General features: G+C 37.0%; 2 protein-coding genes across 16 annotated transcripts; one reads left to right on the forward strand and one right to left on the reverse strand.

Moving 5' to 3' along the window:
* Positions 1-5,287: 5,287 nt before the first annotated feature.
* Positions 5,288-28,113, reverse strand: LOC111463932 (phosphatidylinositol 4-phosphate 5-kinase 8-like). 10 transcript variants are annotated; one of them, XM_023107909.1, is made up of 12 exons: positions 27,766-28,057; positions 27,603-27,697; positions 25,577-25,690; positions 25,174-25,308; positions 23,977-25,056; positions 19,346-19,513; positions 19,019-19,184; positions 15,137-15,247; positions 14,861-15,048; positions 10,823-10,977; positions 8,891-9,062; positions 5,288-5,787 (listed from the first exon to the last, which is right to left on the reverse strand). In XM_023107909.1, the coding sequence occupies exons 4-12, from the start codon at positions 25,188-25,190 to the stop codon at positions 5,508-5,510; spliced, it is 2,337 nt and encodes a 778-aa protein (XP_022963677.1). In that variant the 5' UTR covers positions 25,191-25,308; positions 25,577-25,690; positions 27,603-27,697; positions 27,766-28,057; the 3' UTR covers positions 5,288-5,507. The 10 variants fall into 10 exon arrangements, with proteins under 10 accessions (XP_022963677.1, XP_022963674.1, XP_022963675.1 ...); XM_023107906.1 differs by lacking the exon at positions 25,577-25,690 and having other exon boundaries at positions 27,603-27,759; positions 28,019-28,113; XM_023107907.1 differs by lacking the exon at positions 25,577-25,690.
* Positions 28,114-53,274: 25,161 nt separating this feature from the next.
* Positions 53,275-56,853, forward strand: LOC111463834 (proline-rich extensin-like protein EPR1). 6 transcript variants are annotated; one of them, XM_023107770.1, is made up of 3 exons: positions 53,275-54,767; positions 54,900-55,478; positions 55,545-56,853. In XM_023107770.1, exons 1-3 carry the CDS (start codon positions 53,286-53,288, stop codon positions 56,541-56,543), a joined length of 3,060 nt encoding a protein of 1,019 aa, XP_022963538.1. In that variant the 5' UTR covers positions 53,275-53,285; the 3' UTR covers positions 56,544-56,853. The 6 variants fall into 6 exon arrangements, with proteins under 6 accessions (XP_022963538.1, XP_022963539.1, XP_022963540.1 ...); XM_023107771.1 differs by having other exon boundaries at positions 53,275-54,620; positions 54,780-55,478; XM_023107772.1 differs by having other exon boundaries at positions 53,275-53,895; positions 54,541-55,478.
* Positions 56,854-72,089: the final 15,236 nt, after the last annotated feature.

A 72,089-nucleotide genomic window follows, 5' to 3' on the forward strand; every position in this document is an offset into this window, starting at 1 on the left:
AGGATATGAAACACATTCCCTATGCATCAGCGGTCGGTAGTCTGATGTATGCCATGCTTTGTACCCGACCCGACATATGCTATGCTGTGGGAATTGTCAGCAGATATCAGTCCAATCCGGGACGTGCTCATTGGACTGCCGTTAAGAATATCCTCAAGTATCTTAGGAGAACGAGGGACTATATGCTAATGTACGGTGCTATGGATCTGATCCTTATAGGGTACACTGACTCAGATTTTCAGACCGATGTAGATTCGAGGAAATCGACATCAGGATCTGTCTTCACTCTGAACGGAGGAGCAATAATATGGAGAAGCATAAAGCAAGGTTGCATTGCTGATTCCACCATGGAGGCTGAGTATGTTGCTGCTTGTGAAGCAGCGAAAGAATCTGTATGGCTTAGGAAGTTCTTAACTGATTTGGAAGTCGTTCCAAATATGCATCTTCCCGTCACTATTTATTGTGATAACAGTGGAGCAGTTGCAAATTCAAAAGAACCAAGAAGCCATAAGCGAGGAAAACATATTGAACGCAAATATCATCTCATAAGGGAGATTGTGCAACGAGGAGATGTGATCGTCACACAGATAGCTTCAGAGCACAACATTGCTGATCCATTTACAAAGCCCCTCACGGCTAAAGTGTTTGAAGGGCACCTAGTGAGTCTAGGACTACGAGTTATGTAATTTAGGGCAAGTGGGAGAAAAGGCATCAGTATGTGATGCCCTAGTTTATTGTATTTCTCTCTACTCAACGTTATAAAACCCAACTAGAGTTTTAGTCCAAGTGGGAGTTTGTTGGGTTTTATGTCCTAAAACTCATAGTTTGTAAACAAAGATATATTCTATTTTCAATAAAGTTATTATTGATGTTTATTCAGTAAAAATTGTTATTGAATAAAGTGAACTTTACGATCATTAATCTAAATCCAATAAACTAAGAACACTCTGGCTATAGTATGATTACTTGAACTATATGTAGAGACATAAGAGTGGATCAAGTTCAAGTATATAGTCAAAATGATCTATAGTATAAGGATAAGGCTGAGTACCTTATTCTGGGGACACTATGGATGCGGCCCACTTTTGTATATGATATAAACAATGTGATCACTAAATTGTGCATGTGGAGACATGTGAGTGGGGGCGTCCTATGCAATGAGTATTGCATAAGATCGGACCATGAAGAAAACCACTCTCACTTTATAAAGTCGTTTACTGTTGAGACTGATTTTCTTTTCATTCGATAACCTAGGTAACTCGGTTTTAATCCTGAGCTAACCATGAACTCCTGTTTATTCGGAATTATCCTTAGATTTGCATGGGTGAGAGTGGCTCTAGTTCGCCGACTCAACAGGCCTCCCATTTCAGGGGTAAGACTGGGTGAATGGCTGGGGATGTGGGGTGCAAGACGGAATTCACTCCTACCCACTTAGGGATAGAAGAAAGGTAGTTCCCTTAAGCACTGACTCCAGGTCTTGAACAAGGGGCCCCACCCTCTCATTGGCCTGAGAGGGATTTGGTTTACTGGTTGGACCACAAACCAATTGTTCATTAGAGGATCAGTGAGACATAAGGAACAAGAAGTAACTTCAGGGGTAAAACGGTAAATTGACCCAGCTCTAGTTACGAACAACCTGTGAAGGATCGACTTACTAATCATGGTTATATCAGATGGACAGAAATATATCTATAGTGAGGGGAGTGCAACTACTAGGCTATAGTGGAGTGTCCTAGTAGTTAACGAATGTTGGTTAACCAGGTTAATGAGTTTAATCGGTTAATCTTGGATCGTTGGAGCCCATGATCTATAGGTCCATTAGGTCCCTCTGCTAGCTCATATCGGACTAAACCATAGAACAATGTGACGAGTGAGTTCGAAGTGTTCGAATTCAAATTAGGGAATATGCGTTACATATATACGATATATTTAACCGCAATTTTGTTTTATTTACGAATTAAACGAAAAGAGAGAATGTGAGATATTTAAATAAGATTTAAATATCTTAATCAATTATGTGTCGGAATTGATTGGGATTGGCATTTGAATTAATATTAAATATTAATTAAATAGTTTAATTAATCATTTAATGTTACTTTAATTTGAAATTCATTATTCAAATTAATTGTTGAATTAAAATGAAGAAAGTCAAAATGTTGACTTTCATCTAATGGAAAAATCCATGTTAGTGGAATTTTGAGGTGTCAAAATTTGGTTTAACCAAACTTGCATGTTTGCCAAATAAACCCCACAAGTTTGAGTGGAATTTTGGGTGTCAAAATTTGGTTAACTCAAACATGCATGCTTGCCACATAATCCCAAACATTTGAGTGGAATTTTAAGTGTCAAAATTTGGTGATCTCAAGTTTGCATGAACATGCAAACTTGACTCTTTAAATAGAGTGATCATGATACTTGGAGGATTTTTCTTCATCTTGATGAAAAACATTGAGAAAAACTTCTCACAAACACTCTCTTTCACATATACAAAATCCCTCCCAAGTTTAGTCACTCACCGGATTCCACAATCCCGTTCTAAGGCCGGAGGATAGTGGAGAAGACACTAGTGGTGGTTCGAAACCGGTTCGTGAGGCAAAAGGAGTTTGAACTACAAAAGGTTAGTATTTAAACTCATTAAGTTTTAATACTTATGAACATGCTAGTGATTTACAATAATTGATGTTCTAAAAGTGCCTAAGATCCAAATTGCTTCCGCATGTGTTATATTAACACCATCAGTTGTGACCCTCACATTGCAACAAACAAAGTGACAACCCTCCAGTGGTACCCATCCAGCCACATGAAGGCCTAGATGAGTGCCTTGGTACAACTGAGAAGGAAGGTGCATCATCTAACAGACTACACATAGTGGGCGTTGAAGACAAGATGAGATAGAAGTAAGATAAGGGCCACAAGTAGACATAAGTATCAAAGATAGGCTTATTGAAGGGTCCGGTAGGGCTCTGAGCCTTAACTTCGAAAGGGGTTCCGAAGAGAATTTAGGCATGCGATTCTAGAGTCAAGTCCATCCATATGAAATATGAATGCTCGCTAAATTTGGTGTCAATCCGACACCAGACAGACGCTCCACGACATCGTATGACCGTTTGCCAAAATGACGTCTACCTTAGGGGGAAACATGGTGTTAGCTCTCCATCACTCCTGGGCCTGTGACCTAAGCGAGCTACCCTGTGGCACGTACGTGTGTCACAGTGAGGGTGAGCATTTGCCAGATGAGTGTCTCAAGCGACTTCCTTTGAAATGAGTTTTTCAAGGACATTGTTGGGTTGCATAGTGTGTCGGTATTGTACCCTAGTCCAGGTGTCAGAGGTTGGATTATGCACTTGTTATCCGATACGAAGTCCATAAATGATATGACATGGACACGGGAGTGTCCAATGCCTCGATAGAACCCAAATGGATGGATGTTTGAGATGTCCCTATGTTATGAACGACACGTGGGCCCATTCTTGATGGCATGACCGAGTCAGCTGTGATAGTCAATGACACCCGTGACTTGAGTTGGCGTTAAGAAATATGAGTCATGTTAATTGGGAACCAAGATGACTTGATGAGATGCGACGTTTTACATGAAAGACCTTGGCCTCGAGTAAAGGCCAGATCTAGCAGAATGACTTGGTGTAATGTAGAGACAAGTTTGTTGTGTAGTAGATGAATGAACATGCACGCATAGGTAGAGTCTGTGACCAAACAAGCTTGAATTTTGCATTAGGGATGTTCGGTTGACGAAGATGACCTCGCCTAAAATCTGACGAAGCCACAAAATCGGGTGAAAAATGAATATGGGGCTTGGATTCTCCTCAAGGTTAGACGTGAGCGTGTTCTTGATACATAGTAGTTCTTGATACATATTTCATGTGCGCACACACATAAACCTATTATGCCTAGCTATGGGTTAGTGCATGCCCACGCTACTGAAAATCAATGAAAAAAGAGTATGCATAATAACATGGTGTCCGCATCCATATGTAACATTCTCGAGAAGTAATTTATGCTCACGTGATAATATACATGAGGTCTCACAATACAACCACGACTGGCTTTCGATCGTTTTTTTAGAACTTGAATAGTAGTTGCTGCTTGTTTCCCTTGTGTGATTTTTTGTTGTCATGCATAGTGACAACCACGCAACCAGTTGGACACTTCAGCTCGATGAGACATTGCTGGTAAGTAAAATCCCTCGATCAACTTGTCTTCACGGTGCTTTTTTTGGTCAAATATTGCTCCCTCTAACTTGGGATTTTTTCCTTCAACTGTAGCAATAGGGAGACACAATTATCGATGCCAGCACCACCGTCTCTATTGTTGACAACCATCACATATCACCATGGCAGTTGCAAAACATCGTGAGACGGGTTATCGACGTGTAATCTATTGGTCACATGAAGGAAGGAGACGCGCGGTCCCAACTCCAAAAAAAATGAACCGACTTCAAAGATTTTGGTTCAGTAACCGATTAGTCGATTTAATTATGCTAGTTCGATTTGGTTGAATTGAACTGATTTTGATCCAACCATATTGGATGGATACGCTGGTAAGTAAAATGCTTAATGTATGGTATGATTTAAAGTACAATGTATTGTATGATTTAAAGTACAATTAAAATCTATGATGGGACTGATTATATGCATGATATCATGATATGATTGTTGTTACATGTTCGGACAGTTAGCCACCAAAGTCACCAAATGAAGTGATCAAGGTCACTGTATAAAGTGTGTACAATTTTGTTACTTGATTCCATAAAAGTTAGAGTATTATGTTAGTCATGGGATGGTCTCTAATTTTTGGAAACTAATCAGCTGAGTGGTCGTATGGAACAGTATACCATGTTAGATGAACACGACTCTCTACAATGGTATGATATTGTCTACTTTGAGCATAAGCTCTCATGGTCTTACTTTGGGCTTCCCCAAAAGACCTCACACAAATGGAGAAAATATTTTTAATTATAAATCCATGACCATTCTCTAAATTAACCGATGTCGGACTTTCATCATCCAACACCTCCCCTCGAACAAAATACGTCTCCCCTTAATCGAGGCCCGACTCCTATGGAGTCGTAGTCATTTTTTACTATGCCATGGAGGAGGCTTGACTCATTTTCTTTTGGAGTCCTTTGTTCAACGTTGGAGGAGTTACCAATCAAAAATTGAGTCATTAGGAGAGCTTCTAAATTGTAACCAAACAAACACTTTTCTATCAAAAACTGATAAATTGAATAAGGATGAGTTGATCTTAAATACGAACAAACAAACGCACTGAATTGTCTCAGTAGAATAAAACTATGGTCCATTTATTGAATAAACATTTATTAACTTTACAATGAATTGACTGTAAAATGATCCTGTACTCTTTATTTCAAAGGCAACTTAAGCAAATCATCTAACACAGAAAACAATAAGGACAACAAAAACAAAGGAAAGAGAGCACAGCTCAAAAAACCAAAATACAAATACACATACAAGCTGGTTTACTTACATTTTTCATGGCAAGTCATGGAAGACCTTTTCCAAGAACCTTTTGAATCGTGTGGCGTACAAATGAGGCTCCACGACCGATATCGAAAGAGGGTCGAATCTTAAAGACTTGTACGCATGCTCTAGCTTCTTCTTCAAATTGTATTCTTGCAGTATATCTATAATGCCCATGTAAAGAACTACGTCGTATAACTCAAAAAGTTCTACTTCTGAAGACTCCGACTTATCATCGAGAAGCTTGTGGCTAGCCTGGGCTGGCATATTTACTCCCAGCTGCACTCGAAATCTGCACATACAAAAGAAAATGGCTGTTAATCATGTGCTACATTGTTGCTAGTACAGAAATTTCTGTGTAACTAATTACCACACCTTAATCTATATTAGGCCCTTTTTTATTTATTAAAACGAAAGTTGATTCGAGTACTTTTGTTAATTTTGGTTTACAATAATTTCATCTGTATCTACTTTTCGTTAGGAATCACGAACCTCCACAATGGTATGATATTGTCCACTTCGAGCATAAACTCTCATGGCTTTACTTTTGGTTTTCCCAAAAAGCCTCGTACCAATGGAGATGTATTCCTAACTTATAAATCCACGATCATCCCCTTAATTAGTCAATGTGGGACTCCGCCCAACCATCCTCGAACACTTTTAAGTTCTATTATATCTTTTTTACAACTGTTTCTTGCAACAAGTATATCAAAGGCATTTTCTTGATATTGAATTAGTTTCAGTTTGTTTGCATTTTCAAATTCAGAGTTTCAAACTCCTAACTCGATGGAAACATTTAAATTTAAAGAAAAAAGATAATTACAAACGGTATTGTATTTATCTTCGATTCATGTAAATGCCTCGAAACGGAAGATGACTCGAGATGTTTTGAGAGAATTTTCTAATTCAATAAAATGGAAATTCAAGAGAGAATTTCAAGAGTTTCTTGAAATCCACTCACCAAACGAAGATTAAAGAGAAAGTCACAAGGAATTAAGTTTCCAAAAAATGTCTACTAAGACAATATTAAAAGGAAAATTTCAAGATCGTCAGCTGTTCAGAGCCAAAAGAAGAAAAAGAAGTATAATTTATGAGCATGATCTGACTAAAAAGCATCATTTCACTCTCTGTCCACAGTTATCATTCAAATAACAACAATTCGTTCCATTTTCAATATCAAGAGTAAGAACCCAAAAGGTTTTTTATATTATTCCCTGGCGAAACGTTTTAAACATTAGTAAAAATTAAAGGTTTAAGTATTTAGTTGGCTATTATGTTATAAACTTTATATTTACAATTACAATATGAAGAGTAAAATACATTTTTGGTTCCTAAATTTGAATATAGATTTTCATTCGGTTCCTATGTGTAACAACTATTAACTAATTTAGTGCAACTATTTACATCTATATTTTTTTCATTTTCTTTCTCCATTTTTCTCCTCTCGTGAAAAACTTGTGTGAAGGTGGGAGAAGGTATATGACATTCAGATCTAGGCCGGTTCTTATCTCTACGATTTCTATTTGAGAGGTCCTCTATTTCTCCTTAAATCTTGGGAGAAGAAATTTTTTTCCACCTCTTTAAGAAAAACTAACGTTGGAATAGGCTCTGAATATAACTCAAAGAAAAGAAACAACTGAAAATTTCATCTGGTCGGTATCGATAGGCAACGTTGGGGTCTAGTTGAGGGCTTTAAAGTGGGATCTGAGAGTATTCATGTGTCCCTTCTTTAGTTCCTAATGATAAAATTTTTTCCACGCAGGGAAGGAGGCCTCTGTTGTTAATCTTAATGGCCTTTTGTCATTCTTTGAAGCTAATTCAGACCTTGATAAATGGAGAGAAAAGTATGATCATTGGTTTAAATTGTGAACCCTCTAAAGTAGACTCTTAGGGGTCGTTAGTGGGTTATGAGGTTAGTAAGCTCCCATTTATATTTGGGACAAGGACGGTGGATCTTATCGTGCCAGGTGAGAGGTTGTTTCAAAGTGGAGGCCAGAGGTTTAGGCATTGGTAAACTGAGATTATGAAATAAGGCTTTCCTAGAAAAATGGTTGTGGTAGTTGTCCAAGGAATCTCATACTCTATGGTATAGAATCATTATATGTATGATCTGCACCATTTTGAGTGGCCCAAGTATTGGGTTGAAAATCTCTAGGAAAAAGGATTATTATTACCTTGACTTTTCCATTATTTCTAGGTCTGTAAAATACTCTGTCAGGGATAGGTGGTGGATGTTAAGCCCCTTTAGGGGTATAAGTTGCGCCCTTTATCACTTGTCTGATTAGGGGTTGCACTTGGTTGCCTCGATTTTGTCTGCCTCCAAGTCATCCTCGCTTTCTTTTGGTTTTTGTTGTCTTCTCATACACATTGAGTCAGTGGATGTGGTGTGAGATCCCATATCGGTTGGGGAGGAGAATGAAACATTCTTTATAAGGGTATGAAAACTTCTCCCTAATAGACGCGCTTTAAAAACCTTGAGGAGAAACCCAAAAGGGAAAACACAAAGAGGACAATATTTGTTAACGGTGTGCTTGAGCTGTTACAAATGGTATCAGAGCCAGACATCGGACGATGTGCCAGCGAGGAGGCTGAGCCTCAAAGAGGGGTGGACACGAGGCACTGGTCTAGCAAGGATGTTGGGCCCCGAAGGGGGGTAGATTTGGGGGGTCCCACATCGATTGGAGGAGGGAACAAGTGCCAGTGAGGACGCTGGACCCCGAAAGAGGGGGGGAGGGGATGATTGTGGGATGCCACATCGGCTAGGGAGGAGAACGAAACATTCTTTATAAGGGTGACGCATTTTAAAAACCTTGAGGGGAAACTCGAAAGAGAAAACCCAAAGAGGACAATATCTGCAAGCGGTGGACTTGGGCTATTATAGATGGCGGTTTATGACAGTGGCAGGCTTTTTTCCTATTATTTTCTATCATAGGGTTTATCATGGGAGAAGGCATTTGCAAGAGCTTGGGATCCTAATCAGTCCGAGGGTGTTTCTTCTTGTTCGTTTTTCTCTATTCTTTGCCCCTTTCGCTCAGTTAGAAGGCAGCAATGTTCTCCAGTCAGAGGGCTGCTATGTTCACCTCTCGGTAAAAGGTTAAAATCCCTAAGAAAGTGAATCTTTGGTCCTGAAAGCCTTACATTGTAGATTTATGTGGAATTTAGTACTTAGTAGAGACGGTTGGTCTTAAATCTTGGCATGCTAGAGCTTTATAAATATTACTGCGAAGTAGTAGGAAAACGTCACAAACTACTATAAGGCCAAAACCAAAATGTACGGTTTGACTAAAGATGGGCAAAATGTAGACCACATTCGATAAAACTCGTCCTAATATATATATGTTTGATCTTTCAAAATTGTTGTCAAACGGGACGAAATAGCAATAATGAAAACTGACCTCGCTGTACCAGGCAGTAATACATCAACTTCTCTGTCACCTAATGAGTAGGTCTTCAATGGTCTTCCTCTGATGTGAGGACCAGGAGCAGTGGTTACAGAGCTAGGTTCATGTGTTACAAGTAATAGACCCTTTGGAGAAATCATTGGCTCGCTTACTGAAGATTCACCTTCTGGAAGGAGGTCAAGAGCAAAAACATAAACGAATAGTTGGTGTATTATTAAAGACATTTCCATATACTACCAAAAAGAGGACGGTACCATCAGCTTTTTCAGCTTTAAACTTCCAAAGTAGAGGCAACATCAGGAATGAATACAGAAAACTATGTAACGTAAATATTAAATAAAACAAACATAAAACCCTCCATCCAACAGTCCCTAATAGCAAAAGTCCACCCTCAACATAGCAATAACAGAAGAGGATAAATAAAACACATTATGATACAATGTCACTATAAGTGTACACGCAATACACTCGTGGCAGAAGTAGTCATGTATGGAACCCATTAGTGAATTTTTCTGTTTGCAGTTTTGTTTTCAATTTCCGTATTGTAAGGAGCCCTCCACTTTATTTCTATTTTTAGTTATTTCCTTTGTTTTATGAGAATGATCCCCCATGATTGAGTCATGATTTCATTAATAGTCATAAACATCAATGAAGATGGTACCAAAAAATTCTCAATTGAGTACTTAAACTTAGAGGTATTAAGGTTCCCACTATTGGAGTCTTACAATTATTCAAAATAGGTCAAAATAAGAATTCTACTTCTCCCCCCACATAAACACCGTCTACCTCCACTTAAGAGAGACCCATAACTCGATCTCAAACTTGGGCCTGTAACACATTCCTTCTTGAGAGGAAAGGAAAAGAATGGCAACTAAAGGGAAAAAGAAGACCCCTTTAACATATTGTAACGAAAGATAAGATTCTGAAAGTGCCACCGGTTTTCTTTTTTGGGAATAAATTTTCAGTTCACTAAGTTGTGTATGAACCGTTTTCTTTTCAAAGAAACCAAGCTTCCCTTGAACAGGTGTACAAAGAAGACAAAACCATAACTGCAGAAATTAGGTTCCAATCTAAAAGGATGAAAGGTAGGATTCTAGAAGGCTTTGAGGTGGGCAAGGATATAGTGTTGGTATCCCATCTCCAGTTCACAGATGATACTATTTTCTTTTGTTCTAAAAAGGAGTCATTGTTTTTGTTTAATTATATTTTAGCATTCTTCAAGTCTATGTCGGGACTTACGATTAATAAAGGAAAATGTCAGATCATGGGGCTAAATTTTTTTTCCATAGAAAGTGAGGGAAAGTGGGTAGGTGGGCGCTCGTGTGGGGCATGAGATGGTCCTTTCCTTTTTATCTTGGTCTTCCTCTTGGAGTGATCCTAGACTCATACTCTTTTTGGAACTCCATGGTAGATAAGGTGAGGAAGAGAAGAAGAGAAGCTTCCTCTTCAAAGGAAAAAGATAAACCTTGATTCGTTCAGTTTTAATACGTATTCCTAGGACCCTCTGTTCGATGTAAGATTATTGAAAATCTTACGAGAGATTCTTGTGGGAAGGAGTTGAGGAGAGAAGGATGCACCTTGTGACTTGGGAGGTGATAAGAAAACGAGTGAAACTTGGGGGTTAGAACTAGGGAATTTAAGGATTTGTAACTAAGTCTTCTAGAAAAATGGCTTGAGCCTAATACTCTGTAGTGCAAGATTATTGTGAGCAAATAACAATATCATCCGCAAAAGTGGATGTTGATATAATAAAATATACTGTAACTCATCATCTTAAGCTTTCGGTTGATTGGTAATATAAGACTTAATTAATTCTAGTAAGATCCACAATGAACAAAACATTCAAATCACAGTAGTGTTCATTAACGTCAATGTAGAAACTGAACAAGTTCATGAGGTAATATTGTCAAGGTAGAGGAAACTAACCATCATCATGGTGTAAATTATCAGGATTATGAACTGTAGCAGGAGGTTCCAACAAAGCCTTCAGTTTCTCAGGAGGTCGAAAATGCACTCCGAGCAGTAGGCTATAGTCAATTATGTTCAGAGACTCCAAAAACATGCAATCGAGAGAAATTTGTCTAGCATTAAAAAAGAAGAAAGAATTAACTTGATAAGTGTGGTCATGTTACATTGACTTCTAACTCACTCTTAGTGAACATTATATCAATCTGGAGAGAAAAATAAGCTAAATATATAATTCTATAATTATTTAATTTTGTCTTAATATTTAAAAGGTTTCATTTTTGTCTCACTATCAACCATTGCAAGAATACAATCAATCTGGTGAAGTGGCATTAAAATACTATTTATTTAGTGGTGGAGATTTATTAAAAAAATGTTAGAATAAAAGGGATAGAACTAAACCCAACGAAGCATCAGCGGCTATTTTGAAATCTAAATACAAATTTTAAAAAAATTTGGATAAATTGAGCATTAAGATAAAAGGAAAGAATATAGGGGCATACAAAAAAATCAATCCCAGAAGAGCTAAGCCTACGTCCACCGCAATCCCACCTCTACCGTAAGCCCACATTTCCCCATCCATTTGCCCATATTCCTATCCACCACAAGCCCATATCCCTCAAGACGGGTGTTCTTCAACCCATTTGCTTTGTCATACGGACAGAACAGAAAAAGCTTGCTCAAATGGTCTCATATCGTGCAGATGTACCTTAAGGGAAAGGGAAAACTTCAGCACCTCATTGGACTAGAACCAGCAAAGACGGATCCTAGACTTACTGTATGGGACAAGGAAGACTCCATGATAATGTCATGGTTTTGTGATTCTATAGAGCTATCCATCAATGATACATGTATATTTTTATAGAATGCACAAGCCATATGAAATTTAATTCGTCACACTTACTCCTAGAGAAGAAATGCTGCTCAAATCTATGAAATCAAGAAATGACCGGAGCCATGAAGTAAGAAGAAAAACTGTCCTTGAACATGCCAATGTCTTGCAAACATTGTGGCAAGAACTTGATTATTATTGGGTATTCTGTAATTTTTTGGCAGGTCTCAACAACAAGTTTGACCAAGTTCGTGTACAAATCATCAAAAAAGAGGAAATATCGTTCCTAGAAGAAACAATTTTCCTTATTCTAGCCGAAGATCACAAACGAAGCTTTATGCTTGACAAACAACCCAGTTTTAGATACATCAGCCTTTGCTCTAGAGAAAGATAGAAATAATGGAATTAACAACCAATGGAAGTAAAAAAGACAACTTATGGTGTGCCCACTACAGGAAACCGCCACAGACGAAGGAGAGTTGCTGAAAGTTGGATGGAAAACCTCCCAACCAAAAATGAAAAAATTGGGAAAGCCAAAAAAAATCATGGTTTGGAAAACAAAGGAGAAATGTCGAAGGCACAAGCGTACATCACCGAGGAGTCCAAATCAGAATAAAAGCCACTCATTCTGGAGACTAGTAGATTCAATAATAAAGAAATTGAGAGATTGAAGGTGTTCTTGTACTCCCTCAATAAACCATCTAGTTCCAACGTTTTGACAATCTCATAATTCTTTATTCGCTTTTTATATAAATCCTTCAAAGATAAGTAGGTTAACTTTTGGATTCTAGACTCCGGTGCAACTAATCACATGACCTCTCACTTGCAATATTTTAAAACATATAATTCATGCCTAAGTACTAGAAAAATACAGTCGTAAATGGAACCAATGCAACCATTGCAGGAATGGGCAATGCATTCATCTCTCATCCGTACACTAAAACGGTCTACACGTCCCCTAATAGCCTTATTTCCTTACAAAAGCTTACTCATGACTGCCACTGTAGGGTTATTTTCTCCTCCTCATGTTGTGTTTTTCAAGAACAAGTCTTGAAACTAACGATTGGACTTAGGAAGAATTACCTGAGAGAACAACCAGTTATGCACCTGTGTCATATTTTAGTTTTCCCATTAAATATGGGATTTGGTTTATCACTTCTGTATGGGTCATCCCTCCTTCAGAGTTTTGAGAATTATGTTTTCAGGTTTGTTTGACAGATGCCAAGTTTTTTATTTTCATTGTGATACATGTGAATTTGTTTTACTTGGATATCTTTTCCCATTAGTCAAAATAAAAGTTCTACCTCTTTTCAATTGATTCATAGTGATATATGGGGGACTCTCAAAAGTCCAAGTTCTAAATATTCTTTGTGCTGGTTGATTTCTCACACTAATTGATGATTGCACTTCGGTCACATGGCTATTCTAGTTAGAGACCAACGTCTTGGAGCTAACGTTGGATCCGCTCAAGGACCTACTGGTTTAGGTAAATATCTAATGCGTTCTCCGACCGGAGAAGTCATTTTTGGGGGTTCAAATCTGCTATTGACAATAAGGATAATTTGTAGGAAATGGCCGGTTGAAAGGCTAAGACAGAGAGGAGCGAAGCAAGCAGTTCAAGAAGAAATAGGTGAAGGAGAGAAGCAAGCCTATTTACCTTGTGAAAGAGTGAACCTTCTCAAACAAAAATCAGATGTTAGTAATATTATTTTTATCTTCCACTCAATGATTCAAACCCAATTTGTAGTCAAAATCAAAACATTTCGAACTAACATGCTAGAAACTACTTCAATCAAACCTTATTCCCATATTTCCAATCTTAGAGCATTATCTATTTTTCTTTTCACGGGGAGAAAAAAAGAAAGAAGCCACCAAAAAAGTGTCCCACAAAAGAAAAAGGCAAACTAAAGGGTCTCCAATCAAGCAAAATAAGACCTAATGAATAGTTATAAAATGACTTGGTCATCATAGCTCACTAAGAGATGTTGAATCTAACAAAGGTCTGAAGCTATGTATGAGAGTAATTTTCGGACATCTTAGTGAGTGAGGAAATAGCAATATTTATACAAGAAGGATGCCAATCATATATCCAAAAAATTAACAGTTAGCCTAATTCTATGAAGGAAACTACAACAATAAACATACAAGAAAATAGTGTCTCCATTTTACAGTTCGAGATTGATTTTCTTTAGGGTCCAAACATCACTCTAAGGTCTCAAACCCTCCTAAGACTTCGTTATTCCTCACTTCAAATACCCCGCAAAACCACACACACCCTAATCTGTCACAAGCATCTCTTTGTAGCCCCAATGTCTAGTCAGACTTAAGTTAAAATCCTCGAAAAAAAACAACTTTAGATTGCTTATGCATAATCACAATTCCCGAGGATATGGTCAAGGTCCTCATCCACTTGCCTATAAAGAATGCAACAAAACAACCTAATCAAATTTCGCAACCTTATCAAAACTCGATCCAAGGTGTTAACCCATTCATGAAGAAAACTTAACCTTCTTGAAATTTTCACCTTCCACAGTCAGGCAATGGCACCACTCAAGGGAGAGGGATTGACCATACTACAAAAGAGAGACTTGCAAGAGAAGCATTTGGAAGTACAAGGCCTCAAAACAAACATTCCTACTCTTCAGACTACAAGAAACCTCCCCAATCAACGAAAGAAGGGAGAACGCCAAAACCCAAGCATGGGCAACGAAAAGGTCCAGGAAAGTGAAATACATCTGCCACCAAAAACTTCCTCATCAAGGACAAATGACACAAACAAGGGAAACAAGATGAAAAGAACGCCAAAACCCAAGCATGAGCAAAGAAAACGTCTAGGAAAGGGAAATACATCTGCCACCAAAAGATTCCTCATCAAGGATAAATGACACAAAAAAGGGAAACACGAAAAAGGATCGAGACAAATAATCCTACTTAAATTGTCCACCACAAGCAAGAACAAAAAAAGTTTTCCAATTGCAATCATACGGTTAAAAAACAAGAAAAGCTTTTAATATAATTTTGTCCTTTTTTTGTATTGCCATCATAATTTTAAGTGCTTAAAAAATAGAGTTTATTTAGTATCCAGTTTCATTATCCAGACATCTTAAAGACTATTCATTGACCGAAGTGCTACCTATAGAAATTTACTTCTAAGAGAAGGAAAGTACTTGAAAAGTGATTGTCGCAATAATTTGTCCATATGAAATTCATATGACAAATCGAGATCCTTCATTGTTATACCATCTCTGGATTTATCTCCATGAGTATATCTCCCGAGAGTTGAGCCCTTCAGATCATAACGACGATGAATTTTTAATTCTGTGCAGAACATGTTTCCCATGACCACAAAGCGTACCTGATAAGATATAAATGGAGTGATTAGAGGTGAAAACCAACAAGTTTAGCATAAAAGAAGATAAATCCATATAGCAGACAGTAGATACCTTACTGTGACCATAAATTGTTATGCGATGGAGACCAAAAAATTTTGTTATGAGAGTATTTTCATGTTCTTTTACATGACCATAATATTTAGGAAGCATTTTGAGTAGAACCTGCAGAAAGGAAATAGACTGTTAGTGAGGTTCTGACATGTATTTTCAATCTGATCATTCCCCAAGAGAAGATTTAGGAAGCATTTTGAGTAAAACCTGGAGAAATGAAATACTGTTAATCAGGTTCTGACATGATTTCTTAACCTGATCATTCCCCAAGAGAAAAGATGTTTAATCTGATTTTCTTCATAATAGTTCTGGTAATTTAAAGATGTTTATATTTTGTTATTTACTTATTTAATATTTAATTATTTATTATTTTAAAATGGTTTGTAGAATTAAACAAAAGGAAGAGGTCTTCAACCACCTCCTTTTCTTAAGGGAGTGGTTTATGCATATTGAGTCTGTCGGTTTTTCACATCATCCATAATAAGAGTTACCCAGAGATTTTGATGTAGTGAATTTCTTGAAGGCTTTCTTCTATTTCTTATGAGGTTTCTTGGGCCTTTGTACCTGCTTCTTGGGTGTTCTTTGTTAAGTTTTTTAGGCATGGCTAAAGTTGTTTAACCGTGGTTCTTGTTTAAATCTTAGGTCTTAGCTGATTGGCTTATCTTTGTTTAGAAAAGGCTGCTGTCCAGCCTATAAATACTTGTACTAACTAGCTGTTTTGGCTTATTGCAAATTAATACAGAAGTTTTGAGATTTAACATTAGATTTTCCAAAAGATTTCACAGAGAAATTTTTAGTTCTAATCAAAGTCTATTCTACAAAGTCATTCTTCTTTTACTGAGAATACAAGCAAAACAGCATTTGTAAGAACGAAGTCTGCAGAAGGATGTTGGTTTCTCGAGTGGAGTGAGTTAAGGATAGCATCCAGCAACATACTTCAACCCAAGCTTTCTAAATCCTTGCTTTATTGATAAACAGTTTATCATACATGGTTTGCTGTTCTGTTTGTCAAGTATTTAAAGTACTCCTACTCCATTATATTTTAGCAGATTCCCCAACCTTAAAAGAGAGACTTATTCCTAGTTCGTGTTTATTCGGCCCACAGTTTTAGTACTGGGTTGGACAACATAATCGTCCACCCATGTGTTTTCAATCCACTGTGCTGCCACAAACTTATTATGATCTTCCCTTATATTCTAAGGCAAGATTGTCATTGTTCTCCTTCCTTCTTGGCCACACCTTCGTGGGTCTATATTCAATCCTCATTTTCATGGACTTATCTTTATAGAAAATTAGATCCACGTTTGTGGGCCTTTTTGTGTTTGTAAGTTCAATCTGATCTACCTTCTCTCTTCCGCTAGCTCCATTTGGTAAAGTCACCAAGCTGCAAGAATACAAGTTTGATTGTTGGTACGGTTTCTCTCTTGCAGTCATGGCTCACTCAATTGTCCAATCTCAATAGATGAATCTACTGACTTCTCATTCACCATGACAAAACATAAGGCCACTCGTTATCTTGCTCATTAGAGTATTATCTCACCATGTTTTTTCATGCAGTATAACATATAAAAACAATGGATTGTAGACTCTAGAGCATCATATCACATGACTGGCAACATCACTGTTTGTAATGACTTCAAATCACAATCTGGTCACTCATCAGTTTGAATTGCAGATGGATCTCTCTCTGAAGTTAAATAAATGGAGTCAATAAAATTATCAAACAATCTCTTACTCTGTAATGTCCTTTGCGTTTTAAATTGACTTGTAATTTGATGTCAGTAAGCAAAATTATGAGTGACTTGGACTGATCTTTAAGTTACATCTAAACTTGGATGAATTTTAGGAAGTGAATCTCGGTAGGTAATTAGCAATGCTAAGCACATGGTGACCTCTACTTTCAGGAAAAACATCATCCAGGCTTGTCTTTCAACTCAAATCATTAGTCCTTCCAATTCTACTAGTCTTATTCTCGATTCCTCTTCCCGTTCTAGGTCCTTGTCAAGCGAAATTCAAATAATGTTATGGTGCTTTCATTTGGGTCATCCAAATTTTTTGTATCCTGAGAAATTTGTTTCCTCATTTATTCATCAACAGGAATTCATGTCTTTTTTTCAGTGCGAAATTTGTCAACTTCCAAACATACCCAAAATAGTTATCCAAGTGTGAGCTACAAATCTTTGAACTCTTTTGCACTAAGCCACAGTGATTTCAGAGACCTTTTTGAGGTAGCTCGTTCTCTCATGTTTGCCAGTGATATTCCAAATCATCTATGGAAATTTCCTTCTTTGACAACCAGTCCTTTTTCAGCAAGTCTCAGATTAACGGGAGAATATGAGGGAATTAAAACCAATGAAAGTTGAGTCTACATGTGTCACAACTTCTACTCCCATTGTGGTTGAGGTTTTAAACTCTCCTCCAAATAAGCTACATGTTTCTATGTTGGATCAACCTATTGTTTCTAACTAACATGTAGTCTGACAAAGTCGAACTCCTATTGTTTACAAGGGAAGGAAAGAGGCTACCTTGCAAGACTCGAAATATCAACCACCTCAACCTGACTTATCCTCTTTGAATCTCGCTCATGGGAATATTACTTCAATGGCTCCCTTAATAAAAGATGTTGCACCCACCAATAAAAGTTTTATCAGTCATCCAATTGAAAAATATGTGCTTTCGTCTTATCATGCCCTTGTAACTCAGTTGGACAAGTTCTAAACACTATTCAAGATGCACTTAAAGACCGAAAGTGGAAAAAGGTTGTGGATGAAGAAATTATACCCCTTGAAAGTAATGGAACATGGACTCTAACAATGCTTCCTCTTGGAAAGAATATTGTTGGCTGCAAATGATTTTTCACGGTTAAATATAAGTCAGATGTCCATGTCGAAAAATTCAAAGCAAGAATTATTGCCAAGGTCTTCACCAAGTCTTATAGTATAGATTTCAAAGAGATGTTTATTCTCATTGGCAAATTGAACATTTTATGTGTCCTTTTATCATTAGTTGTAAATCAAGACTGACCTCTTATCAACTTGATGTCAAGAATATATTCTTGAATGGTAATCTCAAAGAAGAAGTTTTTATCTCAAAGAAGAAGTTTTTATCCAAGTTCCTTTTAGAATGGAGAACCATTCTAACAGAAGCTTGGGGTGCAAGTTGAAAAAATCTCTGTATGGATTAAGTTGTTGACATTTTCTCCAAAGTATACCGAAGGAAAACTTTGATGAATTCAATTCCAAGTTTGGTTTGTATTCTATATACAATCTAGCTTGAGGGGAGTGTAGTTTTGTGTTCAGATTAAAATAAGTCTTTTATTTTTTGAGTATTTTTCTTTATATTAGTTTCCTGAGTAGAAATTTCTCTGGTATTATGTTTACCAATTATTGAGCCCTTTGTTAAATGCGAAAAACTACTCCATCCAAAAATAGTATTTCCTTTTAAACATTATCCAGTTATGTAACTCTCTACATTCTTCTAGCTTAAAAATAATCAAAATTACCTCTAAACCACTTTTTCAACCAGACCAGCTGAACTTGCTGTCCTCCCCATTCTTTTGGCCCCAAGAATATGTAAATCTCAGGGTATCATCCTAACATATGTACATTAAAGCTGAACGATTTTAATATTTTAAAAAAGAAATTCTTCTTTCAGACATGATATCAATCAAGCACAGTAGAATTGCCTTTTTAGGATATGTTTCCTGCAATACAGGAAAACTATATTTTAAAGAAGCAATCCTGTAGCCATCTTTATGGAGGTGTGCCAAACCATCATAATTGAATTTTTAAGAAAGTGCACTAAAGATCATAGGAAAGTGGGTTTTGGAATTCACTAACTAATAAAGTCAAGCCAGGGATCTTTAGTTTAATGCCTTCAAACCTTCAACTCAGATTTCTTCAGAGTCTTGATCACAAATCTATCGTCTTGAGAAAGGTAAAAGATACTTCCACTTTTCCCGGGAGATGAGAGTTCCCTTAGACCATCATCGCCACATATGGACATCATATACTCGGCTGCATCTAGTTTGAACATCTCCCTCAAATTCCTAATATTATGAAAAAATAATCATAACAAATAAAGGTTCTAAGTTATGATCATTATTTGAACGAAGAAGAACATATCAGTAAATTATAGAGTGCAAATGAGTATGATGATATAATAATAAATAAGAAATTTGTGAATGAGGTGCAGTAGATTATTAACTACCTGAAGACCATAGGACAATAGTCTTTCCAATGAAAGTCAACAGAATAGTGTGGAGGTGTAAACTGAGAGCCCTTTCCAGGAAAGTACATCACTATTCTAGCCCGTCTTCCAAAATCAGAAGATCGAACTTCACGCATGGGAACTGGCGTAATCTTACCAACAGTATACCTGAAAACTTCAAATAAGATAATTAGTATGCATTATTATTTATTCAGTTTAGACATCTCATGAACAGGCCTAAAAATAAACTCCAGACAACCTTTAGGAAGCATTATTTTCCGGTCTTTAGTTAGCATTCGTTTACTTATGGGAATAACGTTAATCCCTTAATTTGAGAAACAATTATTTGAATAATTAAATATTTAAAAAAGAGTTACCTATAACTTTTTATTAAGGACGGTTAATTCTAACCATTATAGTTATAACTCAGAAAACTCCTATAAAATTTTCTCAAGATAGTGGGCATCAAGAAAGATTACATCCTGCTCTAAAACTTTAATGCCAGCAGCCTGGTACTTAGCTCATATTAAATGATAACTAGAGGCACAATTGGAAAATCTTAACAATACTAAGCAGACTGGTAACTTCAATGTCGTCACAAGCAGAGAAGATGTACCATTGGCAAATTGAAGATAAATAATTTGGACAGTCACTAAAAATGGGGAAAACACTGTTTACCGATTATCCAGCCTTTCAGGAATAATCTATTCTGAAAAAAGGAGAAAAGGAAATTGATATTTAAGGGTAATCTTAGCAAACTCCCTTTATTAACCGAGATTATCAAGAAAATCCCATTCCATTTTGATAAGAGCATTTTTTAAAAAGGAAATACACTAGTTGGCAAATTACTCTTATATGATTTTTCATTTAATCAATGAAAAAAGTTTATCTTTAAAAAAGGAAATACATATTTTGTTGATGTCATAAAACTTCGGAAATTTAGAAAATTAGGATCCGAATACCGCCACGTGGTTTCAAATTACTACCACACTTGTTCGAGATCCCAATTTCCGTCCAACATTCCAACATATCTCGAGGATAGTTTTGAAACATTTACGAAAGATTAAGAGTAATATTGCAACTTTGGAAGGAGTGATTTTTGTAATTTAGCCTAAATTTTTTAAATAGAGTAATTTCACAAAGGAAAAACTCAGAAATCCCAGATAAGAGCATCTTTTATATCTAAATTGAAAACGATGCTCTCCGTTCCTCCATTCATCAACTGCCTCATGGGTTATAAGAACTGAGTAGGTGGAATACAGCGCTACTTAGAAACAAATACATAGCTGAATGGGTCTGTCTATAATCTGGTCGGGTCAGCTTTGCATTCTGTTCCTAGTTTCAAATATAAGGCTAAGACAACATCTTTCTGTATGAATGGCAAGAACTTAAATATATAACCAGTAAACCATCACCTTGGCTTTCTAGAGTAATTGCAAGAGGGCTGTATCTAGATCCTTTTTTCCATCGTTATTCTGACTTACATTTCTATGGGAAAGATATAAATATTTTCTCAATCTTCAAACAATTTAGGTTTAACTTTTTGTCCTAAAATTTTACATTTTTTTTTGAAGTTTTTATTTACTTTTCACATTCAAAACTTCATTGAAATCCACATTGCTTTGTAATGTAACTTTCAGTCAAGGCTTGAATATGAAAAGTCATTCTTCCGACAGAGAGCTGGAGAATTTGGCGCTCCTCACTGAGAAATTGGACTTGATTCACCTTCAAAGGGAAATAACCAAACTATTTGGAAGAGGTTGTCGTAGGAATAACCTTAATTTGAGGAGTATAGGTGCAATCTCTATTTCCTATTTTCTAGTGTTTCCTTTATTTTAATATTTCCTTTTCTGTCATGTTTCTTTCCTGTTTTTTTCTTCTTCTTCTTCTTTTTTTTTTTTTTTTTAATTATTTCCTTTTCTTATTGTTTGTTTCTTTTTCTATATTGTTTTCTTTTCTCTAGAGAATTAGTTGTATTGTAAATAAGCCTATTTTCTTCTATGATGAATAATAAGAATACAAAGTAAGCCTTTATTGCTAATTAAACCTAAAGTCTACACTAATCGGTGAAACCTTCATAGTTGACGACCATTCACCATGGCCAAGACCCACCCAATGTTTTTCCCGCTTGTTTATTCCACTATCATGTTAGAAAAATAAAAAATCTCATCACTAATAGAGGAAGTTCCATCAGCCTATATTACTTGCAATTATTACAGAGAATAATAAGCGTCTCACCTATGTCCCTTCTTAGTTCATCAATAAATATGTGATTTGGATACATCAACTTCACATGGATCATCCATCATTTAGAGTTTAAAAATTAAGTTTCTAAATTTGTTTTAAGGATTCAAAGTTCTTGATTTCCATCATGCTACATGTGTATCTGTCAAACATGTCAAACATACACGTATATGTTTTCATATATAATAATAATAAAAGTCCTACTTTTTTCATTTGATTCATATTGATATGTGTTCCAAATATCTAGTGATTGTTGGTTCCTCACATTAATTGTTGATTGCACTCAAGTCACATGGTTATTCCTCCTCAAACAAAAATTTGATTGTAGTACTATTATTCTGACCTTTCACACAATGATTCAGGCTCAATTTGGAGTCAAATTTAAAATATTTAGAACGGACAATGCTAAAGATCACTTCAATCAAACCTTATCTCCATACTTCCGATCTTAAGGCCTTATTCATAACTCTTATTGTGTTATTATGTCACAACAAAATGGAGTGACCGAGAGGAAAAATGGATACCTTCTAAACACTACCCGAGCTTTGCTTATTCACGGAAACATATCAAAGTCTTACTGGAGATAGGCTGTTCTTACTGCAACCCAAATGATTAATCATCTCCCATCTCGTATCCTAAATAATCTAAGCCCAATGGAAGTTGTCAATCAATTTCATACCACTTTCAAACATCAAATGGTCTCAAACCTTGCTCAAAGAGACAAACTCGATCCTAGAGCAATTAAGTATGTCCTTTAGGGTGCTCTTCAACAAAAAAGAGGTACAAATGTTACAATCCAACATCTAGGAGGTCGTACAACTCAATTGACGTGACATTCACCGAGCACAAATCTTTCTTCTCTAATACCACTCTTCAGAGGGAGAACATAGTAATTGAAGAAAGTGTGGTAAACAATTGAACTTGAGAATATAGGAACAATAACTATTGAGTCCACTCCTACTACCAATTCCAATCATGACTTACAAACCAAGATCAAGGTAGAATAAAGCCACCTCCTAAATCGTCCAATCCACCTTCAGTGCCAGATCCATTGTTCTATCATGTATATGCTACTTGGAAAGTCATTTCAGAACCAATAAAAGTCTAAACATTCGAAACGACTAAAAAATAAATGCAACACAGGTATGAAATGGAACTCCAGATGACCAATAGATGACAATATCATAACTATTCATAAACACACTAGATAATGTACAAAACAGCCCTTATATCCTCTATCAAATTATATCCATCTTGAAAGATTATCTCCATCACACAAAAGTTCTATTGTGAGTCTAAATTCAATTGTTATACCTAATACAGTTTCTGATGCTTTATCCAAAAGAAAATGGCAGAAGGCTATGAGAGAAGATGCATTCTCTGGAAAAGAACAACACGTGGGAGCTTGTAGATATGCCAAAAGGGAAGAATATAGTTGAGTACAGATTGCTTTTCATAGCGAAGTGCAAGGCTGATGAAACTTTGGAAAGGTACAAGGCAAGGTTGGTAGCTAAGGGATATACTCAAACTTACGGAATAGAAAGACATTTGCTCTAGTTACAAAGATGAATACCATAAGAATATTGTTATCCTTGGTTGCTAACTTAAATTAGCCGCTCTCACAGTATAATGTGAAGAATATGTTCCTTCACAACGATCTAGACGAGGAAATCCACATAAGCATTCCCCCAGGATTTGAAGAAAACTAGAGGAGTGAGTGCGGAGGCTAAGAAAAGCTCTTTATGGAATAAAATAATCGTCAAGGACGTGGTTTGAAAGATTCACAAAGGTGATGAACAATTGTGAATATAAGCAAAGTCAAGGAGATCACACTCCCTTTATCAAGGGCTCAAAATCAAGGGAATTTACCGTGCTTCAATATGTAGATGACATCATAGTAACTAAAGATAATGAAGAAAAAAAAAAGATTGAGCTTAGGAGGAAATTGATGAGAGAATGCGAGATCGAAGAACTTGGGAGGCTACATCCTACAATAATTTAGAAGTTGCAAGCAACTCTTATTCTTATGCTCAAATTTCTAGATCTCTCATTCTTTTCAACTTGAATTATGATAGCCATCATCAGCAAAAGAAAAAAAAAATAACTTTGTGATACATAATTATGTGGATCAGTTCTTGTCAAGTACAATTTATGGGAATGTGTATGATAGTATTCATCGAAGTGTTACTTGTGCTACTACTAAAGATTTATATTAGAATATTTTCGGCATTTGTTTTATCTAGGTATCCTTTCAAACTAATCTAATTCTATCTTCATTGCTTACAAAAATTCTCATTATATGCAAATATGAGGCAGCCTGTGGTCCAGATTAGAGTCATTTAGCATAACAAATTTAACCTACATAGTCATAAAATTAACAGATTTACCTTATACCAAGTTGCAAATTAAGCATTAAATAGTAGCTCCGACGACTTTCAAAGAAGTTAATGCATGACACCTTTCTTGCTTCTTTGACAGTAGTTTTCTTTTGTTCCTTACTTCTATGAAATATTTCTTCATAGTCCTTAACCCTCTCTTGTATCAACACTCCTTGCACGTACTCCCTTTCATAAACCGTTCTATCCTTATATGCTACATTATGTTGACCTTGGTCAGATGTATGGGACATCATACAAGAATCTTCATCAGCTAATGCTTCTCGAGTAGGATCACTTAAGCCCCAATTTATGTCCATCGACCTAGGCCAATTTGATAGTCCAGCACTTGAAATTCCAGTGACGGAAAATTTCTCTGAGAAACTGTGCTTAAGGCCATGCTTTGGAGCTTTTTCTTTCTCTGAATTTAGTGACAGCGTACGAGATAGAAACCCTTTTCCATGAATATCATAACCAAGAAAGTTATGCCACTTCTCCAGGGATGGTGGTTTGCTTCCAGCAGGATAAAATGTTCCTTTTCCATCCTTGAGGCCCCTACTCCATGATCCAAAGTAATATGCACCATCAGCAAAATGATAGACCCCAGAACCATGTCGAAATCCATTCAACCAAAAGCCAATGAAATGATCACCATTTACCCATTTCATGATCCCTTTACCACACATTTGCCCACCCTTCCAGTTCCCAATATAAGAATTTCCAGAACTCCAGAAGTATCTACCACAACCTTCAGGCATCCCTTCTTTCCAAGATCCATCATAAATGTCTAAATTAGCATATAGTTTTTGTCCAATCCCATGGTGAATATTCATCCTCCAATCTCCATTATAGATGGACCCATCAGAATAGTTGAAGGTGCCAAAACCATGAAGATAACCACCGGAGATTTCACCCTCATATTTTGCTCCTGATGGCCAGATAATCTTTCCCTTACCTGTCATTTTTCCATCTTCCCAATCACCGTCATAAGTTGTTCCATCAAACCAAGTGTACTTTCCCTTCCCATATAGCAAACTATTTTTGAAACTGCCGATATATACATCTCCATTTGCGAAAACATTCTCAGTAATCCTGAAAAGAACAAATGCTCTTCAAATATGTTGACTAAAAAACAAAGTGTGCAGGTTATGACAGCGTTGAAAGATACAGAAGTAGAAGAGAGTTTCACTTGGTTAAAGATGAAATTACCCTTGGAAATCTTCCATGAGCACAGGTCAAATTTTCTGCACCATGACATCCATGACTTCCATCTAGGTTCTTAAAACCAATATGTTTCCCCAATGTTGACCATCCATACGAATTATATCATCCACTTGGGAAGCTCTGGAATAAATCAAATATGATCATAAATGAAGGCAAAAAGTACCTCAAAAAATTAAAACACAGCAACCAAATGGTAGCAGTTACATTCACCATTTCAAGGGTTTATTGGGTGTATTTTTAAAAAACCATTCCTAAAACTTCTTTGTAGATAACTGTTTTCAAATAGTTTTGTCCTTAAGCATGTTTTTAAATATTATTCTACCAAAAACAATTGTACATCAAAAACAGTTATTTTCTTAATTTCTAAAAAGAGAAAATTGTTTTAAACCTGGCTTTCAAACAGGCCTTCAATCTGCACCACTACAGATTCCCCATTAGCACAAGAATAATTTTACTGTGTAAGTTCTAATGTCTAGCACCATATAATGTTGAGGGTTGATAGCTGCATCTTGGTGCCAAATCTTGGATCAGAAAAAACTGGTCCATAGTTCACACATGGGCGTTCTTACTAAACTAAGAGAAACAGCAATATAACAGAAAACTAGTAGTTTCGTAATTTAGTGAATGCAATGCAATGGCTTGGAGAAGGAGATAATCAAGCATGAGTTAGATGTAATTTTTCTTTCACACCCTTGAATTAACATGCTTAAATGTTTACTTTACATATTTGTAAATTTTCTTTCAAGACCATTAATTAAAATCAAACCTTAAATCATGGAAATAACTACCAACATCCATCGGCCAATTAACTGTGAAATCTTTATTTAAAAGCTCACAAAACTGCAACCTACATTGCATAGACACATATCTAGAAGATAAATGGTCCAGAAAAGTTGAAGCCCTTTGTGTGGCTTCTTTATCAGGAAGGTATGAATACTGCCAGTAGGCTTCAAAGAAGATGCCCCTCCATTGATCTAAAGTCCAAGTTGCTGCACTTTGTCTGAAAGGCAGGGGAGGACCAATAACATCAGTTTTTCCATTTTTCTTGCAAGCCAAACATATTTAGACTCTTCGTTTTTTGCTTTGGTTGTTCTGGGGTCCTTGATAAACCAAGGATACTATCCTTTAGGCTTCATTTTTTTATTTTTTTATAATAATGAACTCAACTTTCGTTGAGAAAAAATGAAAGAATAAAAGGCATCATTCAGGCTTGGATTGCATGCGATCATAGATTTAAGATTAGGGCTAAGTTGCTATAGATTACTGCTATTAAGTGATCGTGAGGGCTTTATGGCATGACAAAAATCAGAGAATCTTCAAACGAAAGTGTTTAAATTGGGACGAGTGGATGTATCTAGCAAAATACTATGCATCCTCTCCGTGTGCACTATCAAGTTTTTTTTCTTTCTTGCTTTTTTCGTAAACTCCCAATAGTAGTGAATGTTTTGGTAACTTTTCACTAATGCAATGAAATGCGTTCCTTTAAGAGGAGGTAAAATAAAAAGAAAAATAAACCGAAGTAGAGAAGATTGTGGTTAAGAAACAATTCTTCCATTATAAAAAATCTATATACTCACAGAAACACGCAGTCTAGAATCAAAAGTCGTGCTCTGCTCCAATTAAAAAAAACTAACTGCAATAAAGGAAGGAATTCCCAATATTCTAACGGTGAAGAACCCTACTATATAAGAAGAATCTCCTGCAAAAGAGAATTCAATTGACCAAAAAATTGAATCAGCTATTTGGCTGATCAAATAAAAAAAAAAAAAAAATACTGAATTCCTCAGTAACTGAAATCAAGGGCATATTGAAATTGGTATAACTTGGCTAATCAAATATACCGAGAAAAGAATACAAATAGAAATCGACAAGATTCATTCGTAAGAGTCCACTAAACAGAAGTTCCATAGAACTAATCAATGTACATTTGCTTCCAAATGAACAAAATTCAAAAAAAAAAAAAAAAAGGGCATATTGAAATTGGTATAACTTGGCTAATCAAATATACCGAGAAAAGAATATAAATAGAAATCGACAAGATTCATTCGTAAGAGTCCACTAAACAGAAGTTTCATAGAACTAATCAATGTACATTTGCTTCCAAATGAACAAAATTAAAAAAAAAACAGGCAATACACAAAATTACAAACTGAATTGATTTACATCAGAAGAAATAAACTAACCAGGAATCGGTACGAGACATACGAACAGATACCTCTTATAAGCTAAGCAGAAGGGAGAAAGGATCGAAAGAGTAAATAGTGAGAGTGAGGGAGAAGCCCATAAAACCCCTCGAGACAAAGAGAAAGAACAAGAGAATTCCCTTTTCACTTGTCCCCCACCATCGAATTCGGTTATCATTAAATAAGAAAAGAAGGGCATTTGTATCCATAATAAAGTTAGCAGCTCATTACCACAGTACAGCTCCAACTCCGAATCCACAATTGACCCTCTCGCTCTCGCTCTCTCTCTCTCTCTTCTCTCTCTCCAAATGGATCATCTAAAATCACTGTTCGATGCGCGGATGGTGAGACATCATTATAGGATTGAAAGGCATGCAAATACAAGTACCTGTACCAGTCAAAGAAAAGCGCTGAGGAATCCAAAACAGCCAAAAAAAAAAGCAGCAACCGCTTCGATGCAGAAAGGAATCGACCACGTTCGGTGCAGGGAAAATGGGGATTTGGATTCGGATTTGGATTGGATGATTGCTTGTGTATGAAGATGAAGATGAAGAATCATGGACAATAATAATCACGTGGAAGCACAGGAGAGAAGAACAGTATCGATTCAAATGGGCAGTATTAAAATGGAGGAAGCAGAGCTGTACCTGATCATCGATAACCTTTTTCTATCGGTCAGGGCTTTGGAAGAAAAGAGGGATCAGAACTGTACGACAAGCCACAAGGCTGGGCTCTACTCTAACTCAGGTGCTTTCTAGTGGGACCGCCGAGGCCCCATGGCTATATACGTGTTCATTTTTGTTCTCTCTTTAGTAGTCAAATTCGTCCTTCGTTTGCTCATATTTTCAAATTTGGTACTTAATAGTTTAACTTTAATATCATATCATTCTCCTAACTTTTTAAGTTTCAATGTTGGTTCGTGATTTTGTCAAATCTCCGATAATAAGATAAATATTCTTTGTAAAAGTGTGGAAGACTCTCTCTAACAGAAGCGTTTTAAAAATTTTGATGGGAAGGTCAAAGAAGGATAATATCTACTAGCTGTGGACTTAAAGCATTACAAATAGTATCAGAGGCAGACACGGGGTGATGTGTCAGCGAAGAGGCTAATCCCCGAAGGGGGTGGATACGAGACGGTGTGCCAGCAAGGATACTGGGCCCAAAAGAGGTGGATTAGGTGGTTCTACATCGAGTAGAGAAGGCAACAAGTGTCAACGAGGACATTAGGTTCCAAAGGGGGAGGGGGGTTGTGAGATCCCACATCGGTTGGGAAGGATAACGAAACATTCTTTATAAGGGTGTAAAAACCTGTTTTTAGCATACACGTTTTAAAACCTTGAGAGGAAGCTCAAAAGGCAAAATTCGAAGAGGACAATATCTGTTAGCGGTGGGCTTGCCATTTTAGTCCTTGAATTTGGACAATAGTTTAATTCCACTCTCTAGATTTTAAAATCATAGAATCAAGTCCCCAAACCCTAGTTTAATTTACTAACCGAGGTAGTGATATGTCAGATAATAATAATAAGATTAAGTCATATTAAATGCTCGTGAACTTTATACATCATTTCAATAATACGTCTAAACTTCACTACTTTTCCTCAATCTTAAAACGACTCCCTTCGTCTTTCCCTATTACAAAAAATTATTCTACTCGTTAGTAAGAAGAAAAGGTCGGTACACATAACAGCGGTGCAAACTTCCATTTTCAAGAGAAGATAGCGTGGAGAAGATCGTTTGTGTTATGTGTAGTAGAAGTGAGGAATCTCTCATGCAACATTGGTGCTATTTTTTACGAAATCTATTACGTTAAGTTGTTCTTTTTCGAGTTTGAATAAGAAAAAAAAAATGAGTGAGTAATTTTAGAGTTGGGAGAATAGAATATATGACAAATAGAGTATTGAAGAAGAGAAAGAAAAAAGAGAAAATGAAATGGAATAATTTAGGTCATAAATTGAGCCCATTTGTATGAGGCCTTTCAGATAAACAAAAAATAATCTAACGAGAGCTTATGTTCAAAGTGGACAATATCATACCATTGTAAAGGTCTGTTCTCAAGTGTTGAATAATTAAGTTGTGAGTCTTAAAGGTGTAGTCATAGTGACTCGGGTTTCGAAGAAAGGATGTACTTTGTTGCCTGATTATTACCCCGATTCCAATCCTAACCAAATTTTTATGTGAATTAGGACCTAATTGAAAAAAAACCAATATTTTTGGACACCTTATTCGCATAGGAACGCGGAACGAAACAGCATGCGTTAATCACGTAAGTCACCATATAGATTTTTAGGAAGGAATACTTGTAGGGATCCCTTGGATGCATGCATGTTAGTAATTTCACCCTAGGTGGTAGCTTTTCCCGGAAATGATTTTAGGTAATACGAGTAAGGAGACATGATGTGAAGTTGAATGTATTCATATTTTATGCTTCTGCTATATATGTATGTATGTGTTTAGTTCATGCGGAAAGAAGGATGGAAAATTGTGAACTCTGCGCTCGGAATGTTGATGGATGTTATCGCCCCGTTGAGCATGTATGTATATTCTTCATGAATGATGTATGTTGACTCTAGATAATTCAATGTGTGCACACCCAGTAATTTTCCATGACCCATTATTATGATAAGTCTAAGGATTTGTGATTAGAGTGACAAGTCACTGAGTTTAGACCTAACCTTTCCGTAGGAGCCTAACAAATCATCACGACAAACAAAGTACCTTAGGAGTGTTTTTAGGTTGTAGTTGTATAACAGTGTCTATAGCTTTGTGGGGGACTAGGGGTTCCTGATCTATACCCACTGCTCCCAGCCGTTTCTCATGGAAAACGTGAGCCCACGTTGTATAGCCCATTAGCTGCAAGGGATAAGGTAGCGATCGTACCCCTCGATAAGGGGAACTATCATGGACTTGCGAGGTATTCAGCAAACCCCTAGGTAAGATACCATATAGTCTCAGATAGTCATGCAGAGGTAGTGCCTCGTAGAGAGACACCAGTCATTCATAGCTCGACATAAGGAACTCTTATGGTTTAAATGAAAGGACGGAGAACCAGAATAACCCCAAGAGGATAAGATCAGAACCAGACGTCCTACAACCAATGAGAAGCCCATGGGAATCTGTTAAGACTAGAATGCGATGAGAGCCTACGAGTAGGTGGCTTACTAAGTATAATTTTTATACTCATCTCGATTTTCCTTTCTTTTAAGGTGTTTGTAGGCAGTCGGTCGAGGTGGAGGAGCGTTTTAGACTTGTGCGGTCACAGAAGGGTTTTCGCAGCATCGATCCATTTTTACATTTTGGAGTCTTTTGTATCATCTTTAATATTTGTATCTCATTTGTAATATTTGAAACAACAAACTTGTTTTTCTTTTATTTTAATTAGATTGAATTTTTATCTTTTACTATACTTTTCTCCTATTTTATTTTTGTTTGTTTTCGTTTTCGTCTTTTTAGTCACAGTCCGAATTTTCGATGCCTCAAATTGTGACACTAAGTCGTTTTTCAAAGCCCTAAAAAACCTCAAATGTATGAAACTTTACAAAAGCATTACCCTAAAGATAATTATGGAAGATCTCAATGGAACTAGAATATGTGTGGGGTATAAGTCAATGCTGAAGTGAAAAGACAAAACTAGCCCTAATGAATCTTAGCAAAGACTCTTAGTCTCTTTAGAACTTCAAAGAACTTATGATGTCATGAAATATTCATGACTTTTATGAGCTTCAATTAGGGTTTGAGAATTTATGATAAAACTTTTGCCACGATTGTGCCTTAAGAATAATTCTTGGAGCGAAAACCCAAGAATTCATGAAATCATGAAAATGTTCAAAAGACAAGAACCAAGAAATAACACAACACAAACCCAAGTTTACTAAGAAAAGAAGACTTCTAAGTACCACTAAAAAATAAAAGGACTAAGGTCTTCAGACTCGGAACCTAAGAATCTTTAGACCTCCCATGATACAAAATGTTCATGGCTTAGACTACGTTGCTTGGAATGTAGCCTTAGATGTAGGTTTTTAGATTGCTTTGCTTGGAACGTAAGAATCTTCAGATGCAGGTTTTAGACTATGATGCTTGGAGCGTAGAAGTCTTAGATATAGATATTCAAACTATGCCACTTAGAACGTGAAGTCTTGAGCATAGGTTTTCAACGTGTGTTGCTTGGAACGTAAGAAATCTTGGATGTATGTTTTGGACTACAACACTTTCTTTTGAATTTGTAAAATAAAATGTTTTTATGCTTTTGTTTTAAACCAAAGAAATTTGACTATCCTCTTTTATGTGTTTAAGTTTTTATTAGCCGCAACTTGGAGAAATTAGGATGTCACGACTTCAGTCATTTATATTCAAGCCACGATGAACTCATCAAAGTAAGCTCTACAAGGTGTTAGAATCCTTTTCAAATTGGTGTGCAAAGTTGAGGTTCAAGATAGAGATGCATTAAATGCATTTTTACGTTGAATTTTTTAAACTTTTAGCCAATAGAAAATAATTGGGTATTTCCTCTGCGTGATTTTATATTGTCCTTTGATCATAATTTCTTGATAAATTTCTCTACGTGATTTTCAACTTTAGTCTTACTTTTCAAAAAATTTGTAGGTAAAGATTCTGACTAGAAATAACCATCGATCAAATTGACCAAATTGACCAAATTGACCAAATACTCACAATAGTGTTTGGCTTTTACACTCATCAAACTATTTGGGTTGGAGTCCATAAGCCCAAAGTATTCTTTAACTTTGTAGTCTTATCAAATAAATGTCAAATGAAAGTCAAGATCTGTGGAGAATTACCGTTTAAGTTGACATTAACTCACTATTAAAAGAGTATCATCTCTTGGAAGAAAACAATGTCTTTATATTTAGATTCTATATTTGTGAGATCCCATATGATTGGGGAGGAGAACGAAACACTCTTTGTAAGGGTGTAAAAACCTTTCTAGCAGACGCATTTTAAAAACGGGAAGCCTAAAAGGAAAAGCTCAAAGAGAACAATATTTGCTAGCGCTGGACTTGGGCCGTTACAAATGGTATCAGAACCAAGCACCAAGCGATGTGCTAGCGAGGAGGTTTTTCCCCGAAGAGGGGTACTCACAAGAATAAGTGCAAGTACACTATCAAATAATAAGTAAATTATCGATTTCACAGGCGATGTGCTAGAGGTTTTTTCCCGAAAGGAGGGGGTACTCACAAGAATAAGTGCAAGCACACTATCGAATAATAAGTAAATTATCGATTTCACGGGCGATGTGCTAGCGATGAGGTTTTTTCCTCGAAGGGGGAATTTAGAAGAATAAGTGCAAGTATACATTATCAAGTAATAAGTACATTATCGATTTCACAGAAAATCTCTTTGCCCCAATCAATCCTTCTTGGTCTTCTTTTCCTTCTGCTATCAACAGCGGTTGGATTAGGGTTTTCTTCTTCTTCTCTGATTTCACACCCGTTCATTGTAGCTGCAACGCTTTCTAAAATGTGGCTCTCTCCTTTTTTTAGTTATCATTTTCTTTTTATAATGTTTTTTTCTTCTCGTTTAGGGCTGAGAAAGGATAAAATTGTCCACCTAGGATGTTTCTAATTGGGTTCTCAATGACCCACGTGGACTGTTGATGCTGACGTAGACTAAAATTCCCATATCATCCCCTAAAATTAGATTTTCGAATTGCTTAGCATCAGGGTCAGATTAGATTTTTATAATGTTCCAGATTTGTTTCTAGATTTGTTACAATTTTATCAAATAACTCAATTAAATGTATAATTAAGCTCGATTTATGCAAATTGATCTTCTTTTCATATTAAACCACAATTGATTATTTCATGTATACTAATTATAATAAATTGAATATTTTGGAGAGTTATCAGTAGACACGAGGCGGTGTGCTAGTAAGGACGCTGGGCCTCGAAGGGGGGTGGATTTGGTAGGAATCCCTTAATGATTGGAGCAAGGAACGAGTACCAGCGAGAAGACTGCGCCCTAAAAGGGAGTGGATTGTGAGATCTCACATAAGTTGGGGGAGAACGAAACACAAAGGGAAAGCCCAAAATATTCCTAAATATCTCAATATTTTATAATATAGTAGTGTTAACATAACACAAACTAGTTGTACTTATGTTCATCTAAATATACTTTTGAGAGTATCATACTATATAAACTTTCTAATAATAAAGTTTAAGAAATTGAATTTCTCTTATCGTTTTTTAAAATACCATTTTCATCATTAAATACAATTTTTTTACTTGACGACATGCTAATGTCTTCATAATGCCAATAGGTAGGAACTATTTCACATTTTCAAATATTTTTCAAGAATAACGTATAAGAACAAATTTTGACGGTAGATCTTGTATCAACTATTCAAGTGATGTTATTTATTTTTTACAAAAAAAAAATGATAAATCAAATTTATTCTCGTTTAGATTTTTCTTTGATTGCTTTTGGATGTATACAAATTCAGAAGAATAAGTGCAAATATACAATAAATACATTATCGATTCCACGTAGAACCAATCTTTTTTGTTTGTTCTGTTGTTGAAAATTAAGTGAATTTTTAAATATTATTCAAGTGAGTGTTGGTGATTTTAAACTAATTAAACAAAATGTGTGCGGAGTGCCACTGCTGTCAAAATAATAAGAAAATCAACAATAACGAAGAAGGTTCAACTAAGAAAGATTAAAGAGATAAGTTGTTGAGTTTTGTGATGGATTTTAGCTCATTTTAATAGATTTTCAAGCCCACGAGGGTCATGCATAGTGATTAGTTACATAATCGTTTTGTATTTTCTATTAACAAGGCTCTAGGAAGAAGAATTATTCCTAACCCTTTTATTACTTTCGAGTATTTTTGTAATGGAACTAGAATATTAAAAAGAATTTCATTGCTCCCAATCTTCTTCCGAATAAGAGAACTATGAATTTGAAGTGGCCACTAAACAAACATGTAAATCATTAACGATAACTCTTTAATAAATTAAAATCACGTTGTCAACATGCTTAAATTACATAAAACTCCCTCGACTCTCTATAAGGTTTAACACTCCATACAAACTGAATTAAACAGAGGAACTCACATCTCAATCATGTAAAATTGATAGAATAAGAAAAGAGAATAAGAAATTAGAAAGTTATCAAGCTTTGTTGCTGTTCTTCAATGGAAGTTCCGTTCCTTTGAGCTCTCATGTCCACCTCTTTGCCCTAATCTATCTTTCTTAGTCTTCTTTTTCTTCTGCGGTCAACAAGTGCTGGATTAGGGTTCTTTTCTTCTTCCTCTCTTGTTTCACAGCAACAAAGCCCTCTGCTGTCTCTTTCGATTTTCTTTATCAAATGTGACTCCCCTCTCTTTTCACGAAGCTCCGAGCCTAATATCTATTGCTTCCTAAGCCTTTTGAGAGGTCTTGAAGCTCCGAGCAATTCTTTAGTCTAATTCTTACCCTTTAGGGTCTATGCAAGTTATTTTATTTTATCAATGCAAGTTATTTTTAGTTAAAAGTTGAATTAGCTGACACCATTGGTTCAGTTAAATTGTATACTTGGCCTTAACACGATGACGTGGGTGTACATAGGTTAATTTTGATTTTAGGTAGCGCTTAAAACTAGCTTTAGGATTATGTAGTGGCTTCTACTTAGGCTAACCAAGTAAGTGGCTCTACTATATGCTTGGTTGGATGAATTGTATTGTGCATGATGACGTTTTCCCGTTGCCCCTGCACGTGTCATAATTATGTCATGCTATGTTAAATTGTACTATACGACCTTTATGTTTTTCATGATGTTATGTGGGTTTTTTCCCTCCGTAGTGTCTAGAACAGCCTGTTAGTCAGTGCTAGTCCAACGAGCCAGGCCTAGAGGATGTGCGAGCTTGTCTAGTGGCTCCATTCTCGCACGTGTGAGCCATTTGTAGAGAAGTACTACAAATCCAACCTTGTCTGGACTAGAAAGCTACCTGAGGCCATGACATGATGTTTTTAAATGATAAGTTTCACTATGTTACATTTGTTTTGCATTTCTTGACCGGGCTACTCTACTTTTTAAAATACTCAGGCCACGTGCTACTCTTATTTTTAAAGTAAAGGTAATGCACACCCTGTACGTATGAGGACGTCATGATAAAGGCTATGAGACTAGTATTAGGATAGTTGCATTATGTCGTTTTATATATATAGGTTAAATGAGGGCATTGATTTATTTTTTTGTTTTCGTTTCAAACATTATTTATTTTCTACTTTATTGGTTTTCTTGGTGTTAGTTTTAAGGTTTTACTTCAAACGATTAAGTCCATGACATCGTTTATGAACAATTTTTAAAATAAAATTTTCACTCATAATACATACGTCATGCATGTAGTGACTATGTTATTTTTAATAAAACAATCCCGTTGTTACATCCTCATGAACTTTTTTTTTTCTTTTTCATATCCAAATATTCTAAATTTACACAATTATCTTTAATTTTTTTTAATTTTATTCTCCAAAAACTTCTCACACTCCAACTCCCTTAGCCGCCCAGCATCTTGCTTGCACTCGTTCTCTTCTCCAATCGATGTGGGACCCTCCAGTCCACCCTCTTTCGAAGCGTAGTGTCCTTGCTGGTACACCGGCTCATGTCCACTCCCCTTCGAAGCTAGTCGTCTTCGCTACCATTTGTAACGGCTCAAGCTATCATTAACAGATCCTATCCTGTTTGGATTTTTCCTTTCGAATTTTCCCTCCAAGTTTTTAAAACGCGTCACTAGGAAGAGATTTCGACACCTTTATAAACAATGTTTCATTCTCCTCTCCCACCGACGACGTAGTATCTCACACAAAAATTTATAGTTAGATTGGATTGATTCATTACTTAATAAAGATTATTCGGATGGAAATAATTTAACAAATTGGTAAAAGTTACCTCAACTCTATCAAACAATTACGTTGGGTGTAAATGGTTGTAAATTGAATGGTTTACCTTCATTTTCCCATTCCTCGAATCCTTCCCAAGTCAAAATTAAGGTAGGCAATTCATTAATTCATTTTAATTTAAAATTTCACACGTGCACAAAACAAAAATTAAAAAGTAGATTTTTATTAAATTATTGATTACTATTTTCATGATTATTCAATCTTAATCGGTTATTATTAGAATAAAATATGTAATTTCTGACACTAAATATTTGCATGGAAAACTTACATAATATTTTAATTGATGCAATGTTTTTTTTTTTTTTTTTTTAATATAAAAAAAGATTGATATTTTATTTTTGTTTTAAAGGATAAATTTAACGAGATAAGTTTGCAGAAGTAAATTCAGTACTTGGTTAGGAAATCACACCAAGTTATAGCTTATACCTTCCCTCATTCTATTAAATTATCAAATCTTATGGGTAGATTAAAATTGGCCATAATACAATTAAAAGAAAAAAAAAATTGAAAATGAGAACCATCAACCAAAAACGGCCAAGAAAATTTAAGAATAGAATTAAACTGCATAATAGAATTAGAATTAAAAGAAACAAAAAGAATTACAGAGATAAAAAATTGGCAAATAATACATGTGAAGGGAATTAATAAATGAAACAAAAACGGACGCGCACATGGGTTCACTAGGACAGCTCAGGTACCCCCTTGGGCCTAGCTCATCGAGCTAGCACTAGTTAATGAGCTGTCGGACTTCAGAGAGGGAAAGAACACACTTAACATCATGGCGAACATAAATGTCGTAAGGTACTCGCCCCATACTAATCATAATAGAAAAGTATCTTGATGCATATGACACACAAAATGCATGAGATCCCTGTAATTTATAATCATGGTATAAATTTATATAGCAAGTCAACCCCCATTTCATTTATAACATAATGAGTCTCTAAATTATGCTTACATAATTTTCTGTCATGTCTTTCATTCATAACATAGCTTACATGGCATGGTTTATAGAGGTATATGCATCATAATTTATCAATATCATAACATATTATTACATGGCATATAGCATAGCATATAAACATGACATAACTCATCACAGTCTAAAATGACATAACATAGAACAACATAGCATAGAACAATTTCCCACAAGAGAGGCATCATCATACATAAAACAATAGAGCCACTTGCTTAGTTGGACTAAGCCGATGTTAGTAAAGCCTTTTAGTGCTAACCTAATTCTGTTTCTTGAATCCTAATTCTACTATGATGGCTTCAAGAGACGACTTTCCTTCTCATGAAATTGAATTTGTGTGAAGGTTGTATTAAAATGTCATCACTACCCTAATAGGGTTAAGCCCAACCATTGTATGAATGATTTAGGATTTTAGAAATAAATTTAGGAAAATGATTTAGGGATTTTTGGAATAAATTTTAAAAATGATTTAGGTATTTTAGAAGAAAGGTTGAGAAATTTTAGGAATAGATTGACTAACCTCCATTATAATTACCCTCCATCCTACTTAGTTCATCATCCCAAGAAATCACAATGAGTAATTTCTACAGAGTGTCTTGTAAATCTCTTCTCGATTGGTCTTAATAAAGAGTGTTTCCCATAGAGAGTTGTGTTCAACAATATGGTATCAGAGCCATGCCCTAAACTTAGTCGTGCCAATAGATTGACAAATCCTCAAATGTCAAACAAAGGACTCCAAAAAGAAAAAAGAGTCAAGCCTCCTCGAAGGTACGAAAGGAGTCAAGCCTCCTCGAAGGTACAAAGGCAGTAAAAAATGACTAAGACTCCAAAGGAGTCGAGCCTCGATTAAGGGGAGGCGTCCTTTGTTTGAGGGGAGGTATTGGATGATGAAAGTCCCACATCGGTAATTCAGGGAACGATCATGAGTTTATAAACAAAGAATACTTTCTCCATTGGTATGAGGCCTTTTGGGGAAGCCCAAAGCAAAGCCATGAGAGCTTATTCTCAAAGTGGACAATATCATACCATTGTGGAGAGTCGTGTTCGTCTAACATGGTATCAGAGCGAGGTTAGTGTAGGTTATCTGAGTATCTTGTTTGGTATTACTGAGATACAAAGTGGACAAGATCATACCATTGTGGAGAGTCGTGTTTGTCTAACATTGTATCATAGCGAGGTTAGTGTAGGTTATCTGATCTCTTGGAATTCTGCAAGTCTTGTGTCGGTGTCGAAAGAGCTTGTTTGGTATTACTGAGATATAACCAATAGGATGAAGAGCTTGTTGCTTGTTTGGTCTTACTGAGTGATTCTCAAATCGTTAGAGGAATTCTCAAATCGTTGGAGGAATCAAGAAACTCAACATAACTACAACATGGATGGGCAACATGCATGATATCCTATTTACAAGGACATGATTTTTGGGAGATTGTTGGCGGCGCCTTGCGCAAATGCAGACAAAGCAATGTTTGCCCTTGTCCTATTTACAAGGACATGATCTTTGGGAGATCGTTAGCGGGTGCGAAACTACGCTGCCAGAGGATGATTCTAACGACGCAGAGAATCAAAGCAGGAAAAGTAATGTTACTCAACACAACTACAACATGGATGGGCAACATGCATGATATCCTATTTACAAGGACATGATTTTTGGGAGATTGTTGGCGGCGCCTTGCGCAAAGGCAGACAAAGCAATGTTTGCCCTTGTCCTATTTACAAGGACATGATCTTTGGGAGATCGTTAGCGGGTGTGAAACTACGCTGCCAGAGGATGATTCTAACGACGCAGAGAATCAAAGCAGGCAGAGTAATGTTTGTCCTGAAGACTACAATTGAAGAAGGGATGTTAGAGCATATTTAGGATGACAAGACACCGAAAGAAGCATGGGACACGTTCGTGATGTTGTTTTCAAAGAAAAACGATGCAAGACTACAACTTCTGAGGAACGAGTTGTTGTCAATTTCACAACGAGCAATAATAGGCCGTCTACCAAATGTGGATACTGTTGTATTTCGATAATCGACCAGGGAAATTCTTTTCTTTTCGGTGAGAGGAAATCGTTGACAAGAAGTTGTTGGAAGAAAATAAAACGCGTAAAATAACAAAGGGAGAGAATTGCTGAAATATTGACGGTGCTTAAAATGAGGTGGTTGAATCTTCTGAACAGATTTAACTATTTAAATATAATTTATCCTAAAAATGGCTAGGGAGTGGCAAACTAAATCTGTGCCACTTCCTACAAAATTGCCGTCTAAAACTTTGGTAATCCATTCGACGTGTTTGTCAAATGGTCAAACGGAGGTACTCAATCAACTAATGAAATCGTGTGAATCTAGATAAGGAAAAACTCAGGTTTTATCTAACAATCTCCTCCTAAAACCTGTGGTATATCTACCTTATTTTGTTTGAACTCCGATTTGAGCCCCTATGGCTCGGTGTCCCTGGCGGTATGTCCTCTAGACTCCACGTCTTGTTCGGCCACCTCTTCTTCAAGTTGTTATCCTAAAAATGGCTAGGGAGTGGCCAACTAAATCTGTGCCACTTCCTACAAAATTGCCGTCTAAAACTTTGGTAATTCATTCGACGTGTTTTTCAAATGGTCAAACGGAGGTACTCAATCAACTAATGAAATTGTGTGAATCTAGATAAGGAAAAACTTAGGTTTTATCTAACAATCTCCTCCTAAAACCTGTGGTATATCTACCTAAAATCTGTGGTATATCTACCTTATTTTGTTTGAACTCCGATTTGAGCCCCTATGGCTCGGTGTCCCTGGCGGTATGTCCTCTAGACTCCACGTCTTGTTCGGCCACCTCTTCTTCGAGTTGGCGCGCCGCTAGTCCAGGTGGTTCACCTCTTCCTAATAGGTCTTCCATCCTCCGGTACCTGGCCGAGAGGTTGACTGGTTTCTTTATCTTCAACTCTAGGGTCGTCTACTCCTCCTGTATTGGCGAGCCCTGTGATCCGCATTGAAAAATCATTGACGAATTCGCCGTCCTTAAAGGAGATCTCCTTCCACAACTACTCGATGTTGGATCCGTCTCTTTCCCGTGCATGCACAGGCGAGATTTCCATGGCTTCTTACCGCCTTTGCTGGAGGGCCCATTGCTCTCGCCGATATCATCACGAAGCTTTAGGCGTGCAAGTCATTCCTCCAAAGTGAGGAGTAGATGACCCTCCTGGTCGACAGTTGAAACGGTATTTTTCTTCTTCTGTCTCGCTAATGCTCCCACGAGAGTGATGATACTATTGTGGTGATACTATTGGCAAGCCCTATGATCCGCATTGAAAAATCATCGACGAGTGGAGGAGTGAGCGAACCTGCTCGGGATGGACCCCACGATGTGTTTATTTTCGTGCTTTGCATTTTCTTCTACTCTAAGAGCCTGCTCGGGATGGACCCCACGATGTATTTATTTTCGCGCTTTGCATTTTCTTCTACTCAAACTTAAGATCTATGCTTTGTTAGGTCGACGCTCTAACCACTTGAGCTATTCAACTTGACTGTTGATAGGTTGGCTCTTCCGCAATGATATACCACCGATGGCTTCAACCGGGCTCTAATACCACTTGTTGTATTTCGATAATCGACCAGAGAAATCCTTGTCTTTTCGGTGAGAGGAAATCGTTGACGGGAAGTTGTTGGAAGAAAATAAAACGCGTAAAATAACAAAGAGAGAGAATTGCTGAAATATTGACTCCTTAAAATCAAGCGGTTGAATCTTCTGAACAGATTTAACCATTTAAATATAATTTATCCTAAAAATGGCTGGGGAATGACCAACTAAATCTGTGTCATTTCCTACAAAATTGCCGTCTAAAACTTTGGTAATCCATTGGACGTGTTTGTCAAATGGTCAAACGGAGGTACTCAATCAACTAATGAAATCGTGTGAATCTAAATAAGGAAAAACTCAGGTTTTATCTAATAGATACAATGGTGATAAAAGAAGAAGTCACCAAGGAACTACACGGTCTGGGAGAACTCAAAAGAGTGACAACCAAAGTTCTCAAAGAAAAAAATTTGAGGGCATTTGCTACAATTGCAGGAAGAAGGGCCACATGTTCATAGATTGTTGGTCCAAGAAAAAATCTGTTGAAACCAATGTGGCATCCTCCAACATTGAGACGAAGGAGGAATGGGATGTAGAGGTACTCTATGCCATAAAAGAAGATGAGCTAGCACTCATGGCGATGATGGGAGACCATATCGATTATGAGAATGATTGGATCATTGATTCAGGATGCACAAACTACATGATTGATGATCAAAGTGGTGCAAAGGAAGAGGGGTGGCCCTCAGGGAAGAAGTATTATCAGGCCTTGAGAAAATTAAAGAAATTCTTCTACAAAACACGGGGGAGCAAACTGAAGAAATTATTCTACAGAACATAGGGGAGCAAACTCTACACATTTTCTTAAGTGCTGATGTGCATGAAGATTCAAGTGACACTAGTGTTGGTGAGCAAGAAGTGACTCAACCAAGCGAACCTAGTGAGAAACAAAGGGCACCTCAACAACTAAGACAGTTAGAAATAATCCAAAAGCTAAGTCTAGAGTATGCCAACGCAACTATTGTAGAAGACGGAGTTAATAAGCCAGAGATATATGAGGATGTATCACAAAACTTGGTTTGGCAGAAAGCGATTGAGGAAGAAATTATAGCCGTGGAGCAAAATCAAACTTGGGAACTAGTGCCAAGATCAAGAGATGTTAAATCTGTTGGCTTATTAGCCCTTGATCTCACATTAATTAATTTCAATGAATTAATTATTGATGTTTTGATGATAACAAACCTACTTTTAATTATTAACTATTTTTAGTTTTTTGAACTGTCTACAGTATAAGGTCGGGAATAACGATTACAACAACTTTTCAATTACTCAAATCAGAGCTAAAACGAAGAAATTAGAGTCGAGACAACATACCCGACGTGATGATGTGGCAACAAAATCAAAATGATGGACAAATCAAAATATATCAAAGTATGACATTTATAATATTGGAAGAGTAACAAATGGTGGAGTTTTTCTTATTATTACATTTCTAAATAAAATTATTTTTACAAAATATAAATTTGAATTTAACCGTTACTCACATCGAATTTTATTATTACTATATTATATTATTATATTATTATATTTTAAAATTTTGGTAGTTACTCACATCATTTTTATTATTATTATATTATTATATTTATAATAAATTTTGAATTTCATTTTACCGTTACTCACATAACTTTTTATTATTATTATATTATATTACTATTATATTAAAATTTTGAAATAAATGAATTTAGAAAATTTTCTTATTTAATTACTTTTAATCTCCACCTTCCATTATTCCTAACACAATCCAATGGTCAATATTCAATCCTACATTTTGCCACTTTTCTCCTCTATATAAACTCATCTTCCCCACATTTTTAAAATACACAACTTACATACATTCTTCAATCCTCATTTGTTCAAAGTCTCCATTGTTTGTTGCTCTCTCCAAGCTTACAAGTTTATTTCTTTTCATCTTATTCTTGAGAGGGATTATTATTATATTGTGAGGAAATAGTTGTGAGTATCCCAAATTGTAAATCTACTCTTTGAGAGAGTTGTGGTGTGTTATTATCAAACTCAAATACTTGTATCGGTTTGATCCTGCGCCGTGGAAAGGATTGAGTTTGCTCTTGAACTCGTAAAAAGAGCGGTGTACCGGTTTGGCTCTGATCCGTGGAAAGAGTCGGAAAAGTTCTTTATTCAAATTCCCAAGAGGCGTTTGGGGAGTGGAGTAGGTCGAGTTTGACCGAACCACTATAAAACTACGGTGTCATTTTCTCTAACTCTTTACTATTTAATTTCAAGATTATTATTATGATTTATTGCATGTTCTACTTGATTATTGTTTTGACTTGAATTATTTTGTTTTAGTAATTATCATCTTCTACTTATTTGTAAAAAGTTTTATCATTAAAAAAAAATTAATCAAGTTTAAACACTTTTATCGTTAAAACCCTATTCACCCCCCCTCTAGGGTTGCCATACCGATCCAACAAAATCTATCTTTTGCAAGTGGATTTACGAAATAAAGTGTACCCCGGATGGATCAATCGTAAGATACAAAACTCAGACTGTAGATCCAGGGTTCTCTCAACAATATGGACTAGACTATGATGAAACATTTAGTCTAGTAGCAAACATCATTAGTGTACAAGTTCCTCCGGTACTTATGGTAAATAAAGATTGAAAATTATGACAAATGGATATGAATAATGCTTTCTTGCATAGAGAGTTAAACAGAGAGTTCTACATGGACCAATCGAAGAAATTCGAAAATGAAGTTGGAGTCATTGATCAATATATGCAAAATCTGAAGAAGCCTCATTTATATGCGGCTTGACAGACCTTGAGATATATCAAAGGTACAATCAATTACTATCGTTTATACAAAAGAAGCGAAGACTGGAAGCTAGCTGGATATAGTGATGTCGACTATGCAGGAGACCACGATACCTGAAGATCAATCACTGGGTATGTGTTCAAGCTCAGTTCGAGAACAATTTTTTGGTGTAACAAAAGACAACCAACAGTATCATTGTCAACTAGAGAAGCAGAGTACAGAGCAGCAACTGGAGCAGTACATGGTTAAAACTTTTGATGGAAGATTGACACCAGAAAATTAAGTATCCTATACCATTCCATTGCAACAATCAATCTACGATTTGCCTAGTAGAAAATCCGATGTTTCATGCTAGAACAAAGCATGTGGAAGTACACTACCATTTTATTAGAGAGAAAGTCTTAAAGGAAGAAATCGAGATGCAGCAGATCAAGACAAATGATCAAGTAGCAGACTTGTTTACAAAAGGGCTGAATACTGGCAAACATGAGTGTTTTCTCGCTGTCAGCTCAATATGGTACAACGAATGAGGACTAGTGCTGATAGGAGTGTTAAAATGTCATCACTAGCCCAATAAGGTTAAGCCCTACCATTGTATGGGTAAATATATTTATGACGTAGGATTTTAGAAATAAATTTAGTAAAATGATTTAGGGATTTTAGGAATAAATTTAGGAAAATGATTTAAGTATTTTAGGAAAAAGATGGAGAAATTTTAGGAATAAATTGACTAACTCTGAATACCCTCCCTCTTACTTAGTTCATCATCCCAAGAAATCACAAAGCAATACAAAGGAGTAGTTTCTATAGAGTGTCTTGTAAATCTGTTCTCAATTGGTCTTAATAAAGTGTGCGAGTGTTTCCCACATAGAGTTGTGTTCATCAGGTTGATTGAGTGTGTTCTGCCATGGACTTATGTGTTTCGAAAATATCCTTAAAACGACACAAAAAAAATAATAAATGAAATAAACAAACTTTAAAATTAAAAACATCAAAAATAAATACAAGTACCCTGTGTTAATGTGCTACACCGGGAGCCTTGCCTTTACCTCAAAAGTAGAGGAGCACATGACTTTATTTTAAGAAATATTTAGTAAGCGACCCTCTATTGGGGTTAAATGCAAACACTTATAATTTCATGAATGGAGCCTGTCATAAGAGTCTAATTTCTATGGTGGTTATCCTAGGGGCAACTTGAATATGTACTTAATTTCCCTACACACGGCCACACGTATGAGCATGAACCAACCAGTCAGTTCGCACACCTCCTGGGCTCATTTTTTGGTTGGGCGAACATTCTTTAGTAGCTATTGATGCCGGACACCCATTAGGAATAGCGACCGTCTTGACAACATTATAATAAACATAATGTTCATTCCCCTGCCTCATAGTGTATGCGTTCGTACTATCATGAAGGAATAGGGGTATCTCTCGATGCAAGGACGCACAATAATGCATGAAGTTCCTACATTTTTCCATTTTCATTATCGTTTAATACAACTCTGCTAGCATCTTCTTCATATCATATCATTTATCATTTATTTCATGCATATGTCGGGATTGTATTTCATGCTAGTTTGTCATTTTGCATGTCAATCATATCATATCATTCATGACGCACATATATTGTATCATAACGTTTTCATGCCTTCAGACATAACAATCCACATCATACACATAACATATCATTTATCATAACAATCACATAACATATCCCATATCCCAAGCATGTTTTTAACACATCATATCATAAACATATTAATTCATCAAATACATCATAACGGTCACATCTCATAGCATATACATATCATCTCATAACAATTTACATATACGAGCCTATGACACGTGCGAAGCCACGAGGACGTGTCATCATACATAACACAATTATAACCAAACGACGGTAGGGCCACTAGGTCGAAGCTACTACGACTCCTCAATGCTCATACTACTTAATGCTACTTTTTGAAATTTAATTCGGCCTAAAGATTCCAACAATCATAAATTAGAACTACTATGGAATTCACTCACCTAATTTGGCATAAAATAACTTCAAACCTACCCCTAATAATTTAAACTACTTAAGCCTAATTATACATAAAAATTTACACCTAATAATTTAAATAACTAAGCCTAATAATGCATAAATAATTTAAATTCGATTCCAAAAATTTAACTAGCCAAAAGGTAGTCATATTAATCTTAAATATTTTCGAAGAGTTGAAATTAGTAGAAAAGAGTCCGATTGTATCAGACCTAAGCCGGAGCAAATTTTGACGGAGTTGGACCAATGAAAATAAATTTCTCCGACATATCAAATCAACGAATTGAATGATAGAGAGTTTATGAAGGAAAACATTGCCAAAAGTTGATTCTTGTACGAAATCGAATAAATTGATTTTTTTAATTGAAAGATGAGTAGCTCGTGGTATGGTTCAAACAGATTTGGGGGAAGGGAGTTGTAGACGAGGGTTGGATTATGTTAGGTTATGATGTTTATTCAAGTTGCTTAGGTCACCAAATTAATTAACCTAAAATTTTGAGTCAATTAGATTGTGTTAGGTTGTGATCTCTATTCGAATTGATTGGGTTACCAAATTAATTACCCGAAATTTCGGTTGGATTGTGTTAGGTTGTGATCTCTATTCGAGTTGATCGGGTCACCAAATTAATTAACTCGAAATTTTGAGTCAGTTCAAAAGATTTCTACCGCCTAACTTAACCCAATCCATGTAAACTCCAATTAATTCTTATTAGGCAAGAACAATAGTCAAATTCTCAATGATTCCATTCCAAGTTGTTAAAGTGGACGTAGGATATTTAGATTTTCATTAAATTAGGTTTGGTTTCTTTTCGGTTGACTTTTAAATTTGTTGGTATCTTCTCGTTGGTTGAATTTCAACCAAAACTTCAGTTAGGTATTTTATTAGTGGACTAATACAACTTAATAAATGTTTGTGCAAGTAATACATTAATTTTCCATCTAAACAACATTAATTTCCCCTAAAAAAAAAAAAAAAAAAAAGATATTTGTGTCTTTCAAAATTATACATTGCTTGATTCCAAGTGGTTTTGTGTAATAAACAAATTAAAGACAAACCAATTATTAACGGTTTTTGCCTTTACGTGCATTACGTGCATGCTATTTATCACATGTATACTATACTATGTCTATTACGTGCGGAAAAATTCATTTAAAATATTTCACAACAATGTCATAAACTTTTATATTCATAATAACATTATCAAAACGATAGGATGGAAAATAAATAATGTAAAGTTATATGAAAAAAAAAGTATTATTTTGATCTAACTTAAGGGCTACGAGAGAAAAACAACATAAATGCATTTACTTTAGTTTTGGTCCCATGGTCGTCACTGCAATATCATCATTCGGTATAGGAGTGCCTTATTTTTATCTAGAAAATAAGAGTACTATGTAGCTTAAGAATTTTAAGAAATATTCAGTGAGTGCCTCCATTATTGGGGTCGGAAAATGCATACAAAAGCAATTATGGTGGAACCTATCATTTCCTAAGAACGTTTTATGGCCTTGAACTCTACTTTTCTATCTCGAAAAAAATTAGAGAGGTCATCCAGCCAAACCGAGACGAAGTTAGAGAGGCGCAAGTTGCGTCAGCTAGTCGAGTTGGGTACTGTATCGCTCCTAATTTTCTTGCCTAAATTAGAGACGTCGCTACAATCATACTATACTATCCTATATATTTATATTTAATGCATTAATTATTTTAATACTTAATGTATTAGATATAATAAATATATTTTTCTATTTTATGTTTAATATATCTAATAAAATAAATATCAATGCAACCCTTCAATATTAATATATTTTCTTCATTTATAAATAATATCTCTAATATATTATATATCAAATACCATTCAAATTAAATATATATTTCTTTTTATATTTAATATATTTAATATTTTAAATATTAATTTCAACCTTTCAAATTAAATATTTCTCATTTATATTAATTTGAGCACAACTAAATTGATGTCTTTAGTGTTACTTTGAGTAGAAATGTTCATGGAATGGGACGGAGACAGGAAATCTTCCTCGTCCTCGTCCTCACCACCTATTTCATTTTCTACACTACAAAATTTTCCATTTATTTTTGTGAGGATCAAGGCGGTGATTACCTGGAGGAAATTTGTGGTGATTGAGTTCCTTGTGAAGAATTTTTCAATCTTTCCACGTTTAATAATTATTTTATCATAATAGTCATTCTAAAATAAATTTTTAATGTATAACTTTTCATTTTTTAATATAAACTATTAATTGACGTTGATTTAGCAAGTTATTAGAAATTGGAATTCAACCACCTCGTTGTAAATTACGATTTGTTTATAAAGTCATTTCACCTATCATAATAAACAAAATATAAAATTACTATTTGTGTTATGTACGATGACACGTGTCAAGTGGCTTTACATGTGTCATATGTCTGTTATGTGTGATGCGTTTATAATATGCTATGCATATGAAATGACATATTTATGATATGATATGATATGTTTTAGGATATGATAAATGTTGTGACATGATATATTTTATGATATGATACGGCACGATGTGATACGATGTATGACATGAATGATATGCGGTAAAAAATGTTTTGACATGATGCACAACTCAAAAACATGTTTTGAAAGCTATGATATATATGATATGATAGGAAGGAAAATAGGAAAAAGTTGTTTTACATAGTTTAATAAATGTGAAAAATATTTACCTCATGCATTATTTTATGTTTTATGCATAGGGGTATTACCCCCTTTATGATGAGTACGGACGCGTACATTATGAAAATGAAAATGATTATTATGTATAACATGATGCTATGAGAGTCGCTACTTCTTCCAGGGGTCCGACAATAGCACCAGAGAATATTAGCCCACAAAAAATGGGTCTAGGAGGTGTGCGAACTAATTGGTGGGTCCAAATTCGCATTTATGGGTCGTGTGTAGAATAGTAAATACACATCCAATGCCCGCTTAGGATAGTCACCTAAGAAAATACGATTTTAAAATGATAGGTCACATTCATGTTGCATCTCTTTGCATTTCTTAACCCTAAAAGTGGATTCACTTACTAAGCATTTCTTAAAATACTCCAATCACGTTCTACTTCTATATTTTGCGTAAAAGCAAGACATCCCTACATGGTTGCTACGTTATGTGAAAATAATAGTGACTTTAGGTCAGTAGAAATCTAAGTCGTTACACTTAATATATGTTAGGCATCTATTTAATTCATACCTTTAAAAAGTTTTAATTACTCATTATGATTCTAACAAACAAACAAACAAAATTAGGCACGTTCTCTGTCTCTCTTACTTATGTCCATAAATTTTGAGTAAATTCGATTATTAATTATGAACTTTGGACAAGCCTTGACCTTGTGGTCGAAAAAATAGAGCGGTAGGGTTTATTAAAGAAATTTGAGACATTTCATATATATACACTAGATTGTTTATACATTTGGGAAGTGTTCAATTTAAATTATATGTTAATAATTACTAAATAAATATACTAATTTATGCTTGTAGAACTAAAATAATAAAAGGCCAATTTGAATTTAGTTTAATGATAAATGTATTCGTTACCATTTAATTACAATTCTGAACTCGAATTCGGTATTTGGTGGCTATGCATTCCCTTGCAACATGGTTACATTACTTATTAGTTCTACAGTCTTTTTAGCATGCTTTGTTATCACTCACATGTGCTTCCTAGAAAAATTTATAAGAGGTCACCCAATATAAAATTGCTCAAAGCAAAACATGCTTAACTATGAAGTTTTTATAATTGAGTCACTGGAAAAGAAGGCATACCTACAGTGTTCTGATACCAATTATAACAACTCATGCCTAGGATTCAAAATCTGAATTCTGCACTTGATGGCCCACACATCCTCTTGCGACTTAGTTAAGTTAGTGGTGTAACGACCCTAGATTTCATATACCTAAAGTCGCAGATATTATCTTATTCTAAGCTCATATGCGGGATGTAACTCTTAAAACATCATCATTTATGTAATAATTTCAAAAGATTAAAATATACTTCATCATTGAAAACACCGTCATGATCTTACATGTTTAACATATAATGTTGAAATGCAATTAAAAACGAATATGAAATAATTTAAAAAGATGAAATGCAAGACAACTATTCTAACCTAGGTCTAGAAATTTAATTATGTTCTATCCGATGCATGTTCCATGGTCTCTGATGTGCGATGTAACGAATCAGTATTAAGAAAAAATATGAGGTCGTCGGAGGATGCGAAAATTTTGGCGACAGATCTTACACGACCACGACCTCGTGGATCATCCCTAGACACGTCCCTCCCTCCTCTAGCTTTCAGCCAACGCCTTGAACACCTGCACAGAGGAAGAAAATAGCAGAAAAATCGAGAGAGAGAGAGAGTTCGTAGTTTTTCTGGCGTGCGAAACAACTCGAAAATGTGAGCCCTGACCCTTAACTGAGCAAATCACACCGAAAAAGTCCTCACCAGCCTCAGTACGCCCACCCCAAAGTAAATTGACGCCACTTAGGCGTCGTCGCCACTGTTGTCGTCACGTAGCCGTCGTCTCCCCCGATGTCCAACAACCACGAAACTTTGTGGGAGAGAGGAGAATAAGCAAATAGAGAGAAAAAGGAAGAAAAGACGAAAAGCAATTTCAGAAACCATCAAACAGAGGAGAGAGAAAACAGCGTCGGAGAATCGCAGAGAGTCGGGTAAGGAAGAAGGATCCTTTGGAACTAGGTCAGACTTGATCCATAAACCGCGACCCAAGTCCAGCGGCCCAACCCAACTGCTTGCAAACCTGTGACCCATCGCTGGTCCAACCTACAAAAACCCAAGGGTTGTGTCACGTGCCTAGGATAAATGCATATTTAGATTCTTAGTTTAAGGTTAGAATAGGTTGTCTTGCACTTCATCATTTTAAATTATTTTATTTTGTATTTGTTTTATTTTTAATTTCATTATTTGGTTTGAAGGACTAAGATCATCGGTATTTTTTAGAGTTAAAGATGTTTTAAATGTTTTCAACATTTATAGTAAAGATGATGTTCCCTTTTAAGGGTTAGATTTCGCATTTCAGCAGAGTATGAGACATTAGTAGCGACTCTAAATAAGTAAAAATTTAGGGTCGTTGCATGCGATGTCACCGTCAACCGTACAAAGGCATCTTACCTGAAAAATGATGTAGCACACGGCTAGAGTATTTCAAAGAATACTTAGTAAGTGAATCCACTGTAGGGGTTATGCAAAGATGCAAATACATGCAATTATACTCTAGAAACCTATCATTATCTCATCTAGGGGTGGCCTCCATTTCGAACTAATTTGGATGTGTAGTACTTTTCTACATACGATCCACACGTGCGAGTGTGAATCCCTAGGCGGTTCGCATCCCCCCTGGACCCATCATTGTCGAGCTAGCTGACCGTAGCGATATCTAGAGGTTAGTGAACCCCTGAGTGTCATGCTCAACATGATCACCGTCATCATCATAACGTGTGCGTCCACACTCATCATCATAAAAGGAAAAGTATCCCGATGCTTATGTACATATAGAAATGCATGAGGTCCCTCTAACTTCTCATCTTTAAAACGTCTTCATGACACAACCCTAGTTTAATCTTTATATTACTATTAGTAATACATGAGCGTTAACTATTCATCTTAACATTGTTGTTAATATTTCGTATGGTTGTGTCCTAGGCCGATTTCTCAACATGATGCAATAAGGAATTCATAACATACATCTTAACTTAATGTGGAAAACATCGCCATATTAAGGTAACAAAATCATACATCATCATAATGCCATCAAATACATCATAATTATGATAATACATCATCGGGCATCATCATGCATCATCATATAACTCATACACATCATCATACATCATAGTTCCTAGTTATAAAGTATAAAGAACCAAGCTAGTGCCACTAGGCATGTGTCGTCATACAGCAAACAAGTATCTAGCCTATCCTATAGTAAGACCACTTACTTCAATTTTTTCTTCTCTCTCGATTTTTCTCTGAATTCTTCCTCTTGTAGGACTTCTATGGTGTGGCTGAAGATGGGTGGGAGCGTGGCGATCCGTGGGCAGCGGGAGGGCGAGTGTTGGGGTGTTGGAACGAGAACTCTGGCGCTTGTCTTCACTGAATTTTTAGATTTTTTTTTATATATATTAACGAAACGTTACAACTGGTCATCCAAAATAGAATTGTTCCAAGCAAAGCATTCTTAACTATGAAGTTTCTATAATTTAGTTATCGAAAATGAAGGTGTACTATGATGGTATAAGTAGTAATTTTCAATTCTTTTAAGCATTTTTTAGTCATTCTATCCTCATGATCTCTCTCATTCGGATGTGGTCTCCGTTCATTCATGTACCCCCTCCTTTACTTGGATGTCACATGTTCAATATTATTTATCACGACATCTAACATTCATCTCGAATATCTACCTTAATACATTGATATTCGCATCAATTTATCAAATAACTAACTAATATTAAAAAAGCAGCAAAAATTAAATTAGTTACTTTTAAAAAAGTATGATATTTAAAAAAAATTAAGAAGTTGATTTGATATTTTAAATGTTTAGGCCAAAATAGCAATGAATGAATTAATTAAAATTTAAAATTAAAATGATTGAATGGTTACAATTTACCTCCCTAAAGAAATTTTATTATTCCAAAAGTCAACTTATTAATTTTTTATAAGTACAGACCTATTAATGCAATTTATGATAACTTTTTGCGTGGTAGAAATTAAGCTATTGAATTTATTCTAAATTTGGACTCACTCTAAAATCATTTTTGTTAAACTATTGAATATTATTTTAATAATTATTAAATCCTATTAAATAAATTATTAAAAAGTTAAAAAGGAAAACTCACGATTATAAAATTATATTTCATTTTGTTAAAAGTATATAAATTAGTTTCTTTCTAAAAACAATAATATAAAAAGAAAAAAAAAATCTTGGGTTATTAGAATTAAGAAAACTAAAAATTATGAGGTTTTATTTACTATTTTATTTAAATCCTATTAAGCTTAAAGTTTAATATTTGTATATTTTAATTTTTAGACTTTTAAAATAACTATTTTTAGTTTTTAAACTTTTAAATTTATTGTAGTTTGGTGCATGTTGGATGATGAGAGTCTATATCTGCTAATTTAGGGAATAATCATGGGTTTATAACAAAGGAATACTCTCTCCATTGGTATGAGGCTTTTTGGGGAAGTCTTAAGCAAAGTCTATGAGCACTTATACTCAAAGTGGACAATACCATACTATTGTGGAGAGTCGTGTTCGTCTAACATGGTATCAGAGTCATGCCCTAAACTTAGCCGTAAATTTTCAAATATCGAACAAAGGAGTCTAAAAGAAAAGGAGTAAAGCATCCTCGAAGGCAGTAAAAAATGACTAAGACGAGAGTCGTAGACTTCTACCAAAGTTTCAATTATATCCGTGAAGTTTGAAATGATTAATGAGAGAGTTAATGTATACCAATAGGGTTTAAAGTAAGATAGGGAAGTTGAGGGAGATGCATATAAATAGGAGAACACATGTAGTAGTTTGAAATGTGAGTGAAGGAAGCTTGATTATGTGATGGCTTCCTACAAGACCTTAGTTGTGTTGTTTGGTGTTTTTGTGAGTTTATGTTGTTTGAATATTGAGGCGAGTGAAGCAGCCCGCCGTCTCCAACAAACACCTTCCTCGTCCGACCAACATGTCAATTCACAATTGCTTACTCTCCCGTTACCAATACCACCTATCCGTCTCCCTCCTCTTATACCAATACCGCCTATCCGTCTCCCTCCTCTTATACCAATACCGCCTATCCGTCTCCCTCCTCTTATACCAATACCGCCTATCCGTCTCCCTCCTCTTATACCAATACCGCCTATCCGTCTCCCTCCTCTACCTATTCTTCCACCTTTAATACTACCACCAATATTTCCTCTTAGACCACCACCTCCTCCTCCTCCAACTACAATTCCACCCCCGCCACCTCCTCCACCGCCTCCTCCTCCACCAACTACAATTCCACCTCCTCCACCTCGTCCCAACATTCCACCAACTTCACCGCCTCTTCCGAGCATTCCTCCTATGGCTTTACCACCTCGTCCCAACATTCCACCAATTGCTTTGCCTCCTCAACCAACTATTCCACCAATTGCTTTGCCCCCACGCCCCATGATTCCACCAATGGCTTCGCCCCCTCGTCCCATCATTTCGCCAACTTTACCACCTCGCCCTAACATTACACCAATGGCTTTGCCCCCTCGTCCAATCGTTCCACCGATAGTATCACCTCCTCGTCCAAGCATTCCACCAATGGCTTCGCCCCCTCGTCCCATCATTTCGCCAACTTTACCACCTCGCCCTAACATTACACCAATGGCTTTGCCCCCTCGTCCAATTGTTCCACCGATAGTATCACCTCCTCGTCCAAGCATTCCACCAATGGCTTCGCCCCCTCGTCCCATCATTTCGCCAACTTTACCACCTCGCCCTAACATTACACCAATGGCTTTGCCCCCTCGTCCAATTGTTCCACCGATAGTATCACCTCCTCGTCCAAGCATTCCACCAATGGCTTCGCCCCCTCGTCCCATCATTTCGCCAACTTTACCACCTCGCCCTAACATTACACCAATGGCTTTGCCCCCTCGTCCAATTGTTCCACCGATAGTATCACCTCCTCGTCCAAGCATTCCACCAATGGCTTCGCCCCCTCGTCCCATCATTTCGCCAACTTTGCCACCTCGCCCTAACATTCCACCAATGGCATCACCACCTCGTCCAATCGTTCCACCGACAGCATCACCCCCTCGTCCAAGCATTCCACCAATGGCTTTGTCCCCTCGTCCAATCGTTCCACCGATAGTATCACCTCCTCGTCCAAGCATTCCACCAATGGCTTCGCCCCCTCGTCCCATCATTTCGCCAACTTTACCACCTCGCCCTAACATTACACCAATGGCTTTGCCCCCTCGTCCAATTGTTCCACCGATAGTATCACCTCCTCGTCCAAGCATTCCACCAATGGCTTCACCCCCTCGTCCCATCATTTCGCCAACTTTGCCACCTCGCCCTAACATTCCACCAATGGCATCACCACCTCGTCCAATCGTTCCACCGACAGCATCACCCCCTCGTCCAAGCATTCCACCAATGGCTTTGCCCCCTCGTCCAATCGTTCCACCGATAGTATCACCTCCTCGTCCAAGCATTCCACCAATGGCTTCACCCCCTCGTCCCATCATTTCGCCAACTTTACCACCTCGCCCTAACATTACACCAATGGCTTTGCCCCCTCGTCCAATCGTTCCACCGATAGTATCACCTCCTCGTCCAAGCATTCCACCAATGGCTTCGCCCCCTCGTCCCATCATTTCGCCAACTTTACCACCTCGCCCTAACATTACACCAATGGCTTTGCCCCCTCGTCCAATCGTTCCACCGATAGTATCACCTCCTCGTCCAAGCATTCCACCAATGGCTTCGCCCCCTCGTCCCATCATTTCGCCAACTTTACCACCTCGCCCTAACATTACACCAATGGCTTTGCCCCCTCGTCCAATCGTTCCACCGATAGTATCACCTCCTCGTCCAAGCATTCCACCAATGGCTTCGCCCCCTCGTCCCATCATTTCGCCAACTTTACCACCTCGCCCTAACATTACACCAATGGCTTTGCCCCCTCGTCCAATTGTTCCACCGATAGTATTACCTCCTCGTCCAAGCATTCCACCAATGGCTTCACCCCCTCGTCCCATCATTTCGCCAACTTTACCACCTCGCCCTAACATTACACCAATGGCTTTGCCCCCTCGTCCAATTGTTCCACCGATAGTATCACCTCCTCGTCCAAGCATTCCACCAATGGCTTCGCCCCCTCGTCCCATCATTTCGCCAACTTTGCCACCTCGCCCTAACATTCCACCCATGGCCTCACCACCTCGTCCAATTGTTCCACCGACAGCATCACCCCCTCGTCCAAGCATTCCACCAATGGCTTCGCCTCCTCGTCCCATAATTTCGCCAACTTTGCCACCTCGCCCTAACATTCCACCCATGGCCTCACCACCTCGTCCAATCGTTCCACCAATAGCATCACCTCCTCGTCCAAGCATTCCACCAATGGCTTCGCCCCCTCGTCCCATCATTTCACCAACTTTGCCACCTCGCCCTAACATTCCACCAATGGCCTCACCACCTCGTCCCATCGTTCCACCGATAGCATCACCTCCTCACCCAAGCATTCCACCAATGGCTTCGCCCCCTCGTCCCATCATTTCGCCAACTTTGCCACCTCGCCCTAACATTCCACCCATGGCCTCACCACCTCGTCCAATCGTTCCACCGACAGCATCACCCCCTCGTCCAAGCATTCCACCAATGGCTTCGCCCCCTCGTCCCATAATTTCGCCAACTTTGCCACCTCGCCCTAACATTCCACCCATGGCCTCACCACCTCGTCCAATCGTTCCACCGACAGCATCACCTCCTCGTCCAAGCAGTCCACCAATGGCTTTGCCCCCTCGTCCCATCATTTCGCCAACTTTGCCACCTCGCCCTAACATTCCACCCATGGCCTCACCACCTCGTCCAATCATTCCACCGACAGCATCACCTCCTCGTCCAAGCAGTCCACCAATGGCTTCGCCCCCTCGTCCCATCATTTCGCCAACTTTGCCACCTCGCCCTAACATTCCACCAATGGCTTCACCACCTCGTCCAATCATTCCACCGATAGCATCGCCACCTGGTCCAATCATTCCACCAATAGCTTCACCACCTCGCCGTAGCATTCCACCAATGGCTTCACACCCTTATCAATTTATTCTATCAACTGCTTAGTCTCCTCGTCCAACCATTCCATCAATAGTTTTGCCACCTCGCCCTAACAATCCACCCATTGCTTCACCATTGTCATCCTTGTATTCCAGGGACTGCTCCTCTCAAAGTTCCACTTGTTGGTTCACCTCCTCTACCATCAAAGTACTAGTGTTACTAGTGTTTCACGAGTTTGCACTGAAAAACCACCATCTTTATCTCCACATTGAAATTTTAATTGTTTGAACTTATGTTTTCAAACCTTATCATATGAACTACTACAACATCAATGTAACTTCTTTAAGTTATATATTAATAATAAACATTATGGTAATTGTTAGCATTATTTTAATGACCTTACTAAGATCAAAATGCAAGAAAATCCTTTTCTTTGTCATCTATATTAAAATAGGAATATTAACTTAATTTTAAAAATTTGTGTAAGTTTTCTCGGTACCAAAGCATTAAGATATATATCCTTTGAAATTCATTCCATTGGATGACAACAAATCTTATACATGTAGAATTAGATTACAAATCCCATTGGCTAGAATGTCTCCTTCACCCTCATGTATTTTTTTTTTCCCATTATTAATACACTTATACATGTAGAATTAGATTCCATTTTCAGTAACTATAATCTTTTGAGATCATCTTTGGCATCATCAATGGAAGTTTTTCCTTGTTTTGAACTTTCAAAGTAATCCCACCCTAAAAGTAAAAATGGAACAAACATATGAAATGGAAGGTTTTATTTTTTAGTTTAACCAATTGGAACCTCAGACCATTTAATAGAAAGTATATGCTCTATCACAATCTATCACAATTATTGAGTTAGGTTCATATTATAGCCTCTTGATTCAAATTTGTGAGAACATATTGTTGTAAATTATTTCATAGTTTTTTTTAGGTTTATATTGTGAATATATTGCTAATATAAGCATAATTTTATCTATTGAGATGTTGTTTCCTTGACAAATATCAAAAGTTTGAATTTTTATCTCTCCACCTGTTGATCCAAAAAAAAAAAAAAAAAAGTCATATGAATAGTAACTTACTAGTCTCATAAATTGTTATAAATCTAACATGTTTTGTCACGATCCAACTTTCAAGGTTTTGAATCTGGAACCATGACTAAAAAGATCGAGATAAAAGAATAAATATAAAAATAAGATAAATTTTAAATCAAATAAAGATAAACAATATTACAATTAAATACAAAACGAAATTCAATTACAAAACAATGCTGCTCAAACTTATTACAAATTAGGAGAGAGGTCACCGATATAATTATAAAACAAAATACAAATGACTTACAATATAAAAATGGACTGACGCTCTGAAATGACCCCCTCTATGACTGTACTGCTCTCGAGCGGTCCCTACCTCGATCTGCTGCCTTCAAACACTTGAAAAAAGAAAGGGAAAATGGGTGAGTATAAAAAGACTTAGGAAGCAAACTATTTGTAACCTCTCATCGCATTCTTAACCTAGTAGGTATCCACAGGATTTACTCTTAGTTTTAGGAAGTTCGAGATTAGTATCTATTGCTATATGAGTATCTAGAGGGCCTCAAAGTTTCCAGCAGTATTTTAGCTACTCACATACCCGCTTTGGGTTCAAAGAAGGTGGTTCACTCTTTTCTGACATCTCAAATTTACCGAGAGGCATGCCCCATCGCTGGGGTGAACTAATCTTCCGTTCTTTGACTTATGGTAACTAGCTTTGCCTATGCAATGAAGAACTAGTGTCTTGAGTTAAGGTGGTACCTCATGGAACTCCATCTCTGGTGAGGACAATATGTTGTGTGCTCGCTTGCTCGTCATCCATGGGAGGTTAGCTGGAAAACCCTCTTGCAAGACCATATGCTTGTAAGCTACGAAGGCTACCCGTGTGATTGGACCTCTATCAGTATGGATCTACTGCATAGGATAATCCAACTAAATATCAAGTCAAACAACCCCAACTGACCTATGCCTGACTCGACAGTCCAAGTATCAAAGTGGAAAGGGTAGTAGAGACTCTGATGACATCGTTAAACTTATGACACCATAAATAGGGCTAACACTCTAGAGAGCTACCTTTGTGATTCTTGGGTAACATGGAGGTCTACTAGGTTCTTAGCGGAGTCAAGACAGTTTTAACTTTATCTTTCATTTCTAGGATATCTAGGACTAACTCATTGACCTATTCCATACTCTAAGTGCACACAAGTCTAGACCTCTGATCGATGCTCACAAACCTTAGATGCAGGATATATTGGAAATATATTAACTTAGGTCAGCTCACAACCGCTTTAGCTCTAGCGCCCTAGTCTTAACTTTGCTCTCTTGTGCATGCTTTGATAGGAAGATTATTCTATCAATCACCTTGAGCATGATATACATAATCTAAACATTCATGCAAGCTTATTATCGAGATATCCTATCAATCACCTAAAGAGCTAAAAACATTCACATAGACAAATAAGCTAAAACATAGAGATAACATCAATCAATCGCCTGAAACATAGATCACAATAAACCATCCTTCTTTCCGGTGAGAACCCAAAACAAAATCCACGACCTTGAAACTGTCCGCTCCAACCTCTATACCGAGTAAAACAACCAGGAAAACCCTCACCGATCTTGGTTTCATGGAGAAAGAAGGAGAAGCAACCAAAGAGGAAGAGGAAGAAAAAGGACGAAAAAAGACGTCGGAAACCACCACACAGAGGAGAGAGAAAAATCCATCGAAGAAACGCAGAGAGTCGGGTAAAGAAGAAGGATCCATCATATCTGAGTCAGACCCGAACCGAAAACCCGCAACCCAAACTGCACTGGCTCAGCCCAACCTGTAGTGGCCCAAGACGTAAGGCCCAAACACCTCAGCTCATAAGCTATCGTCGGTCCAACCCGCTCTGCAACCGACATCCGAGAACCCAAACCCGCTATATAACCCGAGAGCCAAGGCCCAAAACCCTCTATATCTAGTAGCCCACCAACTCGCCTGCGACCTAGTAAGTCGCCCGATAGACGCGACCCGAACCAAACTACAACCCGTGCCTCGACCCAACGATGTTGCACGATGTGGCTCGCCTTGTCTTTGCCACGTGGCACCCTGCAGTGCAAGCAACCTTTCGACTAGGCTCAGTGGCTTTTCTAGCGGCTTATCATCTCAGTTTCCCATTTTCAGCCCGGTTTCCATCATTTCGACCCTCCCGAAACTTTTTTCGACCCCAATTAAGGTAACTAAGGTCATTTTGGGGTCATATTTCATGTTTATTAATTAATTATTAATTTAATTATGAAATACTAACGAAAGGTGACGAACGGTGTGATAGGAAACGAACCCCGATAACCTTTGGAGCAGCTCTCGAAGAACGAGAGCATATGTTTAGCTAAAGTAGGGAGCACTTCGGCCAAGGCCAAGTAAGTAAGTGGCCCTACTATAGGATATGCTAGAAATTGTATGTGCTAGCGTTTATGTTTACGATGTATGAGTATGATGTTTGAGCCGTGATGCATGATAATGTACGTGATTTATATATTTCGATGTATGACGTACATGACATATTTCATTACGATAAGTATCATGATTGCATGATGTTTGTCTTAATATTTTGATGTTTTTCATATTAAGCATATTATATGATGATGAGTGTCATATTGCATCATGTCGATAGACCAACATAGGACACAACCCTAAGAGCATAAAAATGATATTAATATAAATATCCAACGAGCATGTGTTAGAAGAGAGATGAGATTAGAAGGTTGTGTAAGAAGAGATGTTAAGATGAGAATGAGAGGGACCTCATGCATGTTGTACGTACATAAATATAGGGCTACTTCCCCTAGAGATGATGAGTGCAGATGCGCACAGTATGACGAGCAAGGTGATCATGGGGAACATGATACCAGGAGTTCTACTAACCTCCAAACGTTGCTACATATAGCTTGCTTGACCAGAGAGGGTCTAAGGGATATGCGAGTCGCCTGGGGATCCGCACTCGCACGTGTGGGTCGTGTGTAGGAAAGTATTACACATCCATAGTATTCCGGACTAGAGGCCACTCCTAAATGAGATAGAGATAGGTTCCAAGAGCATGATTGCATGTGATTGCATTTAGCATGACCCCTATAGTGGGGTCACTTACTGAGTATTCTTCGAAATACTCATGATGTGTGCCATATTATTTTTAAGGTACAGGTAAGGCTCCATGTACAGATGGCGGCGACATCGCAAGTAGAGACGATGACACATGCATCGGATAGATGCATATTTAAATTTATAATCTTATGTTAGAATCAGTGGTCTTGTATTTCATCATTTTAAATTATTTTATTTTGTATTTGTTTGAATTTTGAATTCCAGTATTTAGTTTGAAACACGTGGTAGTGTTTTCTAGGAGATGAAGTTTTTTTAAGCATGTTCGAAGTTTATGTGATAAATGATGTTCATTTTAATTGTTAGATAAGTATGAAACGTTAGTAGCGTAGAAATTTAGAGTTGTTACAAAAAACAATTAAAACATTATTCATCACAAATCTCATCGTATAGGCATTTTGGTAATTTCTTAAATCTTACATAGTTTACTTGCCCATAATTCACAACTCATTTTCTAGTCATGCATTTTCTCTTTCTCAGCTTATATAAAAACAATATACATTTCTGAATTTTATTCCAGGGGCATAATAGTATTTTTCTAAATCAAACATACAATGCATTATTATCAAGGATCGTTCTTCTATAGGCCTAAACGTGCATATTCTAACCACCTAAGGTAAGGAATGCTCATTTGCTAGCACACCTTATTGATCCCTACAAGTATTATTTGCCTAAAGTCCGTATGGCTACTTACATAGTTGACGTTTCCCTTCCCAAACAAGTTTTTCCTCGTATTGGAGGCTCTAAAATTTATGAAATTTCTCTAGCAAGTTCTAATTCAAGTCATAATATAGTTAACATTGAAATTGGAGCAAAAATAGTTAAAAGGGAGTCAAACGAGCCGAAAAAGGGCTTACCACAAGCTATCACACACTTTCCAGTGCCAGAAATAAGTGACAAGTGCGAGTATAGACATACGTGCCATCCTCTGATTCTTTCAATTGACTTCTAAGGATTGTGTTTGATCCCTTATGGGCGTGAAATTTACCTAATTATTCTCGTAACGACACATGGTGTGCTCAGGCGAGATGTAGATCATAGATCAAGTAAGGCAGACGGATCGAGTTGCAAGTGCTGAACAAGGTCGTGTGTGGGTCAAAGGGTTGGATATGGATTCAAGTCGCATTAAACCAGAAGACGCATATCATCATTAGACGTGGGATGCATCGCTTCATCCTCTTTTCAACATCTAACATTATCGCAGTCAACTGCATTTCTCCGGTGACCATTCGACGCATGTCTTCCTCTCTACTTGCACTGACATTTGTTTTCCAAAATTTTATCGACTTACGATTCCTTTCTATTTTATTTAGATTTTCATAACTTTCTCTACATAGGTTCTTTCATTAAAATTAAGCGGTAGTGTTTTAATCCATTTTTATAAAGATATTTTTCTAATAATTTATAATCAAACACAAGAAGAAATATGAAAGTCTAAAGACGATAAAAAAAACTATAAATCTTACTATTTTTGTTAGCTATAATAGATGCTATAGAATATGAAAGTATAGTTTGTGTATAAAAACATTTAATAGTATAGATGCTATAGAATATGAAAGTATAGTTTGTGTATAAAAACATTTAATAGTGTTTTTTATTAAAGGTATAATATGTTAGTATAACTAAAATAAAATAATGTTCTATCATTCGTTTATGATTACATCTTTGAACCATATAAAATAAAATAATTTATAGCTTCCATCTTATTACTTATTTATAATTACTAGGCAAGTTTCACATCATTTATTTTTTGCTACATAAATTTTATTATACTCAACAAGGTTTAGTCTTTTTTTTTTTCAGCTATTTTCTTTAAAATTATTTACTCTCGACTAAATTTAAATTTATATACATGCAATGAAATTTTACTATGCATAAATATATATGTATATATACATACACAGTCTTTATCCGTAATTGAAATTCCATAATCAATTGATCTTTTTCGAATTGATCTTTTGCTTACTTCATTCAAGTATATATATATATAAATATAAATAAACTTTAAAAATTACATATTAATAATCAAATTTTTAACGCATGTCATTTCTAACGTACACATTGGATTTCTTTGATACATCAACTTATACTCCAACACATGTAGTCTAATAGGAATGTAATGAACAAGAGCAGCTGGATTATTAGAAGATCATCGTCCTTCTGCAACAATTTCTCCTGTGTCATGCCAATATAATAAATTGTACTTAATTTGAGTATTATTATTGAAGCTCTATGAAAAGAAAAATATAAGCAATGAGAATTGGATAGTAGTAATGAAATTAATAATTTTGTTCGTTCAATTACAATATCAACTCAATGTAGGTGAAAGTATGAAAAAGTTGAACTAATACTTTTTGGTTCAGTTACCATTTGAAACCTCGTCAGTAATAATTTGACACGAAACATGTATGGTGAGCTAAGCTCACCACACCATGAAAATGAAGGTTATATAACTTAATAAAAAACATATATGTTTCTTCATAAAACTTGACATTATGGATTTCAAATATTCTTTCTCAGAGTAGTATACCTATTTTCTATAATTTTGAACCAATTCAATTCCAAATCCAAGTCCACTTACATGCGGATGATCAAGATCAAATATTTTGTTCAAAGCATCGTCAATAACATTATTGGTTGAGGTTATTGCCTCAATTTCGGCTTGTTCAAGGTACTCCCGCCAACAATGTATACAAAATAGATAATAAAATGTTAACTTTTGCCATGCTTCAACCAAAGAGATGGAGTATTATATCTATATATTAGGCATGCATATTTACCTTTCATAGTACATCCAACAAGATTTTCATATGCTGAAAAAAAACATTTATAGTCCATATGAGAATTTCTCTTAAACTAAAATGTGTTTACTTATTGTAATGACCCTAGATTTCTTATCTTGAGTAGCTACTGTCATTCTAACGTAATCGTTATTGTACGAAAATAAGCGTTTAAACTTCATCTTAAAACACTGTCATGGACTTAAGTATTCGAAAATATCTTTTAAAATGACACAATTAAATAAATATACATTATAAGTAAAACTTTATTCTAATTTAAGTCTAAGAAAATAAATACAACTACCCTATGCATATGCCATGGTCTGGAATTGTGATACCGTCGTCAATCGTACAGGGATGCTTTGCCTTTACTTGAGTATTTCAAGAAATACTTAGTAAGCGACCCACTATTGGAGTTAGATGCAAGTACATACAATCATGAGTTATACCTATCATATTAGTCTATATTTTCTTAGGCGGCTATCCTCAATGGGTTAATTAGATGTGTATTTATTGTTATACAAACGGTCCACACATGTGAGTATCGACCCACCAGTCAGTTCGCACACCTCTTAGGCCCCTTTCTTGTTGGGTGTCATTCTCTGGGAGCGGTTGATGTCGAACACCCATTAGGTATATCGACCGTCGCAGCATTATGATAAACATAACGATTGTTTTTCTGCCTAATAATGTGCGCCATACCATCATAAAAGAGGTGTATTCTGCGATGCATGAACAAACAACGATGCATGAGGTCTCAACATTTTCATTCATAATCTTCAATTTTTTCCTTCATACCGTTTTCATCCTAGCTTTCCGTACATAAATTGGGGTTGTGCATTTGTCGGACACACTTTTTCATATAACATTCATATCGTGTATCGTGTCATATCATATCATCAGCAAATCATGTCATAGCACATGTCATACCATTCAGTATCATCTCATAGTCACGTAGTATCACGGACATATCCTGGACTTATCATTTCGTAAACATGTCATAGTCATATCGTTTCATAAACACGTCACAGTCATATCATTTCATAAACATAACCTAGTCATATTCTTTCATAAACATATCATAGTCATATCATTTTATAAACGTATCCTAGTCATATTGTTTCATAAACATATCCTAGTCATATCGTTTCATAAACATATCCTAGTCATATCGTGTCATAAACATATCCTAGTCATATCGTTTCTTAAACATATCATGGTCATCTCATTTCATCAACATATCATAGTCATATCATTTCATAAATATATCATAGTCATATTGTTTCATAAACATATAATTTCACAAACATATCATAGTCATATCGTTTTGCAAACATATCATAGCGATATCGTTTCATAAACATATCACACATGTCAAGCATATGACACAAGTAAAACCATAGGATACGTGTCATCATACTAAACATCAATTTCTAACCATACTTATACTAAAACCACTTACTTGGTTGGCCTTAATCGACATTCTCCCTAAATTTAACTTCTTGAGTTCGTCCTTTGAGGTTGTTCCAAGTATTTTCGACCCTTATTTGCCTTGGATAAAGTCAAATTCAGCTCTGAGAGTGTCAAAACTATACGAATCGGTGCCAAAAGCATCAACCCAAGCCGGATAACCCAATTTTGAGCCGAGCTGCCACTAGAGTCAAGCCGAGCATGTTGAGTCGACAGCCAAATGATTCGACATTTGCATACACGACACGTGGCAACATGGGAAGCTGACGCACGCGCGGGTCTCAGGTCAGATAATGCAGGCGCACGTGTTGCAATACTGGGTTGTGGGTCGAGGTTGTATTAGCTTTCGGGCTGCGAGTGGTTTACTGGGTTGTTGCGTGTGGGTTTGATCTTTCGTCTGACTCGTGATTACAGCACCACGTCTGGGCCGAGCGTGGTCTGTGAGCCTTGGGTCTTAATATTCTTGTGGGTTCAAGGTTGCTGTTTTTTAGGCTTGTTTCAATTTGGATCAAGGGTAGCTGAATCCAACCTGACCCAAGATATTGTCTTCTTCGCCCGTTTATGACGTAATTTTCTCAGGATTTTTTTCTCCTCCCGAACATTTTCGATGACATTCCCATCATCGTTTCTTTCCAGATCTAACTATCTTTCTCCTCTAGTTACTTCCTCCTCTCACTAATGGGGTCGTAATACATTATCCACCTATAAAAATGTGAGATTTTCTGACATTATCGTTTGTCGTAAAACTCACTCTCATCGGTGACGTGATTCTATCTCAAAACCATACTAAACTCATTAAAACTCACCGGTACTCACCCATGTTGGCAATGGTTTCCTCCTACGACGTGTTTCATTCACAGTTGGACGAAGTAAAGCTTCGATTCTCGTCGGTGGTGTGCACAGAGGATTTCGAAGTGTTCACCTTCCGTCTTCCCTCCATCTCTCACGATCTCATATGTATTGTTGTGTTTGGTGGGCAGAATGGAGGTGGGTGGTCTGTGTGGGGAGGGAGGTGGGTGTTAAATAAAACTCACTAATTTGTGAAGTAAATCTCACACACACTAACGATAGAATGCTCCGGTACCACTTTGTAAAAATACTACTCGCATATTTGTGAAGAAGATGTCGAGAGAGGAGAGACAGAGACAAGGAACACTGAGTTTATCCAAAAAAGTCTTTTCTATTAGTTCTTTGTATTTTCCTTTACTCCGTTTCTCCAAAAAAGTCTTTTCTATTACTTCTTTGTATTTTCCTTTACTCCGTTTCTTTTTGCTCTCTTGGTCTGTATTTCTTTTCTTCTCTTGCTCTGATATAAGGATTAGGTATTTATAAGTGATATAACCATTAGGTATTTATAAGTTTTCTCTAATAATAGGTATGGGAGAGACACCCATCAACTTGCCATTATTCTTACAACCCCGTCACTTTTCAAATTAACCTCTCCTACTAAATTTCCTAAAATTAACATTTAACATTTTAAGTTTATTCCAGCAAAACTCCTTAATAAATTTAAATGCTCCTACCATCTGTCATGTCAATCATCTTCTTGTATTTTTTAAAAAATACTTTCGTTAGTAGGTTTGTAGAAATGTCTGCAACACTATCCTGACTTGCCACATGCAGTAATTTCACGCTTCTTTCCTTCACATGATCTCTGATAAAGTGAAATCGAACGTCAATGTGTTTGCTTCTTTCATGGTTCACTAGGTTCTTTGCCAACTCAATTGCTTATTTGTTGTCAACTTGAATCACGGTTGCACCTCGTTGCTTTAGCTCTATCGTGCTCAACAAATTTCTAATTCATATCGCGTGACACACACACCAAGATGCTGCCACATACTCCGCTTCACACGTCGAGAGTGTCGCAATCAGTTGTTTCTTTGAAAGCCAAGTAAATGTTGTGTTGCCCATGAAGAATACATAACCCGATGTACTTTTCCGATCGTCTATGTCTCCGCACCAATCACTGCCAGAGTAACCAATTAACTTGTAATCTTCTGTTTTCGAGTAGAATAACCCAAGTCACACTATTCCTTGGATGTACGGTAGGACTCGCTTCAACGCCTTCCAATGTGAATAAATCAGCTCCTCCATGAACTAGCTTATAATGCTGACACTTAATGAAAAATCTGGCCTTGTGCATGTAAGATAGCGAAGGCTTCCTACCAGGCTCCGGTACCTATTTGTATCTACTCGTTCTCCTTCATCGTACTTTGAGAGTTTTTCACCTGGTGCCATTGGTGTTGATACTGGGTTGCAATTTTTGATCTTGTACTTCTTTAAAATCTCCTTTGCATATTTCTCCTGTGATATAAAAATACTTGTCTCTCCTTGTTTAACCTCCAAATCAAGAAAAAACTTCAACAAGCCCAAGTCTGTCATCTCAAATTCTCGTGTCATTGTGCTTTTGAACTCTTCTATCATTTCATCATTGTTGCCTGAAAAGATGAGGTTATCGACATAAAGAGCAACAAGTATCACATTACCTCCACTTTTCTTTGTGTAAAATGCATGCTCGTGGGGACATTGCTTGTACCCCTTCTCTTTGAAGTATATATCGATATGAGTATTCCATGCTTGCCGTGCTTTCTTCAACTTGTAAAGCGCCTTCTTCAATTTTCATGTACTCGAATGGTTGTTTGAGGTAGACTTCTTCTTCAAGCACATCATTCAAGAAGATCAACTTGACATCCATTTAAAAAATCGGCCATTTGAATTGAGCCGTTTGAGAAATGAGCAGTCGGATTGTCTCCCCTCTTGCGACGGGAGCAAACACTTCGCCATAGTCGATTCCCACCTTTTGCCTGTATCCCTTCGCAACAAGTCGCACTTGTACTGCTCTATCTTGCCTTGAGCATTCATCTTTTTTTTGTATGCCCACTTCACACCTATGGGCTGGCTTCCTTCCGGTAATTTTGTCACCTCCCATGAATTGTTGCGATGAATCGCTTTAATCTCCTCATCTATGGCCGTTTGCCACTTCTTATCTCGCACCGCCTCTTCAAATCTGATACTTTCAGCATCTGCCAGAAGACATACAAGGTGTACCTCACTTGTTGAATCATACAAGTCTCACAACTTCGCATTTTGGGCTGTCGTGGTTTATCTTCATCATCGAAAATTTCTGAGTTTGTTGGTGCAACAACTGATGATTCTCCAACTTCGATATTGACTTCCGTCGAATTGTTCCAATCCCATTCGCTTGCTTCATTTACTAGCACATCACGACTCATTATCATCATCTTGCTTATCGGATCAAGTAGCCAGTATCCTTTTGTCTTCTCATCATATCCAATAAAAATATACCTTTTGTTTTTGTCTTCGAGCATCGTTATTCGTTGATACGGTACGTGAGCATAAGCCACACTACCGAACACTTTGAGATGAGAGATTGTAGGCTTTTGTCTGCTTCAAGCCTCTTGTGGTGTTTGATCATCTAACTTCGCATGTGGACATCGATCTTGTACGTAGATGGCGCATTGCACAGCTTCTACCCAAAATTCCTTTGGCATCCTTTTGCTCTTGAGCATTGATCGAACCATATCGAGAATGGTCCGATTCTTTCTCTCGGTCACACCATTTTGTTGAGGGGTGTACGGTGCGGTTAGAAATAACCTTATGCCTTGCTCTTCGCAATACTCCATGAAAGCCATCGAAGTATACTCGCCACCTCTATCGGATCATACAGCTTTGATGGTCTACCAGTTGCCTTCTCCACCATTACTTTGAACTTTTTGAACACCTCAAATGCCTCGAATTTTTCTTTCAGAAAGTAAGCCCAAGTTTTTTATGAGTAATCATCGATAAAAGAAATGAAATACCTCTTTCTGCTGAAAGACTCGGGGGTAATTGGTCCACATATATCTGTACGAATCAACTCGAGAGGTTATTTAGCCCAAAATTCAGCCTTCTTTTGAATTGAGGTTCTCGCATGCTTGCTGACTGTCACGATCATGCTTTTCCAAAGCATGTTGCTTATGGCCACATGATAGATGTCGTAGTCTTGCTTGTTTGGGTCAATTGACAGGGACGTCAACCAATTGAGTGGGGGAGAATGTCACGGTCATGCATGTCCAACGCGTGTTGTCAATGGCCGCATGACAAATGTCCCGGTCTTTCTTGTCCAGGACGTATTGTCCATGGTTGCATGCCCGTTCCAACACCTTTTACATGCTTTCATCCTAGAAAGGTCTTTACTATTTCATATTGCATCAGTATGAGGGTGTATGATTGTTCACCAAAATCATGTCTACACCTGCAAGGGCTAAAATGCCCCAAAATGTACTATAGGGGATATGATTAGTTGTCAACTTCTCCCTACCCGATAGTTATATGCAGTAAGTCATTGTTGTTGCCTTTTGCTTACATTCTCATGTAACACCAATTTAAATTTCCCAAATCTTGCTTTCAGAACTCTCTTTCAAAATCTCTCTGCCCCCACTTTCTAAAACATTCTTCTTGAGCTGGGGCCAGAGGCTCGAGCGTACGTTGCTTGAATATAGACGACGCAAGAACGAATAGGCTTAACTCACTGGTTGCTGAAAAGTGAGTGTCGCACAATCGCAAGTCCACTGCCATCAAAGTGTGATGTGACAAGTGGTATCAGAGCCAAATTCGGCTCCTTGAAAAGTATTACGCAGACATGCTCGTCAAGAAACAACTGGGCAAGTCCCAGGCTAATCAATTAGCTAAAATTGAAGAACAACTACTCTGCATGAGTGAAATTTCCAATGAAATTGGGCTTTTGGAATCTCGCATGAATGAGATGTCTGCTAAAGCCGACAGGTTCAATGAGATGGCACGCCACCTTGAAACAATGCCTATCCTTGAATTAATGAATTGGGTCGAGGCCCTAGAAGATAAGGCCACAAGAGCTAGTATCTTTGAACGAGGGGATTGTCCGATGGGCTCTGTTGCTCGAACGGAGGAGCACGCCGAGGGCTTATTCAATGCTCAACTGGCGATTGTCCAGATGGTCTCAGAATTTTTTGAAGACTTTAGAGAATCCCTTAGAATGGTCAGGGCCGAAGTGGCGGATCTAAACACCAAACTAAACCTCACTATGAGAGTGGTGGGGGACCAAACCCCAACTGGGGGTGTAGCACGAACCCTTCTGTGGGGTTCAAGATGCCAAGTCTGTAGAGAACTTTATCTTCGACCCTGAACAATACTTCCGAGCCACAAATACCGTGGTAGAGGAATTGAAGGTACCATTGGCGACAATGCACCTAGCCAACGATGCAAAGTTATGGTGGAGGTCCAAGTACATGGACATTCAAGAGGGTCGATGTACTGTGGACACTTGGGATAACTTGAAACAAGAACTCCGCTCTCAGTTTCTCCCACGAGCTGAGGCATACGGGCAATATCCGAGACTATGTTAGGTAGTTTTCTGGGCTTATGTTAGATATTTGTGATATGTCCGAGACAGACAAGATCTTCAATTTTATTATAGGGCTGAAGTCGTGGGTGAAAACCAAACTCTACGAACAAAGAGTTCAATCCCTTTCCACAGCCTATGCTATTGTCGAACGATCGTTTGATCTATGAAACCTCAGAGAGGGGCATAATCGAGCATCCACAAGTAGTGAGAATGAGAATTATCGACCAAACTCCGCTAGAGGTGGGGATAGTGATAGCTCTGAAGACGAGGAGGAGGAATACAAATCCTCCCAACAATCAGATTAATCAGAGTCAAAGCTAGACCCCCTTCTTGCTTCATATGTAAAGGGGCTCACCAAGTATCGAATGCCCATAGAAGGCAACATTATGTGCCTTCCAAGCAAAACTTCAAGCTAATTCAAAAGCTGAGTACGAAACAGTAGAAACAGAAACATCGTTAGATAGGAATGTTGGATATCCCCGTGTTGGGGCACTAAAGTACTTGTCCGCTCTTCAGAAGAGAGTGGAAGAGATAGAAAAGCCAGTGGAATGCAGTCTTATGTATGTCGAGATTTGGGTAAATCATAAAGCAGTCAGAAACACTATCGTCGATTCTGGAGCCACCCACAACTTCATGATAGACCGAAGCAAAACGTTTGAATATCCTTTGGAATCGGGATGTAGGGAAGATGAAGGCCATCAATTCAACAGCCTTACTTGTATTAGGAGTTGTAGAGAGAACTCCCATCAAACTGGGAACTTGGACGGGACAAACCGACTTTGTGATAGTCAAGATGGATGACTTCGACATCGTGTTAGGAATGGACTTCCTACTAGAACACAAAGTCATCCCCATGCCCCTAGCAAAAAGTTTAGTAATAAAAGGGTCAAATCCGATGATTATCCAGACTAACACCCTCCAGCCAGGAAGGGTGAAAAAGATGTCAGCACTACAGTCGAGGTAGGATCTAAACCGTGATGAACTTACACTCGCTTCCATTACCGTATCAGAAGAGGGAAGCTCGAGCGAGCCAACCTCATCAAAAGTCTCGTGGTCAACTAAAAAACATCGCGACATGAGACAAGGAAGTCGAACAAAGTATTTATCCTCCAGCTAGGAAGATAATAGCAAAGTTGATGTCATATAAGGGAAAATCACCCGCCACGAACGAATGTAATACGTCTGAACTCGAGCTAGCCGATTTCTACGAGCAGCTTAATGACTTACTAACAGTTGGGTCCATCAGGCCCTCAAATGCCACTGTTAGTGACCACCCAAGGGTTAGAGAGAGAAACCAAGCCAACACTGTTTTTGAGGGAGGGAGGAAGAGACAAACCTCAGAAACAACGCATGGCACGTAGAAGTACCATCAAGATAGAGAAAGAGAAGGGTCGGTCGAAAGCGTCGACCACGACAGTTTCAAGAAGGAGAGAGAGTTCTGATCAAGTTGAGGTCATATCAACTCCGAGATGAAAACAACAAGAGTCGAGGACTGGTGAGAAAATACTATGGACCAGTTGAATTTATTCATAAGATCGGAAAGGCATCGTATAGGATGCATTTACTCCCATGGATGTGGACTAGCCCTGTTGTCCCCATTAGTAACATGAAACGTGTTATATTAAACCTGATTTTTCCTTATTTAGATTCACACGATTACCTTCATTCTCCGTTTTACCATTTGACAAACACGTCAAATGGATTAACTAAGTTTTAGACAGCAATGTAGGAGGAAGTGGCACAGATTCAGTTGGCCACTCTCCAGCCATTTTTAGGATAGGTTATATT

This window comes from Cucurbita moschata, unplaced genomic scaffold, assembly GCF_002738365.1.
Source record: "Cucurbita moschata cultivar Rifu unplaced genomic scaffold, Cmos_1.0 Cmo_Scf00029, whole genome shotgun sequence".
Lineage (NCBI taxonomy): Eukaryota > Viridiplantae > Streptophyta > Magnoliopsida > Cucurbitales > Cucurbitaceae > Cucurbita > Cucurbita moschata.

What these genes read in the sequence shown, in the direction of transcription:
- LOC111463932 (XM_023107906.1), bottom strand. An exon ending in TATTGTCCTATGGTCTTCAG is followed by an intron (nt 19,185 to 19,345) that starts GTAGTTAATAAT and finishes TCATAATATTAG; the next exon opens with GAATTTGAGGGAGATGTTCA. An exon ending in TGAAGAAATCTGAGTTGAAG is followed by an intron (nt 15,248 to 19,018) that starts GTTTGAAGGCAT and finishes TCCTTTCTGCAG; the next exon opens with GTTCTACTCAAAATGCTTCC.
- LOC111463834 (XM_023107768.1), top strand. Translation starts at nt 53,286, where the DNA reads ATGGCTTCCTACAAGACCTTAGTTGTGTTGTTTGGTGTTTTTGTGAGT. An exon ending in TCATTTCGCCAACTTTACCA is followed by an intron (nt 55,479 to 55,544) that starts CCTCGCCCTAAC and finishes ATAGTATCACCT; the next exon opens with CCTCGTCCAAGCATTCCACC.